Below are 70788 nucleotides of genomic sequence, written 5' to 3' on the forward strand. Positions count from 1 at the left end.
TGATGCTGTTCCAGGTTCAAAATATCCTTGACCGAGAAGGGCGTCGTTGTCACAGGGCTAGGAAACATTGTGGAGGAAAGCAGGGCAGCGGCGGGAGCTCAGGGTCATGGAAAGGGAGTTGAGAAGCAGCCAACCTGGAGCAGTGGTGGAGCGTGGGCTCACGGAGGGGGCACATAGCATTCCAGCGAATAGCCTTGATTTGTGCACTGGAGGCAGGTAGGACCAGACCATAAGGGAAGGGAAGGAGGGACTAGGCAGTTTTTGGGTGACTTTAGCTTTCTATTGGCCAACATTGCAGTGATGGTATGAGAGATGCAAAGTTACATGTCACCTAATATAGTAATACATCTCAAAAACATCTCCACTCATTTAAAGGGGCGGCACTGTATTTATCCAGCTTTTCCCGGCTGAGTTTGTTGATCCATTAAAAAAAAAAAAAAAGAGGAATCCAGAATGGCCTAATGTGTACAAAGCCACTATCTGATGCCATCTATCATACAGTCAGATTAAATAAACAGGCCGGGAGGAAACCATCAACCAAATATGTGCTGATTTCATTTTTTTTAAGCGAGGGAATGGAGGTTTCGATTTTACTGTTCTACAATATCCGATCGCAGGAACTAGAAAACGGGAGTTCACTGCTGTGTGGAGCGTGCTTACGGTTTATATAGATATTCTGAAGCAGTGCCTGCAAATTCTGGCTGATAGGAGAGAGCCCCTAAATAGGGGGGGGTTCCCTCCCCCCGTGAACCTTTCAAACAAACCCCCAGCACTGTCTGGGGAAGAAAACGTAAAACCGCGGTTTGGAGGCGGTGTAAAATATACAGGGGTCCTGGAGAGCAAGTCAAAGCAACCGGCCGCTGAGCTGCTGCCGGGAGCGGGGGTGAGTCCTAGAGCGGCCGTGTCCCGCAGGATCCCCGGGCAGAAGTGGGACCTCAGTGACTTAACGCATTTGTAGTCGCTAACATAAACGTTAGCGACAAAGTCTCAGGTTAAGAAGGGGCGTTACAGTGCTTTCTGGCTTCTAGGGGCGAGGAGCAATATAAGCATATAAAATCAATCTCCTCCAGCGCTCCACTGCCCGGCCCCGGGAGGCGAGGGACCGGCTCGTCCCCTCCGAGCCCCGGTGCAGCTGAGGGCCGGGACCCGAGTGGAGGAGCCCCGCGACATTGCGGTGAGTTGCGGGGTCCCTCGGCAGTGCCCTGCTCGAGTTCCTCCTCCCCCGGCAGACGGAAGAAACCCTCCGAGGAGAGAGAAAAGGCGGCACCTGCCCTCTCTGGGCTGCTCCTTCCTGATGGTACCTGCTACTGCTCCCCTCCCCACTTCTCCCTTTGTGACTCGGGCTCTTGTTTGGGCGATTCAGTGCAGGATATTCTGAGGGGCGATGCTGTGGCTTTCTCCCGCTCCCCGGAGACCGCCGGCCGGTGCAGCAACAGCCCCAGAGCTCGCAGCCTCTGGCTGCAGCCGTCCTAGGATGTCCTGTGCGCGGTTTCCTGGAGAACCGGACCTTGCAGTGACAGTTGGAGCGATTATTGGGTACTGGGAGGCCTGAAATATTGTTATTTAATGAGGAGCGGCCAAGAGGCCGTCTCGTTCTTCGCGGCTGTGCTTCCTGCAGAATTCCCTGGGAAACCGGGGTTTTCCTCCATTGCAGGAGAAGGGGTGAAGTGTCCGGGGAAGGCGGAGGCGATCTTAGTCGCCTGGCTCAGGAGAGGGGTCTGTGGCAGGACTTTGCCTGGTGTCAGCGGCACCCCTTGCAGTCTGCATCCCCCGGGGGTCTTTCTAATGGCGTTTCCTCTTTTTTTATTACAATCTAATAGGAATAGGTTAGATAAATACTAAAATATCGAAGCAATCCCATTGTGTTGTGTGTTCCTCCCCCCGTTCCCCCCCCCCCCCCCCCCCCAATAATCCGTGGCATCCACCTCCCTCGGCAAGTTTCAAACAGGTTCCAGCGCTCCCGTCCTCCATCCTGGGCCCAAACCGCCCTTCTCGGGTCGGGTCCGGAGCCCACAAGGCAGTGCACAGCGAGCCCAGAGGGGAAAGCGGCCCCCGCCCGGTGGGGATCCCGGTACCTGCCCCGGAGCGCGGTCCCGGCGGCGGGCTCTGCCTCCAGCGGGACGGGAGCTGCTGGCCACAAACTGCCATTAATCGAGGGCTGACGGGCTTCCTCCAGACCCCCAATCACACGGCGGCTCCCGATCGATGTGGGCCCGGCTGTAGAGGGTGGAAGTGATTAATTGAACGATAAGCCAGAGCTATCATTTGGAATGTCATTAATGCGTCGGGGAGACATTCATTGGAGACAGACAGCGTTATCTCCGCTTTATCTTCAACAATGCATCACTTTTAATACTGCGGTTTAGAAACAAATGGGGGCTTTAGCCTTAGCCCTTCTCTTCGTGTTTATATTTTTGGAAGAATCACAACTAGTGGGAGTCCCGGGTTCGGCCCCCTGATAAATGAACATTAGCACTTTTTAGAACTACTGTATCAACAAAAAGAGCTGCAGGGCCGCAATAATTGGTGAAAAAGCAAACACTCTGAAAAGAGAGTCCAGGTCTGCTCTGTGTCCGGTTGATTGATGTTACTGACATACAGCAGCTCACGGACTTTCCGGGTCGGGGCTCGGCACCCGTTCCCCTCCTCCCCGGTTTTCTCCCTTTCCCGGTGCTCCCCGCAGCTCGCTGAAGGCAGGCTCCGACTGCAAACGACGTCTTGGCCGAGGGCAGCTGAGCAGAGGGGACATAAGGGACCGGTTCAGGAAAAGGGTTCCAGTTCCCTGAACCCACGGGCAGGGGCGAGGGAAGCCCCCACGCGGTCTCCCCCGACTGTGCCCTCTTTGGATCATATTTTAATGGCCGGTCCATGGATGAGAAATCATAATCGCGTTTAAATAACACGGGAGAAGGAGTATATGGAGTCAGGGACCCCGGAGGAGCGCCCTGAAGCACCTTCTCCAATCCACCCTGGACCCAGGCCCCTCGGGAGTTCGCGGGAGAGACGGGATGAGCAAAGCCGCTGCTTTTTCTGGCTGCAAGGAGAAAGCGTGGGGTGCCCTGGCCCCCGCCTCCCCCCCCCCCCCCCCCCCCCCCGTTTAGAGGTTGCTCTCGCTGCCCCCGGGCCCCCGCACCCAAAGAAAGCCTCTCGCAGGCGAGGATTGTCTTCCTCACCCGGTTGCTGCACCTCTCCGGGATTGCTAAATGCGTTTTTCTTGCTGAAAACAAACAAACAAAAAACCCCACCCAGCCACGCCATTAGCTCCGGAGAGCACATCCTCTGCCCCTGAGCTTTCGACACCTCGGACTGCTCAGAGAGAAAGAGAGATGGGGCCTTTTAAAAAAGTTTTCCTCTTAATCCCAGTCGGTTACGATGTCCAGGGCCCCCTCCCGCTCTAATTCCCGGCTATCTCCCGAGGACTCTGTTTATACCTCACCAGTAAACGCCGGGATTTGAAACCTTGTCACTAATTGAGTGCTAACACTTCAGGTGCTATAGATTTGTTAAGAGGCAGTAGCCCAGAAATAGCCTATTAGGGTTTCCTTGAGGAGAAGTTGTGCCAATTCCCCTGTTCCCATCGTGGGAGGCAGCAGCCGCTGGGACGACGGGATCTCTCTGGGTCCCCGAGGGCTCCCCAGGGTCTTTTGACCAGTTATTTATTTCAAACGATTATGAGGGATGCTATACAATAGCGAGCCCTAGTTGAATAAATTCTTCCGGCGCGGTCGCTGGGCTACCGCCCTTGTCCGCCGTGGCGGGGTCTCGCCGGGGTGCGGGGGGACCGCCCTGAGGCTGGGGCCGAGGATGGGTTCCTTTCTGGATTTCTACAGGGAAAAACGGCTCTGGAGCTGTCCAGGTGCTCCACTCTGCTGCAGCTAAACCCTTCTTTTCTTGCTTCTCTTTTTCCTCCTCCCTCCCCCGTTTTTCCTTTCTTAATTTCTATTTTTATTTCGGTTTATTTCCATTATTCCCCTGTTCCTCTCGGGCTCTAACGAACCCGCGTTTCACGCTGCCCCGCTCCGCTCCCCGCACCGCGATTGCTGACGGCGAAAGCGGCTTCCCCGTCGTCGAGCATTGCGCAAGAAAAATAGTTTTGACCTTGCAGTGAAGGCGGCCTTGGCGCGGGGCCTCGGCTCTGCCCGGTGCTCAGGACCGCTGCGCCGGGAGCCAGGGGGTGTGCTCTGCCGGTACAGCCCCGCTCAACTGCGGCGGGGCAGGTGCGAGGCGGCCGCTCCGCCGCTGCCGGACCCCAGCTCGTACCTGCCATGCACTGGGGACGGGGGACTCGTGGACCCCTTTCCTCCATACAAACAGGGGAGAGAGAGGTGGAGAGCAGCCGAACGATGGTGCCAGGGCACAGCAAGCAAAAGCAGCAGCCAGAAAGCACCGGAGCGTCTTCTCTTTGTTTCAGGACAATTTACGCCGGATAAACCCGTCCCGTGTGGTTTCGGATGGCCACACCCGGGCCCTCTCCTTGAGCAAGCCGCAGGCAGTCCGGGACGCTGCTCGGTCGCTGCTTGCCGCTTCCGATGGTGTCTGGGGCTGGGGGACTTGAGCAGCAATTGCCACCGTGGATTTTACCCTCCTGCCCTGGGCTCCGTGACAATTAATCTGACAAATTGGCTTTTGCACCTCGGGCGCTGGAGGTGGGTTTTTCAACCCCGGGGTGAAGTGAAAGCTGGGAGCCAGTCAGATAAATCAAAAGCTTTTATTTTACCCTGCCTATAACTTTTTCTGCCGTAACTGTGCTGGGTTCTCTGGTGATAGGAGCGCAATGGGGGTTTTCGCCGCCCTTCCCGGTACCCCTTCCAGCACCTGCGGCCGCTGGCCCCGGGTCCCGCAGCGTTTCCGCGCCCGAGGGAAAGGTTTTTAACGCGGCCAGTTCATTACAAAAGCGCCTGTTCGTTACGTTTCCTAGGGGAATGCGCCCAGGGCAGAAGCGATGCGGTTATTAGGGACGGGGAAAATCAAACGACCGAAGAGACTTTCACGTGTAATAAAATTGCAGCAACGGTTTGACAGGGGCGTCCAGTAACCAGGGCGTAACAGTGTCTAGCGACGGTCAAGAAAACTGAGTTAAAAACGAAATACCTTCCAGGCACTATGAGGCGTTTGTTTGAAGGACAAAGCTCTAAATGCGGCGGGGCTGCCTTGCCCCATCCCTCGGAGCTTTGTCCCGATTCACCTCCCGCCGGCTCCGGTGGGAATAGGAGCCGCTCTTGGCAGGGAAGTCTGAAACCGCCGCAGGATTTCAGGGTGTTTGCAGCTTGTCTGTCCGCACGATGTTTTCCAGAGGAGATAAAGGTCTGACTTCTCGGATACTTCCTGCTGGCCGTGCAAATCCGATCCGTCTTGCGATGTCACTATGCGCGCTTTGCGCTCCCAGGGAACCCGGGGAGGGGGGGCCGCAGCGGGCAGGGCCGGGACATCGGGGCCCTGCTCCGACCTGACACAACCCACTCCCCAGCCCCCTCGGGATTCGGGTCTGCCCTTGGCTGCGTAGTGAGGAAAAGGGGAGCGCAGCTTGGAGGTGCAGGTCGAGGAGGAGCCTTAACATGAGACGGTGTTTGGGCTTTAGTTGTCTTAAAAGTGATTTTCCCCACGTCGGGAGATGAAGGATCGGCAACGTTCCCAGCCATCGCCCTGCCTGGGGGTGCCGGCCCTCAAACCCGTCGGGCTGCTGCAGGATTCCCCACGGGTGTCGGTGCAGTAGGACCTATTCCGGACCCGTAGGGAGAGCCCGAAGGGGTCAGCTCGGCCGGGACGAGCGGACGGATGAACCCGGGAGAGTAGAGTTACAGAACCCTCACCCCCGCCTCTGCTCTGGCGTCTCCCGGCGATGTCCCCTCTGCTCCAGCGAGGCCCCCGCCTGTGACCCACAACCGGAGAGGCATGAAATCGGCTGCCCCGAGGGCAAGCCGCTGGACGGGTCAGAGAGGGGGGTCCCTGTCCCCGCCGAGCTGCCCCCGCTGGGCCTTTACGGGGTGGCTGGGTCTGCCTTCCTTCCTTGTCACCCCGCACCGGGAAGGCGGCTTTCCGGGACGGCCCCGTCTGTGTCTCCGCACTTGCCGCGGTGCAGCCGGGCTGCCCGGGGGAGGCGCGGGGCGGGGATGAGGGTATCACCCCTGTCCTGCGAAATTCCCACCCGTCCCAGGGTGGCTGCTGATCCCGGCGGGGCGGCCGGGCCTCTTCCCTGTGATAGCATTTTTTTTCCTAAATCACACACAAAAAAACCCAAACAACTCAAAAAGAAAACAAAAAACAAACAAAAAACCCCCACAAAACCAACAATAACAAAAAAAAACCCCAACACCCTCAAAACCCTAAAACCACACCAAACCCCAACGAACAACCCTCCCCAACTCACAAAAAACAGCCAATAAAGAAAAAACAGGGGGTATGTCTACCCCGGGACTTTCGGACCAGCTTTCATTTTTGGCTCGAGGAGCCGGTTACTACTTTGCTATGCTTGAACTCTGCAAACAGAGGCGCCGGGAAACGAGCCTGCGGGATCCCTGCTGCTCGGCCCCGGGAGTGGGATCGGTCCGTTGAGTCGTGTTTTTACCTCGGACCTGTTCGGTTTTGTGGCGGTCTGATGGGGAATGGGTCTGTTTCTCCATCCTCTCCGTCAAGCTAAAGCTCCGAGTGCTCCCGTGGGCGGTTTTGCAACGGTTGGGAAGAAATCCGTGCAAAACTAATATATATGAAAGAGAGAAACTGGCAAATACATACGCGGGGAAGAGTTTTCATCAGCCTGATGAATATATAATTCACTGAACGTAAATTACGATCTATTTCAAGTGTGTGCCAAGAAGAAGAGTGAAAAGAAACGAAAATCCTGTAAAAGTTCTTCCAGATTATTACTTTTTTTTCTCGTTTTTTTACCCTCTTTTTTTTTTTTTTTCCTGTGTAAAATCCCCAAAGTTCTATAACTTCACGAGTCTGTCTTTAAATTTCAAAGGAAGGTCGCACAAATAAAACTAGATCTGCATTTCCCCCCTAATTCCTGCGTTAATTACCAGCCCGTTTTTCAGCTGTAGAGGGAAAAGCACTATTTAAACGGCAGCCCTATTTTTTCCCTTGGAGCCCCAGCAGTACTGTAAGAAGAAAGGGAGGGAAGGAAGGAGCATCCCCCGCGGTGCCTGCCTTGTTCCTGACAGGTCGGCGCTGTTTGCCGGCCGTTCCCAAGCCACCCGCCTATTCTATTTGTCAATTAGAGAACTAAAAGACTCAAGTGAAATGCATTCGACGTTAAATACCTTTTTATTTCGCGGATCGAGTTTATTTCTTAAAGAAATTGGAGGGATTTGGGTTTGGCTGTTGGCGTTTTCTTACGGTTTTGCGCGCTTTTCTCCTTGGCGGTCCTCGGATGTCACTTTTGGGTTTTAATCGCACCGTATCTTTAGCGCCCGAAAGCTAAAATTAGTGAGAGGTGCCGGCGGGGAGCGGGGCCGCGCTGCTTTTGGAATGGGGGAGATCCGTGGGGAGGGATGAATCCCGAGGGAAGGAGTTCGCCGTATTCTGGTGCAGCCTGCTGAGATGCCGAGGCTGAGAGGGGCCCGGAACCTGCAGGGGACGCGGAAGGGAGAAAGGAAAACCGGGAACCTGCTATCCCCTGAGGCTGAAAACTTGGCCCTGGGTCTGTCTGTCTCTTAGGTGTCTCCCGATCTTGTTTCTAGCACTAAGCCAGGGGCTTGGGCTAGCACAGGGGTGCCTGGGGCCAGGAGGCTTCCTTCAGGGATGATTTTATAAGCGTTATTGGTTGCATTATTGGTGTGCTCAGACTCCTTGTAACCACAGGGCTGTGTATCTCCAGAGCTATGCAGCTCTAGGGTTATGTGGGCCTGGGGCTGCACAATCCTGGAGCAGCACCTGCTGTAGCTGGAGGGATGAAGGAGCACTGGGGGGACTGGAGAAGCATCCCTTGAGCTCATCTTTCAGGCCTTGTCTCTCCAACTCTCTAGGAAAGCGATTTGGGAAAAGATCCCTGGGGAGGCAGTGCAGCCTTTCCGGTCACCTACACACGGAATGTTAGAGCAGGGGTCAGGAAAGATCCCTTCCTCCCATTTCTGCTGTTTTTTGACCCTGGCCCGTTGCCGTTTTAATATACAGCCCTGATCAGAGCTCAAGAGGATATTTCCTCTTCCAGCGTTTCTTTGGGCAAAGAGGCACCAACAGTTTTTTTTCCATAATGATGAAAACATCTGTCTGCCTTCAAACTGTCAGGCTGTGCATTGCTTCTTCCAATATGCCTTCTCCTCTAGAGCCCTCCGGCCACCCCAGTACAGCCCTTCTGTGCCCGGGGCACTCACTTGGGTGCTCCATTCCCAACCTCCAGCTCCAGCTAAGATACTCAGCCCTGTATCTGCACTGAGAAACTGAAACCTCTAGGATCCTCACTGCAGCTCCCTGGGTTTAGAAACACAATTTGGTCACAGCCAGCTTGGGGAGGTGGAAATCACTATCCCAAAGTGATTTTTCCCTTCACTGTGTCCAGCAGAAGTTGTTTCCCCCACTGCCTCCATATGGGTAGCTCAGGATTAGTTGCCTTGTGTCTTCCAGTTTGGAAGAATCCATCGTGAAGGGAAGGGCTACATGTGTGCTTTCAGCCAGGGCTCTGATCTTCAGTGCTTACGCTGTCGAAACATACTTTGGTGAAAATGTGCCTTTAGTTGTGTGTGTTGTGTGGATCAGAGCTGGATTATGCATCTGCTTTTAAGAAAAGTAAAAAGACAGTAAACCCATGAAAAAAGAAATGAGGAAATATATGTGCTGATTCAGTGAGACCCTGAACTGCTGGTGAAATTTTAAATATCTGCATTACAAGGATCACTCATGTGCTTGAAGTATCATATGAGACCTGAGGCCCAAACTAGGAACTCTATTGTATACTGTGGTTTAAAAGAAGAAAGTCATGAAACTAAACTACTCCTGGAAAGTGAACAAAGGCACATCCGAGTGGAATGACTGAAAAAGTAAATGCTTTCTCAGCCCACAAGAACACACTCTGAAAGATGCATTTGGCTCCAAGCAGTCAGAGCAGCCTGAGCCCTGTCTAGGGTGACTCTTAGAATTTCAGTATTTAAAAAGGAAAGGGGGGATGTCCTATGTTTAAAAATATGACTTTACTTAGTCCCAAAGAAGAATAAACAAAGCAAAGGCAAAAACCTAGATGCCTCTAGAGAAAAAATGTGTTTAACCACAATTCCAAACTATCCTTTTCCTTCTCCCTCCCCACTTTTTAAAAGATGGACAAGTAACAGCCAAGCTCAAAACCATTGTGTCATATTCCAGCCTCTCTAGCCTTGCTCTCATTGATGCCAAAGTTCATAAAATAACAATAATATTTACAAAATATGAACCTGATCCAGTAGTTCACATTCAGGCAGTGCTCTGCACTTAAGTGATGGGAGTTGTGGCAAAACAGAGGGGGAAATGGCCATGTATCTCCTGTCCTGGGAACTTAAATTTCATCAGGGATGTGAAACCTCTGCTAGTCTGATCCTTGGCTGTGTTAGTGCTGAGACTTTTGGTGTTGTGCAGGAAGCAGCAATGGACTCATCACTGCGAGTGTAACTTTGTGGTGATCTAATGGAAATGGAGTAAATCCGTTTGCTTAGTTGACTCTTCTGTCATTCTCACCACATTTATTCTGAATGACCTGTTAGCATTAGCTGGATTAAAGTTCCAGTAGGATAATACGTCCTGCAATACAGATTTCTACTCTACATTTGATGCGAGTAGATGATGTTGGCTCTGTGTACTTCTTTATGATAAGCTCCAGCAGCCCTGGAGGAAATCTGAATTGTGAAAAAGCCCCTTGTATGACTGGAGTCACTCTGAACTACTTTTTGTATGTATCACACTTGGGCAGAAATGAGGCAAAAGAGACATTGTCTGAGCTGCAACATCAGACACTTGGCAGTCGGGCTCTGACTCCCTAATGTGTACATTCCACATCCAGCTTTTGGTTTTATTTCTTCTTTGCTTTTTATCCTAAAGCTTCTGTCTCCCAAAGTGCCCGGGATGCACAGTGCTTATGCCACAAGCAGCCACTCAATATTTAGTTTTATCCTTCCTGGTAAACTCCAGGCTTATTGCTCCACAGTAAACTGCTAAACCCCAGAGACAGATCTTTCCAGTTCCTTTCATTTCAGAGGTGTCTGAGAGCTTTGAAAGTACAAGTGGTTTTGTCTTTGCCTATCCCTTATGTTGGGAAGAAATAATCCAGGAGCTTTATCCCTACTGCCTAAAGAATTTAAGGTGCGGAGTTTGAGGTTAAAAGCATCCATTTGTTTGGGGTACACAGTGTGAGATAGCTACAGTGTGAGTTAGAAGCATTTTTGATGTTAAAAGATACTACAACCTTCCAAGTAGGTAGGAAGCACAGAGAAACTGCTATTTAGCAGGGTGTATAACTTGGCTACATTTAGGGTGATTCTCATGTAGGTGACAAAAATGCATCTTCCTGGCACAAAGGTCAAATCTTTTCCTACAGACAGAGGTGCGCTACGATTTCTCAAAGCAAAGACCCCCAGGACTTTTGTGATGCACCGTTTTCCAGCCTTGCTCTCCCCTGAGGTTTTGGAGAAAGTGGGCGGGTACCATTTTGGCTCAAAAAGGGCTCAGCAGGTGGAAAGAATGGCAACAGGGGCAAATCTCCATTAGGCAGGAGAGCCTACTTGGTCCAGAAGTAGCCACTGGCTTTTTGGGCCAAGTGGCATCTTGTGGGAGCTGCAGCCCTGCCTGGGAGCTTCCAGGGTTTGGGGGAGCAGGGGTACCCAGGCTAGGGATGTGCAGAAGGCTCTGGCTGCTGCCCAAGAGGTTGAGTGTCCCCAGGAGCACCTGAGAACTCCACTGGAGAATAACCTGGGGCATGAAATCAGAAAAAGCCCAAAGAAGGGCAAAAAGTCATGAAGGCCCCAACAACCAGCTAAATCTTGTGGTTTTGTCTAACTGAAGGCAGATTTTATCCATAGCCATCAATCAATATGGATGAGATACTGTTGCCAGCTGATGAGCTTGAAAAGCTTTTGTGCATAAAAAAGCATCAGGCTTTAGGTAAAGTGCCCTGAACCGACCATTTACAAACTGCCTTCCCTCAGGCAGACCCTTTTTTTTGTGGTGAGACAATCTAAGGCAGGCAAGCGTCATTAGCGTGTGCATCTGCCCAATTTGCAGACACCAGGACTGCTCTCAAGCTAGGAAAAAAGTGCTTTTCTCTTGCTTTCTTTTTGTTTATTTTCCGTTTTGTGAAAGTTAAATCTGTCTAATTATGGTTCTTCAAGTGAACAGTCCATTTGTGCAAACTTTTAACCATCCTGCCTACTCCTTTTTACAGGGAATACTGTCTTGGTCTGCTTTGTATCAGCTCTGTCTCGTTTTGGACACCCCATCCTTGAAGTGGGTTTACTTATATCAGACGCAGTCATACATTTTTCTGATGGGAAGGGCTATCCTTAGGAACAGAAGCTGTTACTTCATCAGAAAGGTGTTAGGCGAGCTTAGCTTTTGATCACTTTATTAACTCAGACTGGATGGGGCTGCTGTGGCAATTGCATGACCAATACACCAAGGCATCCTGTCAAACTCATCCCTTTCTCCTTTCTGCCACTGAAGTCTTCAGATAAGCAATAGTGAGATGTCTGTCTGGTTGATGGAACTAGCAGTGTCTGGTCTAATCCATGCTGAGCTACAGCACAAGTGTCTACCAGGGATCACAGAGTAGTATGTTTTATACAATACATGCTGGTGAGTAAATTTAGAGTTGACAAGTCCCTTACACAGTTGGAGGACTCAAGGACAGTCCTATCAGGTGGCAACTGGCTGGGGGAGTATTTATAATCCATTTGCTGACTGGAATTAATATGAATCTGTCATCCCTTGTGTCACTTGGGAAACCACGTAACCGAGGGCTGATGATGCCAATAGCTGTTGATGATCTTTTTTGGCAATAGCTGAACATTTTGCTCCCAGCTGGTTTCAGAAAAGAAAGTTGTCACCAAGATAAAGGACTGTCTGAATCCTCTTTTCTCTGAGCTCTGCATACTTGGGGAAATGGGACATTTAACACAGCTGGTAGATTGATGTCAGAACAAAGCTAAGGGGAGAGCTGGTTTGAGCGAAAGGGCAAAATGCTAGTGCTGGGTAGGATGTACAGAGTGATGCGGCTTCTTTGGGGTCAGGATGTCAGAGGAAGGGTTAGTAAATTAGTTTCTATGGGGGGCACTAGTGCTTGGAGCATATTCCCTTGGAGCAGACAGGTTTAGCAGGAGTCAGGAGAATAGGTACTGCCTTTTGTTTTCTTTTCTGTGCCTGTATGCAACAACCTATAGATGATGGGACCGTGAAAGTCCCGAGATGAGTATCCTCTGTCTGTGCCTGCCCTTCTCCTCTGCCAAAGCACTTTGACAGGCCAACCTTAGCACAGGTAAACCTCTCCTGCTAATGTGCCCATATGTCCAAATTTAGGATGCGTCTAGATATGAGTGTGCCTGATAATCTGAGAGCAACTCCTGCAGCAGATCTGAACACTGAACAACCTCAGGCTAGCTGCTTGCCATCTGACCTGGCTGCTTCTACATCTCCTGGAGAAGTGATGCAGTTCACGTGACATCAGGTACACCCACAAACACTGGCATACACCTCCTGGATGTTTGTCCAGGGCTCCCTTAGAGCTTGTCAGATGGCTAAGCTGATTGTATTAGTTGTCTTCTCCTAAACAAATTGAACCAAAATAGCACAGATAGCTAACCTTTCCAAAGGCTCCAGGTCCATCCCTTCTCTGCTGCTCCTCTCTATCACCTTGTTTATTTTCAGCTTGAACCATTGTATTCAGTCAGTCGTTCCCTACCGATTTGACATGAATGCCTTGCTGTAGGTTCTTACCTTTACCATTTGGCTTTTGTATATATTAAAAATAGCTGAGTTTTATCAGCAGGAGTCCCCTATAAGCAACATGTACCCACAGTGGAGAGGTCTGTAAGCTGTGGACAGCCAAATACCCACAAGCTCGTGTTCAACAGCCACAGCAGGGCTGGAGCTACTGCAGCCTTGGGAGAAATTAAAACTGCATCAAGGTTTCCTGACAAATAACACCCCTTGGCTTCACAGTTGGGTAACCCTGTGCTAATGCTTGTGATCCAGCACACATCCTCCTGTATTTCAGCCTTCGTACACGTGTATGAGGAAGGTTGACTCAAGAGGTGCTGTGGAATAAGTCCCAGCCTGATGTATCTATGGTGGGTGCCAAGGAATTGGCAGGAATTGAGGAATGATGCTATGCAATGTGACAGTAAAAGGGAAAGAGCGATTGCTGGGTAAAGCCACAGGGCGTGCGATTAGATTACAGCCTGTCTGGCAGAGAGGCAAAACAAGCTGCTATTAATTTCAGAGGGGGGAGTAGCCTTTATTTACTATTTGGCAAGAAGCAGTCATGTCTGCAGCCATAGGCAGCAGAAAGCATTTGAGAAGCTGTCCAAAAGCCAACTCAGCACCCTATTTCCTCCATGGCTAGGTCTAGGAGCCATGGGCACGTACGTATGGAGGAATATAGGTGCAGAGGAATTCAGGTGGTTCTTGTGTGAACAGAGATGTTTAAAACTTTAACAACTTTCCCAGAATAAAAATGGAAATAAGGGAGAAAATGTACAACCCTTTGAAGGTGAGTCAGTCAGCAGACTGTATACTTGCTCCACTTTGCCAGTGACATTAGCTAGTTAGAGTAGATTGAGTGGCTGTCCCATATTTGAGTACCATGTGCTTCTGATGCTGTTGTTATCTCAATAGAGCTACTATATTCTCATAGCATAATGCTACTACACTGGGAAACACACCTATCTGCTGGATGTGGCTTGCTCAGTTGCTGCTAAATAGGACAAAGCCCTCACAGACCTATCACAAACAGGAGGATGTTCAAGGTGTAGGTGTCTGCTCACCACATATTAGGAGCCATTGCAGAAAATCCTACAGGTTACTAAAAATGACATTTTTTTCTCTGTTGTTACAAGGAAAGTTCATCTTATATTTTAAGCCCTGGAATGTCTTTCAGAATATATAGTTCTGCTCCTCAGTCTTCTGCAGACCTGGCCCAGGCTCTCTACACACAGTCCATCGAGGGGACTGATTTAGGCAATAGGGCTGGCTGTCCATGGTGCAGCTCCAGCAGCAGGAGGGTGATGCTCTCAGCACCTATCCTGACCTTAAAGCTTTCCTCATGCACCAGCTGAATGGGTGCCTTGCTGAAGGGATCCAAATTTGATTCTGCTTCACCTACAAAATGGTGACAAATGACTGCTACTTCTGAACCCAGGACACCTGTGCCATTGATGGGAAGGTCTCTGGGGAAAGATAAAACATAGGTAAAAACTTCAGTGAAAATTGTGGACTGCTTTTTGGGCTGTTGGAAAAGAAGCAGTGTGATTTCATGGGTTTTAGATTTTCCTTAGGCCTCCTACTTTAGTAGGTCTAATAGATGGGAACAAAAGCCAGGGCTGTTATAGCTGAGAGGAATTTTAAAAAGTAATGAATTTCCCCTGGTTTTTGATGTTTATTTTTGCATTTCTTTCTGTTCACAAAGGCAAAGAGACTGCTTCCGTCTTTTCCCCTACTTGGACACCAACCTCTTCCCTTGGAATTACAGTTTAGCCGCATTTTATCCCCAAGCAAAGATAGTCAAGATATTTTTTCAGTTTATTACGTACTCTGAGACTGTCCTCCCAGGTTTTAGACCCGGAAAGATGAGATCTTTAAGCAAAAGGGTTTACCCAGTGTTAGCTCCCTGGAGACTTTCCTGGGAAATAATGGGAGGCTGGTGACATTCCCCAGGGAGCTGCACGCCTGTCCTCTGCTTAATCCTCCAGTGACCCTCAGCCTGGAAAGGCCTGTTTCCCTCTCTGCTGATGCTCTTTCTCAGCATTAGCTGTGCATCTTCTTGCCTGCTCCTGTGCCCCAGATGGACATGGCCGGGTTTTAAAGCTCTGTCACCAGTGTGCTGGGACATTTGGAAAAAAGACCAGAAACCTGCCCCGAAGTTTCCAGGCAGGGTCTTAGGTTTCATTTCCTACCATTTCCTGCTCATAGACCAGGAGGAATCGGGACCAGATAGTTACAGAGGCAGTGCAGGTTGTTAGATGAGACTTTTCACTTCTGTCTGTGTCTCCAAGCCCTGCATGTGCAATGACTGCTGAGCATATGCACTACACTCTAGTTCTTAGAAGTTTCAGATGTTGCTTCTAGAACCAATGCATGCAGATACACAAGGAGAATTGTTCTTCCTTTAGGGATAGTGTTCCCAGATTCCCACATCCTCCTGAAATGGGAGATTTTGCCCTGATATATCTGAAGAGGATCCTTAGTTTCAAATGAAATTTCCTACGAGTTTTAAATGAAACTTCAGGAAGGTTTCATGGGGTTAGTGCAAGTAAAGTGACTGTGGGTAATATACTGAATTTACCACTTAGCCTGAGCCTACATGGAAAGGGATGCAAATCTTTCTAAGTTTGACATATTGCACGCACATAGAGAAAACTATATGGTAACCCACAGCTTGCTTCACACCAGATCTTTTCAGCATCTGAATTTGACTTCAAGCCCACGTACATTTCAGAACAGAACTATATTCTGCATCCTTAAATCACATGAACTGCTGGAAGTTGGCACAGATTTGTCTCCAAACAGAAACCAGAGAAAAGGCTCCATTCCAGAAAGTCTGTTGCCAGATGGTCATTTGGAGCAGAAGGAAAAGAAGAAAATGTTAAATACTGCTCTGCTCTGAAGAGTGGTTTCATAAATGTAGCTTAATGCACAGTAATGTTATTGGTTGTTCTTTCCAAAGTAGTGTCAAGAGGTGGATGTGTATAATTTATCAATGTGTCTGTTCCCTGAAATGAATGGAAATGACATGTTTAAAGCAGTGAACTCTTAAATTTTTCTATATTGCATCTCCTTGTATTCTTCTTCTCTGCATAAAACACATTACTGTGTTGTACCCACTCGCTGTTGACCAGTATGGGCCCTGTTACTCATCTTAGGCTTTTTCAGGTACTTATTTCTCCTGGTATTTTTTCCCTGGCATCACAGTTAAACAGATAGGTCTAGAATCGCCTGGTTCCTCCTGTCCCCTGCTTTTGAAAAGAGGCAATACCTTTGCCCGTCTGCTGGTATCTCACCTGTCCCTCACAAGTTCACTAATGGCTGAGATAACTGGCTCCCTCAGAATCCAAGGATAAAATTCCTCTGGGAGAGCTGATTAGGAAATATCACTCTTATCTACATACTTTCCAGCTTATTCTGTCCTCGCTCAGAACTGAGCTCTCACTCTGTCCCTGCTACTAATTGGGTCACTGTTGATGCTGGTGGCGAAGAGTAGAGCCAAAACAGGCTGTGAGCACTGAGGCGTCACCCAGGGACATACGTGCTCCCGCACAGCTGCAGATCCAGTCTTTCCTGCACTATTCAGGACTGTGATAGGAGAGTTGTGAAATCACGGTTAGGGGAACTATATGACAAATCAGCACTGTGCAAATGCTGATGAATCAAACCTTATGAGAGCAGCTGAGCTGCTCCTTCTCTGTGCCTGGAGCTCTGCCTCTTTCCACCTGCAAGGTGGGGTATCTGTGAGGTGAAGCATCGGCCTTGCTGCCCCTGCCCGGTTCTTTTTATAGACATATGTGGCGCAAGGTTGCCTTCAAGTGAAAACAGAAAGGTACTGCAGGGAGGGGAAGACGAGGACTACGGCTATCAGGGAAGCAGGTTTGCGTTCTGCACTCCAAGCTACAGCTCTGGAGTTCAGAGCCCAAGAGAGGCTGTGAGTAAAAAAAGACACGGGAACACAGAAAAATCCCAATAATTTGAGAAAATGCACATAATTTTGGTAATCCAGACCATAATGTGGCCTGTGCAACCCACTGTGTTTAGAAACAGTTTGTTCTCCTTTCCCACTGCTGCATACAAATTCGAGCCGTGGCTTTGTGGGAAAAGGTGGTGTTGCCAAAGGGAGGTGAAGCTTTGCCTTGGAGAGTCGGCACACAACGTGGTGGCTGTTCTCAGCCCTCCTCCAATTAAGGTCTCAGGGTTTTCTTTAATAGAGATAAACCTTTATGTGCACTCACCCTGACTGACACGAAGGGGATAATGCACCCTGCAGTGTGCAGGAGGATGAGCTGTGCCCTATTTCCCAGCTGCCCACCACTCCCCTTTTCTTTTATTGGAGAATCAAAAAATCTCATATACTGGCAATAGGTTATTTTGGTCCGTTTGGATTATTTTTCTCGCTAAGAAAGGGAGTTAGCTTCAGAACTAATGACACAAGTGGTAACAAGAAAATGGTTACAAGAAAGTGCAACTTTCTTGAAAATACCTTTTTAAATTTTGATTTCTTTTACTTCAAAGGCTCTAGAAATAATCACTTAAGGCTTACGTAAAGTTAATATCAAGTTTACAGAGTTTCCACTGGCAATTTTTAGGTGGGTCTATATGAATATTCTTCCTTTTTTAAGTACTTGCACCTCCTCTGCTGTTATTCTCGGAGTTATCTGAGAAATCTAGATGCTGACAGGAGAAAGACGAATCCCTCTCCAGAAATGAGGAGACCTGACTGAGGGTGTCACCAAACAAATTGAAAACCTGAGGCAAACACCTCCATGCGCTCTGTGTTCTCTCCCCGTCCTCATCACCTCTGCTGTTGCCTAAGCAAGGGGAGGCAAAAGAGTGCAAAGGGTCATTTTGCTGTTGCTGCTGTGGTTTCAGTCACGTTCTATGCTCTCTCTGATGCTCTAGAACTGCATGGCAGCGAGCATGGAAAATCTGGGAGTAGGGAACATTTTAAAGGTTTTAGGGACATAATAGACGTTTTAGACTCCTATTGTTGCCTTTGTGCAGATAAGTCACACTTGTTCCCTTCCTGTCATGGATGTGGCTGTGCTGGTAGGGAGCAGGTTGGTGGCAGATGGAGGACTACGCTGGGAGCAATGCTCACAGAGAGGTTCAAGCAGAGAATTTAGCAGATACCTTGGTTTTAGTTGTGTGGAAAGCAGCCACCAGCAAGGGAGGTAGGCAGAAAAGGGGCTGTGAAGGCTGAAGAGTTTGACAATGAAATACTGCAAACTAGTCCCATGTTCAGTTGTAATCCCAGTGCTGATGCTGGGGATGTTGGAGGCTGTAGCTCTCCATCTCTAATAAAAATCTTTTATCTGTTGTCTGTTCTGCTGCTGGCTGCAGCTGCAGTCCAAGCTGCCGTGTCCTTCAGGTCCACCTCCCCACTGTTGCGTGTAAAAGGTGCTTTCCTCCCTCTTGCTGCAAGATGGTGCTGCAGAATAGGGAAATGCGGCTCTGGGAGAGCTGCTGGGTCTCAGAGCCAGAGATGCAGTAGGGATTGCTGCTGGGGGACAGGGCCTCCCCTCCAGTCTGTGCTCATGGCTGTGAGCTGGTGCAGGAGTTGCTGGCAGCACGGGGGAACCTGGTGGAGCAGGGTGAAGGTAGCTGGTGAGCCCCCACAACGCTGGGGTGGGCTGTGGTTGCATCTAACCTGCCCAGGAAAAACTGACCAGCTGGTGATCCCTCCATCTCGTGCCTGCTCTGCAGATATGGGGGTGTCAGGGCAACATGAGTGGAAGCTCGCTATCTGCCTATGTGGTATGACAGTGCCTTTTTTCTGTGTCACGCACAGGAGAAGAAGGGCAGCTTAGGCTTGAGCATGGTCAGCTGGTATAAGATCACTGACATTATCATGCTTTAAATCATGATGTTCATGTCACGAATCCTTGTCCTGCCCTGGACTGATGTAGATTGTAGTTATTTCCTTGCAGAAATCTGAGTTCACACTGTTGGGACCTTTTGCAGTCAGATTTTCTGGCTAACGTGCTCTAGTAGAACCAGTGGCAGCAGTTTAAGATATCACTGCCTTTAGCTCCCCACCTTGTGTTAGTGTGGGAAAGGACAAGCAGCACTTCCAGGTCTGCAGCCTGATAGCATGTTTTCTGGGGGGCAAACTGACCTTTGCCACCTTTGTCTATGGTCTAAGCTGATGTAACAAACTCCTGCCTGGAACTCCCGAAATGGAGATGTGTGTCCTATGATGCCAGGTTTGCTCCAGGAGCGGTGACCATCAGCAAGCCACAGCAAAATCCTTTGGGCGTCTTAAACTGGTCTGCTGTGGTTGACCAGAGGATGTAGGTCAGAGCCCTAAATACAGCCCTTGCACTGCATTTGTTCTGGGATCTGCCGTACCTGTACACATTTACTTACAGGGTTATACAGCTTATCATACATTTGTTCAGACTCTCAGAAGGAGACTTTATTACATAAGAAAATACTACATAACACTTTTTTTTTTGGAGGGGGTTTCTTGTGTTTTGAAAACTTTTTTTTGGCCAGATTTGGTGATTTATCTTTAAATTTATCAGAATTGAAATGGGAATTCAGAAAAGAAATCACGCGAAGGAATTATTACATAAACGGAACTGTCTAATTTATCAAATATATGTGAAAAAGTTAAGTATATAGGGACCTGTTCTGTATGTAAAGCTGACATGTTAAGGTTATTTTTAAGTAGTGAGTTAAATGAGATATTATTCCTGGTCTTCAAGGTTTTAGTATTAGCAGGATACTTTCTGAAATACTTTTCCATGGGCAGAAGAGGAAAATAAACGTCCCTGCTTTTCAAGTCATTAATTAACATCTGAATGATAAAGTACCTCAATCAAATTGATTGAATACATCAGAATGAACAATTCTGATTGGTTTTTTTCCATACTTGCAGTAAAAGTTATTTTCATCAAAAGCTTGCTGAACTTTTCGACATGTTCTTGTCATGGTCTGTGGCTTCTACCATTTCAGCAGTTTGACTTTCTTTTAAAATGCTGTCATCATGTATAATTTGCGCAATTTTTCTCTATAGTGTAAAGGATTTCAAGAGATTATGGTATAAGTTTGATTCTATTTCTAATGTCATTTAAAATGTATGTAGGTCAAAAGAAAAAGTAAAACTTAGCGAGAATAAGTTAATGGTTATCTGCACTGAGAGCACCCACTGGCTGTCTATATATAACCCAGCAAGTTTCTTTTAGGCTGACACTGGTTTTGTTGATGGCATTGGCCTTTACTGGGTACTGTCTTTTTCTGTTCTCATCCTCATGACATTCATCCCTAAAGCACATGGCTCTAAGAGTTGTTGGGAGGGGTTTGGACCTTTTTCCTCAGAGCCTGCATGGCTCTGCTTCCAAATACTGGCTGGAGGTGTTAGGAGTTGAATCCTTGTGTGGGGAGACAGCCTGGCCTGGGGCATCAGGCACTGCTCTTGGAATAAGTATGCAGTCAGTTTTGCAAACTTAGGTGTCCTACTTGTTCTCCAGCTGCTGCTCTAGAAGGCCACTGGTCTCCAGCAGGTCCTGGGTCATACCTGCCAGCCCTGGGTGCATGTCTTGGGTAACCTAGCACACACAGATAGCTCCTGACACCAATATCACCAGCAACAATCTCTTCTATCTTGCACCAGACATTGCTGTTGTTCTGTTGCACTTAAGCAAGTCACTTCTCACTCCTCCTTTCATCCTTTGCTGTGGCTGTTTTGAGCGTCATCACCTTGGTCCATGGACTCTTGTACCATGTATTTACCTGGATCTGAGAAGGAATAACATGAGTAATAACCATGTGGCCCAGAGCCACCTCCAGCCGCAGCAGGTCTGACAGGTCCAGCTGGCCATCCATGTGCCCAGCAGGCTCCTGGTGTGTGCCAGGAATGGCTCCGGGATTGTGCAGGGGCAGCCTGCCCAGAATTCATGCCCGTTTGAAGCTGGGGCTATCTGAAATCTGGAAATAGAGTAGGGCACTGTAAGGGACTGGTGGGGTGGACTGGGAAAATGGTGGGTCCATGCAGGCATAGCAGGAGACATGGATGCAAAGTTATCTGGGTTTTGGCTTTCCCCTCCCTTCCTTTCCTGCTGGACAGGCACACCCCTTTGCTCTTGGGGAAGAGTTTTGAGGGACCAGAGCAGCCTCCCTTCTGTGCTATGCTGTGTGCACAGGCTAAGCCTCATTAGCAGCTCACTTTTAAAAACTTCTTGAGCTTTTTACCCACAGCCAGCAGAGTGGTAACATCTCTGGAGTTATTTCTTTACTCTGTGCCTTCCATGTCGCCTAGTCTCTCCTTGCAGAAGATCTGCCTCTTCAGGGAAGGGATGAGCCGAGTTTGCCTCTTGCCATTCACCTACAGTGAGCAATTTCTGCCATCATCTCCACTCTCTTGAAATTCCTGTAAGAGGAAACTGTGGAGCAGCTAGAGACTCCCATATGTCTTCACTTTATTTTTCCTGTATCTTCTCTGTTCATTCTCTTTTTTTTGCTATTCTTGTATTTTCCTTTCTGTTTGTTATTTCCCTGTGTTCCTTTCGTCTTCATTATTTTCTCCCCCTTTCTCTTCCTTTCTCTCTCTCCCTTGCTGCTGGATATTATGAGCAGTGACAGCAGCCGCTGGGAGCTGGAATCCAGGGAGATAACAGCATTGTCATGAGAATCAGTCTGCTCAGCTACAATTAGCCCTGCTGATATCTTTCACCTGGACAGAGCTGCCTTATCATTGCTACTTCTTGGAAAATGAGGGGTCACAGATACTGATCGCAGATAGCATGACTCTGGCATTTCCCTCTGGTTTTCATGTTGCTGGAATCCCTTTTTGGCTCCCTTCTCTGTACGATTAGTTTTGCATCTCTCTTGTTCAGCTGTGCTGCTGTCAGATGGAAAGCAGGCACTGAAGCTTTCCAACAGTTGTATGGTTGAAACAGAGACCCCGGGTAAGTTCACCTGGTGTGAGCAATGCCACACTTCCATGAATTCTGGACGTTTCTCAAGTTCAAAGCCAGAAATAAAATAATGCGTCAGTGCCCTGGGGCCTTTTTATGGTAAATCGTTGCCCTGTCTTTGGAAACTATTGAGAAGGGCACAAGGCAGAGCCAGCTGAGCTTGTTAGTGTTGGGCTGATCCACCCACCCTCCTCCTGGCTGGTTGCGCAGCTCCTGACTAGCCAAGTGAAGATGTTGGCAAATGCTCCCACAGCATTTTTTTTCCACTATGGATGGGCTTTAGCAACTGTTTCTTGAGTCTGGGGACAGTGAGGTTATGTTTCTGGCCTTCTTTTTGGTGACAGTTCCACCTATCTGATCATAGAACCACAGAACCATAGGATGGTTAGGGCTGGAAAGAACCTCAAGATCATGCAGTTCCAGCCCCCTGCCATGGGCAGGGACACCTCAAACCAGACCATGTCACCCAAGGCTCTGTCCAACCTGGCCTTGAACACTGCCAGAGATGGAGCATTTACCACCACTTTGGGTAACCTGTTCCAGTGCCTCACCACCCTCACAATAAAGAGCTTCATCCTTATATCTAACCTGAATTTCCCCTGTTTAAGTTAAAACCCGTTATCTCTTACCATTTCGTTATGGTTCCTGATGCAGAGTCCCGCTCTGGCATCCAAAGAAGTTAAAGGCAGCTAATCTAGTCCTGCTTTGCATCCTCCCTTTCTTGTGATATCTTTCTATTTGCCTTATAAATAAAGCTCTGCAACAGGAATAAACCCTGATCCCTTACCTTTCTGAAGCTTGAGAGCATCTGAACTGCAGGACAAGCTTAGCAGCAGAGTCATGTGTAGCAGAGATGGCCTTCTTACTCGCATGTCTTCTTTCTCTCCTGCTTTTCAATACCATAGAGACACAGCTGTCATTGTTAGAGATCTGTTAAGTTGCAGTAATATATTAGGTACGGAGATACTGACATAAGCCTAATGGCACTTGGTCATAATGGAAGAGAAAAGCTAGATTTGCAGGGAATTGGTGCTTCAGAGATCATTTAATAAAGCCAGCCTCCAGGACAGGTGCAGGGATGGCTGTTAATGTGTTCTCTCACTCTGTCTGGTTTTGCTACAGATTCATTCCATTTGCAGACAGTAGTGATTGGGAATCAATACAGTCCTATGGATACAAGCTGATGAGCTGATATTTCTGTGTCTTCATTTTCCCTTTTCCACCTTTTCCCGTGATATGGTTAGACTCTAAGTCCTTTTTTGCCATTTTCATATGAAGTCAGGATAAGGATACTGTAGCCTCATTTGGGGGCTGTTGTATTAATGCCAGTAGCAGCATTTTAGCCAGTTGCACGCTCTGTTACGGTAACCTGTGAGCTGATGCCATGGGTATCACAAACCCTGCACTACCAGTTGAGATGCACCACATCAACATACTTACATTTTGGTCAGCGGGAACACACAGTCTGGAGCCAGCTTTATGCTTCTGCAGTGATTTTGGTGGGTTGTCAGATCGCAGTCAGAATCACTTTTGTTTTATTCAATACCAGCTCTTGTGTCACACGGCTGCAGCATTGCCAGTCACAAAGGACAGTCCCTAGACTGTCCCAGCTGTACTTCTGCCAGAGGAGTGAGCTGTGTTCTGGGGGTGTGTGTCACTGAGCGTATTAGAGCCGGGATTGCGTAAGCATTACTAAGGGTGTACCATGGGGCAGCTATACCTGCAGTGCTCACACGCAGCCATGGAGAACCTGTGAGAGAGTGTGGCTTCTGCCAGTTACTAAGGACAGAGAGTGCTTGCAGCACCCGATGTGCCTCATGCTGTCCAAGTGCAGGGATGGGGGCTGGGGACAGTCTTTTGGGTTTAACCAGCACTTGCCTTTTATGTAGCATCCTTCCAGCATGTCACACTGTCATTGCTGCTTTCAGGCTGCTGGGCACATGCTGTCCCCGCCACCTCTCAGGATAGGCCCTCCCTTCCGGCTGATGTTGCTCCAAAACAATTCCTCAGTGGTAGCACCTGGTTTATAATGGTTTGGTAGGTTTTATGGCCCCTGAGGGTTTTTAGGTTAGCTCATTTGCTCATCCTTGGAGATAGAAAATGCTTGTGTTTTTCTTACAAAGATAAGGATGGGTGTTGCTTTCGGGACTGGGATTAATTTTTCCTACAGAGTTTAGACTTTCCATTGCAGCCTCTGCTCTGCCTGTGCTGGTAGAGATCCTCCTGTTAGCTGCCCACCATCCACTAGAACCCTTAGTCCTGACAGAAGAAAACATAGGTGAATCGCCAGAGGAATGTGAATCCAGTCAGTTGCGACATTTGTATGTTTATCTGACCTTCAATGTTTACAAATTTGGCTGACAGTCTCATGAGAGAGGGTTTGACCAACTTATTGGTCAATTGGACCTTAATGCTCTTCTTGTTTCTGGTCAGTCTGGCAATACTGTAAGAACACCTTGTTCCAAGCAAGTTCCTAAATGAGTTTATATGTACTTAAATGGCATCATCACATATTCTCAGTACCGTCTCCTGGTCCTTTTTTACTCCACCCTTTCAAGTTTCTGACTTCTATGCTGTTGCTCAGAATAATTGCTGTATTTTCCTGAATAAATGGTATCATCCTGCTACCGTTTTCATTGGGAGGGCAGGAATGGCTGGTCTTTTCCCTGAAGAGACAGCCTGACCACTTCTCCAGGCTGCACGAGAGCTGTGCTGTGTGACCATCAGAGGAAGAGGAGAGGCTGTTATGTGCAGGATGGCCAGAATTCAAGCAATCTGGTATATATGTCATAAAGCCTAGTAAACTTTATTTCAGGTTTTTAAAAGCAGCATGCAAGTCTTATCTTTCTCATATTTTACATGTCATCCAATTCTGGATGCTGTTGAAGATGCTATGAATTGCCTGCTCTTCCATGGCTTGCAAATGGTCTGTGCTTAGGGAGTGCTGCAAAAAACCCCCCGTGCCTCAGATCCAGGCATTTCTGAATGTGGGATGTTGAGAACAGATTATTTTCAGCCTCAGCTATTTTCTGACTTTAAGACTATTCCTGATAAGCCTATGTAGTCAGGAAAGCTTCAGTGATTTCCAGCTCCAGCAGGAGCCTAATCCGAATGTCCTGCTATTATCAGTATCAGTAACATGTTTTACCAGAGACTTTGGTGAACCCGAGATTGGGCCTTTAATTATTATCCAAGACTCATTCCCTGGTCCTGGATCATCAGCTGTGGCCAGCTTTCACTGGTCCATGTAATGCATATAGCCACAAAATACATCTCCTTTTCCAGGAATCTGCAGAGTCAGCTGGCTGCTGCCATGGGCTGTCCAGACCCTTGGGAGCCCTTTCTTGCTGCAGAGCAGTTTCAGTTTCCCTGGGCATCCTCTGCCCCCTCCAAGGCATCCTGGCTACAATGCTTTTAATGGGCATCTGCAGACTCCTCATCAGTTAGTGTTAGCTTTGGACCAGCACATGTAGGCGGTAGATATGAGGGAAAACCATATAATTCCCAAGATTACTGTTCACAGCATCTTGTGCAGTGAGATAATGCTGAGGGCCCAGGTAGACACTATCTCATTTTCTGCATGTGGAAGCAAAGGACAGTGTTCCCTTCTATCGACAGTGATGGAAATTCTTTTTGGCCAGGTCTCTCTCCTATGATATATATCTGTATATCATCAGTTTTGCCAAGGTTGGGACTTGCTGACAGCCAGGTGATTGCTACCACAATTATAAATAATAATACTAATAATAATATATTCAAGAAGGCTTCAAGGATGTGCACTGTACCCCTCTGCAAACTGATTTCATAGTGGCTTGATTTCATTTCAGTTTAACAAAATGCTGAATGTGCATAGTTCCTCCTCATTTTATCTTAAAATAGGACATCTAAATAAGGCACTCTGTAGGCCTTTCCCAGTCTCTCCTGGCTGTCAGCTTTCACTGAGCTTCCCTACACCTCCCACTGCATTTTTCTCCAGGGTAGGAAGAGACTCTGCAATGTAAGTGGGATTATTCATGGGTGACAAATGTAGCCCGGTGTGATTGTGGGACAGAGAAAAGCAGATACAAACTGCAGAAAATCTGAGAAGCGGAGTGGGGTTTTTAGAGGGGGTTACGTGCCATAATGTCTTATACAGTGGAGGGCTGATTCTCTGCTGTGTTAAAATGCAGCCTGGGTTTAGCCTTTCCATAAGCTGTGACACTGGGGAAACTGCTGCTGTCTGTGCCATGGGGGCACTTCGCTCTTGCATGGTGGAAGGCTTTAACCAACCCAGGCTTTATTTCAATGCAGTTGAGGTTCGTCTTGCAGAACCATGCATCAGGGATGATCTCTGCGGTGTCACCAGAGCCACTGAGATGCATGGCAATAGTTTGACTTGATGATCTGCAAGGTCTTTTCTAACCTAGTCAGTTCTATGATTCTATGTCCAGCACGCTCTCTGCAGTGGCACAGCCCTTCATGCACTACTTTCCAGCAGTGGTGGAATGCCCTTATAAAAGCCTATATCCCCAAGTACGTGGAGAACTCCACGGCAGACTCTCTAGAACTCCTTCTTATTTTAAAAGAATTTCTAAATAAACTCCAAGCCACATTTTTATAAGGGAGGATGGTATTTGCAGAAAAGGTCAAGGCTATAACAGTCGGCATCCTTGGAGATAGGAATTCTCAGCCCCTGCAGCTTCCCATAATTTGTCATGTCTTTAAACCCTCAAGTCCCCATTTTACATTCCTGATCGAGAAAGACATGAGGTTTTGATTTCAGAACGAAATGCTCCACTGGCTGGGGATGTTTTTTCCCTAAAGAAAATGTACAGAAACAAGGATTGTTAGGACTTCACTAATTACATGGTTATGCTTAGCCACAGCCCTGTGCCAGGACCTGTTAGTGCTGGGACTGCAGGAAAGGACCTGCAAAGGACCTTGAGAGGCATCAGTGAAGCTGCTGCCTCTGGGGAGGTCCAGATGCACCCCTTTGCATCCTCTCTCCATGATTCAGCTTTGATTGGTCACAGGGCAGGTGACCATGATGGGTGATGCAGGCTCATTGCTCAAGGCTTGAGATCTGCTGTATCTGTCGCTGGGGAAGCATGCAGCAATTTCTGACTTTAGCAGGTGTGAGAGAAGCCTTTTCTGCGAGAGTCTGCGAGGAGAGCATGGAAACACGAACATAACTAGCAGTGAAAACTGAGTGGGATTTGTGTTTCTGGTGAGGTGTCAGGAAATAGCTTTAAAAATGCACTGCTCGGAGGCTTCCCAACAAGTTTTAACTATTCCTTCACCTGGGAAGATCGCTGCAGTGAATTCATCAGGGTGACGCAGCAGATTGCTGCTCTGGAGCTGCCTCGGCTCTCGTGGCACCTCCAGGCGTGGGCTCAGGGAGGAGAGCGAAGGGCAGTGCTGAGGAAGCAGTAGAGATGAACACAGAAGCACTGGCAGTAGGTTTGACTCAGCTCACTATGTGGGCTGACATATGTAAATTGCTATATACATTTGTAAATGTTTTGGTATGCCTGAGCAAGCCAATATCTGGAATTAATTTTGTTCTTTTGGGAGGCTAGCAGGGAGCCTGTAGGAGAATAAATCCAAATGGACCACATGTATGAATCTTGGTGGGATTTGTTTGATTGGATGAAACCTGTGTATGGATGTGCATTTGCAATCTGAATTGCCTTGATTTGGTTTTCCTTACCTCACTTGTAAAGTGACTCAGACCAAATTGAACTGAGATCACCCCAGTCTTGAAGCAGACTTATATGCTGGTATTAAGCATATTTTAAGTTGTAAACTTCCGAGGGTTGTGCAATGCAGAATCCCTGCTCTGCAGTGTGGTTTAGGGCTTCTTTTTCTCTCTGTGCTTCTGTACTTTTAATGTCAGCACTCTGTTACTTACCTTGCTATTTTGTGAGATGAGATGCCCTAAGGGAAGGTAAGGGTCACTTCTCTATCACTAACATCTAGCCACTGTTTGGAGCAGAATGCAGTCTCACCACTTCACGGTTCAGGAGGTGAAAAATAACTTTTCTAGCTGAAAGTGCAGGGAGGATGGTAGAGAGCAGAATGCAGTTACCTTAGCTGCATCACAGCTAAGATGTGGACCAGCCCTGCTTAAAAACACAATGGGATCTTGTGTGGTCCAACACCAGCACAAGCTGTTCCTTAGCAGTAGCCTGAGTGCAGCTGGATCTGAGATCACATCCACCAAACTCTGTGACATCTCTGCTGGCAAGATACACTTTCCCGTTGGTGTTTGATGTCAGTCCAAAGCAGGATTATAAAGAGCTATTGCACCTAAAGGCAAAGAGATGCCACAGGTCCTAGATTGCTGCAAAACACATTTAGGCTTGTGAAGCCCATCTCATCCAAAGGCTTCAACTGGCTTAGTTATTTTTAAACCCCACAGAAGGAGTGTTAAAAATGTGCTTTTTCATGCAGCCTTAAAAAAACCCTGTGCTTTATGTTCTGAGGTGCTTTCTCATAATTTCCCCATCCCCTTGCTGCCTACACCCCGATGCTGTATGAAAATGCCTTTGGAGACAACACAAAGTGCTGTTTCTGCAAATTGCTTTTTGTGCATCTCAGGATTTTGCTTTTCTCCTTGGCTGAAACTCCAGGAAGCATTTAAAATTTGGTATCTGATCACTGCTAGGATGGTGATGGGGTGATCTGAGGGAGAATTACAGCAATTGTATGTGCCTGTTTCATCCCTGTACAGAGCCAGTGGCTGGCACTTATTGATACGCTATTAACAACTGACAGTGGAGATCCAAATGAATAACCTGTTTTTAAGGTAGAATCCTAAAGGGATAACTCTTGCTATTACACAGAGCAGGTCTTTTATACGTGCAGGTCAAATCTTACCAGCTATTACAGCTTTTGGAAAGCATTGCTGTTGTATTTGTTAATGGGTCCAGTGCTGGGGACTGCTGCCACCTTGCCACTGGCAGGTGCTGTAGTCATCCACAGATCCCTTTCCCAGCCCTGATGGGATGTGCTTACAGGATGCCGAGTTGCTCCTATAGCCAACCTGTCTGACCACAGTGTGCCACCTCCTAAGGGACTTTTGTAATCCAAGATCATCAGGGCAGTGAGAAGAACAAACCCATCAGTACCTGCATCCCTCTACTCCTAACCTAAATACAGCCTAATTTAAAGCAGATGAGGTGGCTCTGGCATGCTACAGTGAACCCAGTGCAGGGCTCCTGCTAAAGGAAACCTCCCAGAACAAGCATGGGCTTTTATTGATCCCGAGGAAGGCAGGAGCTTCTGCTAGCTGTGTTTTTCATCCTCTGGTTTGTCCCACATCTCCCCTTTAACCAATCTGCCAGGTCCCAGCCAACCAGCCATGGTCTCCATCTCCCAGGGGAACAACACACTGGTGTCGAAGTCTCCGCTCTTGCATCAGTTCTCCCCAGGATACAGAGTGAGGACTGGCTCCATCCCCACATCTGCCCCAGCCATGGCACCTCTGCTGGCATGGGCTCAGGGGGACAAGCAGGCAGACTACCTCTGCCCCTCTTGGCTGAAGCTGCTGGCCCAACTTCAGAGGGCTTTTCTTACCCCTTATCACATCAGCTGAAATTCCAGCTAACAAACCCAGCCGCAGACTTATTCAAAACATTTATTAGTGTTTAAGGAAAATAATAGTGTGAAAGGTACAGAGCTTTGTCTAAAGTCATATGCATTTTCTTTGTTTTTTACAAGCTTATTTGGCTGCAAATTCTACACGAGATAAAACTAGTATGTTTTTCTCCCAGAGATTTGGAATTAAGGACAGTTCACTTTTTTTTTAATTTTCCTTTTTCTTTTTTTCTCCTTTTAGTTCAGCACTTTAAGTTAGGACAGCATTTTCCAGGGTTTTCTGCTATAGTTTTCCAGTAGGCATTTTGCTTCTCCCATTATTTTCATTCCAGAACAAGGCTCATTCCAGATGCAAAGCGTAAAGGAAACATTCATATCTTGGCTTTTAAGCTAAACCTCCTTCATGAACAGCAAGTTCATAAGGAATGTTAATTAAAGCATCATACAGTATCTAAATGGACTTTTTTTCCTTTTTTATAAAGAATTAAGGCTATGTAGATGTCACAATAAAATAATCTCAGGTAAAACGCACCCTTTTTGTTAGATATGAAAGGTTTAACAATAAATAAATGATTTATGCTGTCAATAACATTATGGAACTGTATAAAACTATATTTACGCAGCTTTAAACATAAAAAAACCCATACTAGTGGCATGAATATATACAACACAGGTCATGACATACGCTTAAATTATCATAGCCAGCAGTGTTCTTTTTTAAATGGGGACACTATAATAAATAGAAATGTTAAATATTTACAATAATAGCATATGTGGAATCAGTAGATGAACACATAAAATCTTCACACACAGAGGAAAAAAATATTATGCCTTACACAAACATCCCACCCACAGCTTCCCTCCCTCCCCCCAATTTTTATTGACTAAACCAGGGGAATATACAATTTTCCCCACAGAACAAATGAATACAAGTAAAACTGTATGCATGCTGAGGTGATACGTTGACTGAGACATTCAAGGATGTAGATCTGTATGTTTGGTTCCCACTGATGAATCAGACCTCTAATGAGAGAGGGATCTTATTTTAGTTCAATGCAAGAGCATTATGTTGGTAGTGAGCTGTTGTTCCTGTTTTGTGTTTGGTTTTTTTTTTTCTTTTTTTCTTCTTTTTTTTTTTTTTTTTTTCTAAAACACTTGGATTGTCTTTTTGGTTTGAGCTTGTTCTTCATGGTGGCTATATGCCACCAAGGGGGAGAGGATGCTCACAGGAAACCCATGGAGGCACGCTAGAAACCTTCTTATGGTACCACCAGCAGCCACTTCAGTTTTGGAGCAGAGGAGTTAGCCATCAGAGGCAGGTCCAAACCAACCTTAGCGAGCTCCTCTGTGGGACAGGCTGGGTGCCTCATCCATGGCAGAGCTGTTCTACTACTCAACGGGGCAGCTAGCACTTGCACTGGCAAGAGCTCCGCTCCGCAGGTCAGCATAGTCTTCACTGCTTCAGTTCCTGGCCTGATCCCACCTCTTCCCAGTTAAGTTGAATGAAAATTTTTATCACAGAACTTAGCTAAAATGAGGCGGGATCAAGGTCATGTCCGTAAACAAAGACCTGGTGATCACATAGAGACACACCTTTTCAACTTAACTGTCCTCTCTTCCTTCCTACGTGGGTTCTATTAAAAGCAATGCCTATAACTTCTGCGGGTGGATACATGCATTAAACCCTGAATATAGCTATTAGGAGCTGTGTTCACTTAGCAGTAACTAAAATCTGAGTTGGAAATCGTAGCCAAATTCCAACACCCTCTACTGTTTATACAGCTCCTTCCCACCATGCGACATGACGTACGTTAGTTCACTGGGTACGTTCTGTCTCTACTGAACTGCCTTCCTGCCCCCACAGCTTTCCTCCCAAACTTTCTAAATGAGAAGGCTCAAATCCCTGGTGTGATTCCCACTTTCTAAGAAAATTTGCTTTTTCTCTAGAGGAAGCTGAAGAGTTCACCCCTCTGTCCCTGTGGATGCTGTAACCTCCATTTCCACTACAATATCTGGGGATATAGGATTGCAGATCTGCAACCTGAGAATTACAATTGCATAGGGGGTACGAGAGATGTGTTCAAACACCTCATTCACACTTAAAACTGGTTAGAGGCAATAAGCTCTTGACACTCTTCATTTTTACTAACTCATTCTGCAGAGATTGGTGGTCATTATTTGCATGACAATTGAAAAAAAAAAAACCAACAACCCAAGTCAACCCCTTCTCCTTATCTTTGGCATTTGGATAAACCACAGCTGATAGGCAGGTTAGAACGGGGGTCCACATCCTAGCAAACCATGCCGTGCTGCTGCTAAGGAGATTTATGATGGGTCTTCAATGCAGTCCTGCAGAAAAAACATGTATATAGGGTCCTTCACTGTCTGAGCCTGTGCCCACCCTTTTAAGCTTGGGCTGGAGGACCTGTATCACTGAGCAGACAGGTGTAAGCAGAGAATGTGCACAGGGTTTTAGAGGTCCACCAGTATACTCCTGGGGGTCCTCCCTACTGTGCAAGTCTTAACAGTCATGTTGCCTTGCCTGGAAGCTGACTACTTGCCTTTGATACGCTGAAGTGACTGGATTAGCAAGTGTCAAGTTATGCAGTGGTTAAAAACCAAACGGGGGCACTTAGACTAGGCAGCATCACCCAGATGGGAACAATGGCTCAGAAGTTACTAAGAGAAAGCGGTGGAGCTCCAGACCCCACAGTTCCTGTGCAAGAGATGGGGTAGCTATTTCATTAGAGAGTGTCACATAGAGAGCCTTGAACTCTTGTGTTCTCAGCCACAGACAAGAAACCAAATCCCCCTGGAATTCAGCCATCTGCTGTAAGGCTGTGCCCTAAACCTTCAGAGGTGCTAAGCCACAAGCAGCCACATGCAGTCTGGCAGAGCCCTCTTGGAACCTTCTCCCCAGACAAGGGGACCAAGAAAAAAAGAAGAACAAAACAAAACAAAAAGAAAAACAAATCCTCAAAACAACCCAACAACCCCCAAACAAGATCCTAAATTTCAGCTGATATCCACTTCATAAAAAAGGGGAAATGAATTTAGCTGGAGACATTTTGCCACACTTGGTGGCTGCTCAAGTGTTGAGTTTGCTGGATCTATAACCCATTGCCACTGCTCTCCCTTTGCTACTATATACACTGTTGCCGAGGTCCGTATATATCTTGCAATGCCCTGTGCTTGACCTCTGAATGGGAAATGCTTTGGAATGTCCATAGACGGGAAGATGGGACTCAACGGAGGAGGTTTCCAGTGAAGGGGAAGGATGGGGGAAACGGGGACTTGGTGCCTTTTTTTCACCTCCGGATGTCAGAAAAGTCGGACAGTTCGTCTGCCCGGTCCATGATCCCATGTACCCCTTTGGGACCATGGCCCCCAGCTTTCACCCGGGCATGGGCGTTCAAGTGGCCCTTAGTACCTCTCTCTGCCTTAGATGCTCGTGAGGTCTCCCTGTGGTCGGAGTCGGAGTGGGCCAGCATGTCCCCACGGCCAGCACCAGCTTTGCTGGCTTCACCTGCCTTCTTCTCTGGACCCAGGATGGTGTCACTGTGCACGGAAGAGGTGCAGAAGCTCAGGATGGAGCAGAGACTTCCCCAGTTCTGTTCGCACTGGACCTGGACACTTCTTGTTATTGCCTTTTTCACCTCATCACCACAGGTGAGCAGGATGTTCACTAGATCAACGTATGGCCTAGAAGGGAAGGAAACAGTGAGAAAAGGGTCAAAATAATATATAAGGGTTATCTATCAGTGAACAAATGCAATGGCCTCTCTGCCTTATCCTCCCTTGTGCACAGCACAGTTCAGCAGTGTTATTCCCATGCTACCTACTGACCTGGCAAAGTAGAGTTGCTGCTACAAACCAGCATATGTTTATTATGCAATATATCATATTCTAATTGGCCATACTGCTGTGAGAAATGCACATGATGGTATTCTGTCAAACGAAGCTTCACTCAGGTGCTGAATCTGCCTTCATTTCTCTCCCACTGGAGATACTCTGGGAGTCCACCACAGGAATACATGAGGTCTACAAGCCTGGCAAATGGGGCTGCCAAATGGAAGAACTGCTGTCTCACACCTTCTGCCACTCTCTCTTTCCATGGCCATCATTTTTATTAATCAGGATACACAAGAAAAGAAACCTGCTCATGTTTAGAGCCATCTACTTGATGGAACAGCTCTCTTATCTCTGGGTGCACAGCTGGTACAGAGCATACACTGATCATTGTTATGCATTGGGAGGCATTTCCTCACCTCTGCAAGGAGCAGAAGATACTCAACTAGAGGTTCCCTGGCTTTTCTCATAACCTTTAGCTTTCCCTGGAGCACCAGGTGCTGATCTCCATCACAAGCAAGATCCTATCTGGACTCAGGATCCAGCTGCACAGAGCTCAGACACATGGGAATTCACTTGGTGTAGGAAGAAGCAGTGCCACCAAAGGTTTTTTTTCCTTCATTTCCTCAGTCGAGTACAGCTTTCAGTACGTACTTTTTCCCAGCCAAACAAGGAGCCCAAATGAGCTATGGCCAGATACCATTTCTGCTTCCCCCCATCCCTCTGTGCCCCCACAGCACAACGCAGCCTGAGCACAGGCACTTCCTCAGCCACAGGTCACCGAGTGCAGCGATTTTAAAATAGTTGTGGTCACAAGTTTTGTGGGTCAATATTGATGTTGTCTATTGACACAACCGCTCAGCTGCTAGCAGGCCCAGAAGGACGTGCTTCAAAGTCTTCCACAGCAGGAACCATCCACAGTGCTACAGAACTGGCTGGGGCCAGCAGTTGTGGCTGTATAGAGTGCTTGGGGTGCACCTTCTGGGCACCAGCTCTGGTGGCCCTGGACCAGTCTCAATCTATTCCCAAGAACTTAGACAGAAGAAAACAGATGATGATCATTATCTGACGCTACCCTGGTTTTACTTTGCCCAACGGCTTAAACACATTCTGAATGACTAATCTTGGAGAGCCACCTATCTCACAATATTTCCCATGTTTGGATTGTTTCTGCTGCTTAGAAAAAGTTACTTGGAATGCAGCACTGACTGATCTGCCAGGGCCTGTCACCACTTCCACCATAGCAAATCAGCCTGACCCCCACCCCACCACAGCTGACTCAGGAGGAGACTTCAGTGCCCCAGTCGTGTTCCTCAACACTCATCGGGAGAAAACAGAACAAAATAATCAGAGAACAAGCCTGAGAGCTCCCACTTCCTTCTTAGGGTTGGCTTTAAATGCAAAATAGAAGATGAGAGAACTGAGCATGTTGCAGAACAGAGAAATACAGCAGAAGGAAGGAAAAAAAAAGATAGAGAAATCAGTAGTTGAAATTTGGCACAACCTTTACAAAAATCTGTGTAAGAAATAGGTTGCTGGTATGACTAAAAAGTGGCTCAGCTGCCAAAAATTTCAGGTATTCAGCCTGCCAGAGCCCTGTGGATTAATACTGGCCCATTTCTCAGTCACTGTTTTACTTTCTGTATTTCAGCTGGCCTGACCAGAGTACCTGAACTGAGCACAAGGCTGCAAGTCAGCAGACGTGATTTTATTTCCAGCTCTGCCACACTTGCCTATTGAGCTCAGACAAGTTCCTTAGTTCAAGATTTAAGACATGGCCTCTAAATTTAGGGGAGGGGAGGAGGCTGGCTGGCTTCTATTTGGGGAGTCCTGCATAAAAAAGCTATGCTCCATCTCAGTGAGATGCTGAAGTGCAGAAGCATTAAATGAGATCATGCAAATTACAGGTGTTCAGCTGAATGACCGGTCTCTTCTCAAAACAAGACCCCCTAGTTATGCTCCCAAGAAATAAGCAGCTGCGTTTGAGCATTCCTGCTTTAGACTGTTTGTAAAATAAGGATCACTTACTCCTCTTTGGACAGGCTTTTGGCTCTCATAGTTCTTCCCATCCCCAAATGATGGGGGGGAAGGGAGGTTTAATAGGTGCCAAGTAGCCAATTTATAGCCTACTAACACAGTCTGAGCAGCACCCACAGAGAGGTGCTGCTGTGCAGGACGGAGCCCCTCTCTCCCTCTCCCCCTTGCCTGCAGGATGCTGCCCTTCACTCTGGCGAGGCCTGGATCTGCCACCAGCTGTACCTTTCATCTCAGTGTCAGGAATGTCCACGGAAAGGGCCTTGTTTTCAGGCCATCAGCTCATACAAACCACAGCAAATGATTCTGCATGTGAAAGTAAACTGGTATTGAAGTGTCTGCAACTACAGCTTAAGTATTAGGAGGGTAGTTTTCAATAGAAAGTAAGGGAAATGGATCACAGCTCCTTTGGATACCAATGCAAATGCAAGGCTAGTGATTATGGAAAGAAAAAATAAATTATCTGCCATGATTGCTGGGATTTGGAGTTTCTGTGCTAATTCCACTAGGGATAAAAAGGCATAGAGGTGTGGTAGGAAGATGCTCTAAGGTTAAGCCTGGTGCCAGGCTGTGGCTCAGCCTTCTTGTTTGGGAGTGAGATGTTCACCTGCAAGAAAAACAGGCTCCAATTTTCGCATTTGTGCACAAAGAGTTGGTACAAACAGCTTGTGCCTGGTTTGTCACTGTCATGTAGCAGCTTTGATCAATTCCAAATAGGATTCATGCCTGCCATTCCTCAGAGGGCAGCTCTGTTCCCAGTCAGAGGGATGAACGCCTCAAAATCTGACTTGTGCCTTCATTTCGTACACCTCCATGTTTTATTAAAAAGCATCTGAGATTAACAGAGAATAAGATGAATGGGAGATTACCTGGGGGACTGCAGCTCTTTCAGGGACAATTAGCTACAAGATATTTGAAAGTATGTATTTAAAGAAGAAACCATTATCTGGCTGACAACTTTGCATAGACCCTCTTCCCCGTTCTCTTCTAGCTGTCATCTTTAACAGGATCCTAGGGTCAGGAACAGTGTCTTGGAGCTCAGAAAACACAGAGACATTGTGAAGTGCCTCTGGAAATGGCAGACACTGACACTGTATTTGCCAAAGGACCAAGGAGACAGCCAGGTCCAACTTCAACCCATACCATCTTTCACAGTCACATCTAGCCCTTGTAAATAACCTAGCCTTCCAAGGCCCCTGCAAAGAAAGCATTACCTTGGTGTTGTACATGGAAAAACAAGACATGCTTAAGGCCAGAAGGAGGTGAAACAGCTCCTGGGCAGATGCACAGCCCATTGGCACCATCATGCTCCTGGAAGGAGCTCCCACGCCTCTGACTGCACCAGCACGGAGGCACTTACTCATGCTGCAGCAGGTCTTTGAAGTGAATCATCTCCACAATGACCTGGACATTCTCCTTGGCAGCGGAGCAGAGGTCATGCTTCAGGTAGCACTCCCGCTGTAACTGGAACACCATCTCTTTAATGGCAGGGCACTTACGGCTGATGCAGCTGAATTTATGCCTCAAGGCATGAGCCTTACACTTCAGAGCGTCTTTAATGAAGGATTTTCCCTGAGAAGGAAAGAAATGGAGTAGGTCTGTATTTTTGTCCATTAACCACAGCAGCTGATTTATGCCCAGCCAGCTGCTCCTCTGTAGGGCAATGTCAAGAGTTATTAGATTGTTAAGGGTATCACTTAATAGCTTTTCCCCTTCTTTTCTTTGTTTCTCTGCCCTTAAAGACCATGCCAAGTTACCCAGCTTTGCTACAGTGGAGTTGAACACAGGGTTTCCCCACTGGTACTTTGAGGTTTCCTTTGCTCCACTAGCTGAATGCCCAACAAGGGAAAGGGCAAAAGTGAGCACCTTGAACTGATTCAGTGCTTGAGTTATTGGCTTTGCTCACTTCTGGGGTAGCAGCAGGCTCACACAAAGGAAAGGGCATCCTGCCATGGTTGAAGTCCCCAGGACCAAAAGCAGATACACATTCAGTAACTGAAAACAAGGATTTCTTTAAATTTTTAAAATCAGTTTGCAAACTCATACACATGTATGCACCTTTTATATGCACTTGCCCCACTCCCCAGCTGTATTTTTCCTCTATGACCACTGCCTCAGTGAGGGACTCAAATCAGCACTAGCAATAATCCTACAGTGTCTTGATGCCTCCCTGCTCCAAGAAATTGTGAGATTAAGAAAATCAAACCAAGAAACTATAAAAGTAAGTTGCAGGAAAGCTGCTTTAGTAGCACCTCTTTAACCACTGTTTGGGATTTCTTCAGTCAATTCTTTAGAGCATATCAAAACCATCCCTTTCTTTTCTCTTTGCTGAGACTACAGCAGCCATATGCAGGGCTTTTATCACAGTCTGACAGCTCTGCTCAGAATTCCTTTATGCTGCTGAGCAATAGGTGTACGGAAGCTTCCTGCACTGCATACATCCCTTTGTTAGCTCTGGACTATTTTACACAAGTGCTTCATGAAGACCAAATTCTTGTTATCCTTTATCCAAGGAGTATATTGGCACAGCTCCACTGACATTAAGATTCACTCAGACCTGCAAGCAGATGTCCCCAAACTGTTTCAAGCCAGAAATGTTTCTTGCTGAACACAGAACTGCTTCAGTCATCATCCCTTTCAATTCCCCATACCAAAGGCACTTGCTCTTCCCTTCAGTAATAAACATACTCAGCATGGTAGGCAAATAAGGATAAAAGAAAAAAAGAACATTCTTGTATAAACCAAACCTGACATCAGTTCTAAGGTTTCAGAGTGAGGGAAGGAGACCAGAAAAGCAGAGAACAAAGTGGCCAATGTTAGTCTTGTCATTAATGCAGCCTGAAATAACTACAGATAATAGAGAGATGAACCATGAAAAGTTGTGTTGTAGAGGCTAAAGTCACCTCCATATTGACTAAAACTCCATGGGTTTAGTACTTCTGTAGTGAGACAGCCTGGATGTGAAACAGGCTGTATTTGACTAGCAGCAACTGGGGAATAGGCGCATCAACGGCTACACTCAGCCTTCATAGGCCCTTTTATTTCCTCTCCCAACAGGCCTTACTTCTTTGGTCAACTCTGTTCACCAACAGAATGTGGTGCAAAAATAAATCAGTGTTTTCTGGAAGCCACTTGGAAATTTAGTTGAAGATTTTCAAATACCCACAGAAGAAACCATTCCCATTTCAATGGCTTGCCAGACCCTTCATGCATCCTTGAGAAATTGAGCCTAAAACTTCAGCACTTCAAAAGCATTTCCTACTGGGTGGTCCCACCACGTCTCATGGAACAGGCTGAATCCTGAACACAGCTCAACTTTTTGCCATGTTTTTAATAGTGCCATGTAGCTGGTGCTTTTAGTCAAGTTAAACTGTAAACTACATGGTCAAGCCAAATGCTGCTGGCCCGTCATAATGTTCTCTTCCCTCCACACTGAAATGGGAGAGTAGGTTTACAAGACATAATAACAGGATGTCTCAATGATGCATAAATGGTCTGGGGAGAAAATGAAGGAGACTTAATACCGCATACCATCTAAGTAACGTATTTTAACGTGCTTGAACCAAAGACTTATTTGAATAGAGCAGCTTTAGGAGGTTGCCTGTACTGGTTGTGTGCGAGTCTTGAGAGCCAACTTTAGTAACTGCACATTGGGAAATATTTTGATATGTCTAAAGGAACTGGGAGCCCAAGCTGCATTTCAGAATCGGCTTTGAACAAACATGGTGTAGAAGCTTAAGCTGCCTAATGTTTCTGAAAACCATGTTCAGCATTCCTATTTAGTTATTCTGGGTACAGTAGGTGGAGGTGATCCAGGGCGCTGTAGCTAGAGACAGCCTGTCTCCTGGGACAGGTTGCACACCCCTGTTCTGTTACTGTTTCGGGGTCTTGATTCTGGACCCTTCAACAGAAATATTCTTAGGTCATGCGCAGAAGCAGATTTGCCCTGTAACGGTAGCTCTTTTTTGCAAAGATATGTTAAGGAACTAAGATACATGCCAAGTATGTATTAGAAGCAAGCAGATACGTTGGACATTTCACCATGTTACCTGGGCATCAAATTTTCCAGCGTTGTGCAGGAATGTCATGCAGATCTCATGTAAGCCTCGGATCTCGCAAGAATTGTTTTCAAAGCATTCAAACACTCCGCATCCCACATCGCCAGCATTAACCAGGCAGTGCTGGATTTCAGCTAAAATGAGCATTGATTACAGTTAATTTGAAGAACTGTTCAGAGAAGCTGGTGGTGGGTAAGGGGAGGGAGTTATTTTGCCAACATCATCAGTTTGAAAGTAAAAACACGCAACAACAGCTCTTGTACGCACAGCATGCCCACTTCTCACAGAAATTAGGCCAAAACTTGGGTGTATTATGTTATGAAAGTGATACCCGAGAAGTAAATGCCAAATCCACTATACTTACATCAAGCTATTTCACTTGAGAGCTGTCTAATGCTTTTGCATTCCTCAGGAGCAAAGGATGGGCATGATTTTTGCTGTCTGACTTGTACAAAGCCCCCCATCAACTTCCAAGTGCCAAATGAGAAACCCAGGACCTAGCCAGCTAAAACTTCTAATTTCTGGTACTTTGAGCTAGTTTCTGGCTATTAGCATAATGTTTTTTGTAGACCACTGGGTTTCCCCTGTGGTGATGTCTATGAAGTTAATGGCAAAACTTCTACTGATACAGTCCTTTACACTGAGTGCTGCATAGAGCTGCAACTATGCAGAATGCAGAAATGAATTGAAAATACATATATATTTATATATGTAGAACATAAAATAGATGTACTGGAGCCAGCCATTACACGTGTTTGTTCTGCCCTTTCAGATGTTATGTAATACTGTAAAAAAAGAATAAATAAAAAATACTGCCTAATACTCACTTAGCAACCCCCCCCCCCCCAAATCTGATTCTTAACAGACACATTCTGGTCCTTAAAAAAAAAAAATTAAAAAATTGATGTAGTAGTACTGCCAGAGGGAAGGTGGTTGCTGAAAAAGCCTAGGGATAAAGTTAAACAGGGGTAGTTTTTAGACCAGAACTGAGGATGCTAAGAATTCCCGTACTCTGTGCCCTAGTGGTACCTTTAATTAAAGCTCGCCCTTGGGAGCCTGCCTAATCCCCCTCCGAACCGCAGCATGCTTCAGACGTCCCCAGCCCCCCCCCCTTTGCCATGCGGTCCATTTGCAAGTCTTTACAGCAACTTTCGGTCTAATTTCAACCCGCTGCAAGGCAGAGAGAGGAGCCGCGGATGGAAATGCGGAGTCTGAGGGAGTTCCCATGCCCTCCCCCCGGCTCAGAACCAAATCACTGCCGCTGCATTTATTTTTCCCTCCCCCTCTTCTACCTGCCCCGAAGTGCAGCGCTGGGGGAGGGACACGGGGTCGGTTCCGGGGGTTGTCTCGGCCACAAGAGAAAAGCTGCGCAAACACGCACTGGAGGGGGGGGGGGGGGAATGGATGGAGGGGGATGGAGCTCTTTGTGGAGCGCTGCAGAGCGCGGAGCTGGGCTTTTTTTGGGGCCGGGAGCTCAGCTGTAGTGCTTGTGTTGGCATCCGGATGCAAACCCTTTGCCGGATCACATGTCCTGGCTCCAGCGTGCTGAGAACTGCACAGTGCCGTGATTCACATGTGGCAGTCCCTAATGGGCATTCGTGCATTCCTGCTCGTGTGTGTTTAAACACGTTTCGCAGCACTGAGAGTGTTAAAGGGAGAAGAAAAAAAAAAAAAAAAGAAAAAAAAAGGCAAAAGGGAAGGGGGGAAAGAAAGGGGAAGGGGGAAAGGAGGGAAGCGTCTGGATCCCGCGCTCTCTCTTTGCACGGCTGGGAAGCGATCCAGCGAAGTGCACGCCTCAGCTTTCTTTCTTCTAGGCAGATAATACCCGGGGGAGGGAGCGCAGGGGGCGGGAGAGGAGGAGAGAAACCCCCGGCCCGTTGCATCATTGCACGACTCCCTACGGAGGAGGCAAAGCACCAGTCATTTCCAGCCGCTTCCCCTTCCCTCCCGTCCGTCCCCGTCCTCCCCTCCTCGACCCGGTTTCAAACGCTGCGCCGAGAAACTTTCTCCTCGGCAGCCCCTCGCCTCCGCGGGCCGGGGTCGGGCTGCCCAGGCGCTTCGCCCGGAGCGCGGCCGTGGCTGTTGCAAGGGCAACACGTGCTTGGCAAAGCCGGGCTTTAAAGGTAATTAGAAGGGAGATCTTATTTCCTCTGATGATTTATGCCTGACAGTCGGACGCCGGAATAAAACGCCTGTCATAACTCCATTTCCCCGGCGCTCCAGAAGCGGTGGGTGAGGGACACACACCCCAGCACCCCACCTTCGCATCCCCCTCAAGCCCTAAGCCGTACCTGTGTTTTGCAGGGACAGGCGCCCCTTCTGCTGTGGGGTCCTGTCCTGCGGCCCCTCCGGCGGGTGCGTGGCCTCAGTGCCCGCCGCAGCCCGGGCGATGGCGAGCAGCAGGGCCAGGGCCAGCAGCTTGCCGCGGAGCTCCGCGCACATGGTCGCGCCTTCCCCCCGCCGCCGCCGCGTCCTCCCCCGCGGGGTGCCGCACCCCGGCCCAGCGCGCTCCTCGCCGCGGCCCCGCGAACCGCATGTGCCCGGCGCGGCGGCGAGCGCGGAGTGGCGGTGGCGGCGCCGGAGGGTGCCTCAAATATCCCCGCCGAGCCCCGGTGTCACTCGCATGAGGGAGCCGAGCAGGTGTCGCTCCGCGCCGCGGCCAATGGCAGCCGCCGCCCCGCTCCGCCCGCCCGCCGGGGGCCGGCCCGGCTCCACCGGCAGGTTGCAGCCGCCCGCCTCCCCCGGCCCCACCCGCGCCGCGTCGCGGGGGATGGGCGTGCGGGGGGCAGCGGGTACGGAGGGCACCCGGCGGGGGGGGGGAATGGTGGCGGTGGTGGTGAGACACAAGTTGCTTCCCCTCGGTGGTATGGGCGGGGTGGGGGCAGCGCGGAAAATAAGGTGGAAAAGCGGGATTTTGACAAGAGCGCTGCTTGGGAGGCGGGGGAGGAGGCACTGAGCGGCCGGTCCCCCGCAGCCCTAGGGCTGGGAAGGGAACTTCGGGAGGAAGGGGGAAGCAGCGGGGGTGCCCGTGCCTAGAGCTGGCTGCCCGCGCCGGCCGTCCTGCGGCACTGCCGTCTGGTTGTAAGACTTGATTTGAAAGAAAAGGAAGAAAAAAAAAATCCTTCTCCGAAGCAGCTATTGCACTGACTTTCTTGGAAACCCTCCACCCGCGCCTCCTTTTCTTTTTTCCTCCTTTTTTTTTTTTTTTTTCCCTGGGGTTTTGTACCCTGCGAACTCTGGGTGGATTTGGGCCAAATCCATCACTTGGGTGGGGGGGGTTGGGGGGTGAGAAGGGGGTCGTGGTACCTGAGGGCGGACCCGGCCGAGTGAACAGGGCCGAGCGCTGCCTTCCTTACCAAGTCCCCCTACCCCCCCGCGGCACCACGTGGGGAAAGCATCACTCCTGCAAAGCGCACCCCCGAGCAACCCCCCCGGCCGGCTCTGGCTGCTCCCTTTGTCCGGTGGCTAAAGCGGGGCGAGGGGACGGGGACACGGGCACGTAGGAAAATCTCGAGCAGGTGATGGGAAGTGCCCGTGCCGTCTTCCCTTGCCCTGCCGTAATGCACATCAGATGTTTCATCAGAACCCGCGGGTCCCGCCTCCCCCCGCAGCCCCGGGGCGCGCTGTGCCGTGCCGGGGGTCCCGCCGAGGGGAGGGGAAGCAGGGGGAGCCCAGCCAGGAATGTCTCCATCTGCTGCTGCCGCCCCTCTTCCTCACAGCTGTCAAAATGCACTTGAGGAAATCCACTCACACCTCCCCGAGCAAGGGTCTCCGCGGCGGGACGTGACACCGCGCCGCAGGACCATGGCTCCGCGTCTGCCCCCCTTCCCTTCCCGCATCCCCCGAGACATCCCCGCCGGCCCTTCAGCTGGTTTAGTCCCAGGCCGGGCGGTTTGCTTGCTGGGTCTGAGCGGTGCAAAGTTTGTTTGTCATTCTTTAGGGTTTCACTTTGAAACATCTTTTTTTTTTTTTTTTTTTTTTTTTTAAGGCTGAAATTCTTCGCGGTGGTGCCAAGCTCATGTGGAAATTCCCTTTTATCAATACGCTGAAGTGCAACTTGCAGCTTTCCTCTAAGGAACTGGCTGCGCCAGTGTGGATGGCTGCAAAGCCCCTGTGCCTGGGCTCTGCCACTTTAGACAGCGGGGCTGTTAAAGGAATAGGTTTTACTTCCTCATTTTTACCTCACCCTGAGTGCCCGGTGGCCCTTCTTTTGTTCGTGGTCTCTTACTATGATACTGCTGAAGGATTTTGCCATTTATTTGCCTTTGCTAGGTCTAACTAGGCTGACTTTAGCAATTCCCATCTCCAGTACTTTAAGATCAGGACTGAATGAACTCAGGAGCAGCATGGAGGGAGTACAGACAGGGGGATTTAAGGGACAGCAGTTTTTCTCTGTAGGAGGAGGTAACAACCAGTATACTGTTCCTAATGAGCAAGTTTGTATTAAACACATATATTTCATTTTTTTTTTCTTGTGCCTCACAAATTGTGCTTCCTCTTAATGCCTTTTCCCTGCTGCTTTAGGTCTGATGCCCTCCTGCAGCCATTTCTCATCAATCTTGCTTTTAAAGTTACAGTTTTTGGATAGGTTTTGCCCTCTTGACTGAAAGGAATTCTGTGCATCCTCCATGTGCCAGACCCCGGGTTCCTCCCTCTGGTTCGCTTTTCAGGTCTCATCATTTCTCAGAGCATGTCCTTCAAACCACACAACCCTGGCTGCCCTAGCGCAGCTCATCCTCTCCTTCAGCCAATATTGTATTAATTGCTCCATCCAAGGTTATTTTCACATCTTTTCCTTACCAAAACCGTGCCTAAAATAGCACCCCCTCGTGTCACTGGTGAAGAAATCTGCCGGCTGTCAGCACGCTGGGCATTCCCCATCCTTTCCTGCTCAACAGGCATTGCTGGGTGGTGGGTGGACTCTGCACGGTAGGATTTTTCCCTGCCTTTGTCCCTCGAGGTCACTCATCAGGGTGCTGCTGGGATTAGAGGATCTGATCCCACTCAGCCCTTCCTTAGCAAGGCAATGAGCTGTGCCTGCATTTTAAAGGTGAGTGCTGGCAGGGAAAATGCGCATGATACACAAGTCATGCTCCAGCAAATTTGGCATCTTTTGGAGCGTGGCATAACTTGCTCCCTGGCAGCACAATTGATGGCCAATCTGCGTGCCGGGTAATTTTATAGAATAGTTACCAATTCCAGTGATTTAGAGGCTGGTTTCCAGGAGACTTGGGATGCCTGGATCCCTAGGCACTGTGCCTGCAGCTTTGCTCCAGCAGCAGGGAGCTTGCGTGGACACCAGCGCCCGATTGCAGGATGGCGTCCGGTTGTGAGGCGTTTGGTGACGTGTTTGTGGAGTAACACTTTGGAGAGGACCACAACTACTTCCAGCAGTTGTGAATGACTGTTGGCTTTTAGGAATACACTTTTGAGTTCCCTTTAGCTAACCTACATAGGTTTTACTTTTTAAGAGGATTTCATAATTTGATTAAAACTTTGTATGACAAAGCAGTAGCATGATGAAGCAGTAACATGAGCGTTTTGCAACTGCCTTTAAAGGGGAAGCATTTAATTGTTTGGGGTTTTTAGGGAGATGAGCTACTCTCATGTTTATTAACAGGGCTGTGTCCTTGCAAGGCCGTTGCAGGCAGGTAAAGGCTGAGGAATGCTGTGCAAGAGGCTCCAGCGCACAGGGAGAGAACGAGCACTCCCAGTTATGAAGGATGGAGAGGCTGATGACTTCAAAAGGGAAGAGGATGCTGTGGGGAAGGTGTGCTGAGGTCTGGATTCTGTTTTTTTTTATCTGTGACTAAACACATTTCACAGTAGAGTTGGAGTAAGCTGTGCTGTGCAGCCCCAACAGCACAATGGGATTTCATCAGCCTTGAGAAAATAAGCAAGGCAGGGGAATTTACTGTTGCCTCTTCTGCTGCGTAATTTCCCCACCTCAGGGCTTAGTGCAAGGTGCTGACTTGCAAATGACACATCATTACGAAGCCAGCCCAGAGCTGCAAAGCATTGCTGGGAAAGTGGTCGGGAGAGCAGAGGAAGCTGCCTCTTGGACTTGGTTCCTCCTGGTGTGGGACTTGCTCTGGGAACGTGTTGATTTAATTCCCACAAGTTGGTTCTCGGATGGTGCGAAGAAAGCTGCTGACAGTGACTGAAATGGGATTTGACACTGGAGAACCTGTTAGGCTCAGTAAATGTAGGTCTGCTGGGAAGCTTCAAAGGGTTGTATTTTAAGCCACTTTTCCCCCATCATCGTTGATTTAGTATTTTTGAATCTCTGGTAAATGTAGTTTTTATGATGAATGAGCAGAAGTTGACAATAAAGCCACCGAGAATGAAATGTGAGAAAAGTCAGAGCTAATCATATTTAAAATTATACAGGCTTATTTTTTTTCTTCATTGTTTGTGTAAAAATCAAGTATTTGAGAAATGGGTTTCAATGACTTATGCACCACGTTTAAAGATGGTCTGGCTTCTTTGATAAAATATGAACTATTTGAAAGATTTATGAGTGTCAGAAACCCTGCCAAACATTTTCGTATTTAGAGCAGCAGGAAACCGCTCTGTGATATTTTTAAAACAGGTATTTAGTCAAGTAATTGGTTACTTTTTATGTGGAATAAGAAAATCTGGTGCAACTGTATTGGACTTGACGTAAAAGACAGGTATGTAATTTGTGAGCAAAACAGGCTGGAATGTACACATTGTACCTGGGGAAGTATTTTGAGAAAGACAACTCCTTGAGACAAAAAGCCAAACCAACAGACACGCTAGCTTGCATGCCAGGATTGTTTATCCCTCAGTTAATCAGCTGTGTAATGAGTGTCCAGAAACAATCCCTTCTGCCCAGGTAGTTTAAGTTTCAAACTTTGTAAGCTTTGCGGCCTTCATAAAATGGATTACATGGAAGTTGGATGAAAAACACATGTTTCTGAGAACATTTTGGTTCAAATACTAATAAAAAAACAAAAAGTGGCAATGTCAGTGCCAACAATTTACTAGGGAATATCTGAACCAGATGCCTCTAAACTATAATTCCAAGCAATTTGCCAGAATTATGTATTTGCTTTATTCTTTAAGTCAAACTAAAGATATGCATGGTTTTTATTACTTGTGGATATAAACAAAAATGTGATGTGATTACAAGTAATATAAGGCAGATAATGCCAAACAGTCATGATTTCTGTGACTGCTGCACTAGCTAAAGCAAAATGGAAGCTCTGCTGGCGATTATGTGCAAAAGGGTTGTCAAAATGTGACTGTTCAGATTGAGACGTATCAGGCTGCAATCTGCTTAGTCATCAGATAAGAGCATTGGCTAAAACATCTATTTCTCCCCTTTTCTCACATCAGTGCATTCCCCCCCACCCCGGAGAGAATGGGAAAGAGATCTGCAAAACATGCTGAGTTACATTCTTAGCTAAAACAGTGTGCAGAAGGGACTCTTGGTAGGAGATACTTGTAGGCAATCTCTGACTTGCCAGTTCTTATTCAGATGAGCTGCTATCTGATGTTTGAAAAGACAGGCATTGACATCAAAATTGCCATCTTGAAAGGACAGAGTGAGTTTTAGCAGGAGTTTTTATGACATTACATGTCACTCAGGTTATAAAGGGTTCTAGCTGGCACTCCCACAAGCTGAAACAATCTTTACCTACTGTCAAGAGGCTCTCAGAAGAACTCAAATAATTGCCTTGAGTGAAGTGGCTACCTCAGTCAGCTGCGGCTTGACGCAGAGAGGTGCTGAACATCCTGTAACCCCCATATTCACAGGTCGGACTCCAAATCAGCAGGGAGAAAAATACAGCAGAAACCAGAGAAAAGAGTTTCAAGAAGAAGCTTTGATTTAGAGAATTTTAGAGCAAAGTCACCAAAACCAAATCCCCCTGTGTGTTACAAAGAATCTGCAAAAGATTTGCAGTGGAGTCTCTGGTTTCATCCAGACAATGGCCTGCTGGGACACAGTCCTTTCCGTCTCCCATCCAAGGGCTGTCGTGTCAGAGCCTGCTTGGAGGAGTATGGAAACTCATCACAGCTCTTCTGCAGAAATTGTGTTTGATTTTGGGAAAACCATGTTTTTTAATAAAGCAATAAGGAGTTACCTGGGTCCCTCATCTGAAGATCACCTGATATATAAAGTGTCTTCCTCTATTTACGTGATTCAAGGTTAACATGTGCTTCATTCCAGGTAGGATCAAACTTGGAGATGAGCTGGGTTCCACTTGCAATGCAAGATGTTTTTGTGCCTTTGAACCACCAAATCCTGAAGCAACAGCTGTAGGAGAGATGAGAATGACCACTACGATATTAATGCCAAAGCCCAATGTGAATAATTGTCACGGCTGCATAGTTGTCAGATACACACAGCTTATATATGTTTATGGTGCAGTTACATGAGGCAGAAGTTAAAGATGGGTGAGATTTGCTACTCCCATGGTGTCCTTCTCCTTTGCAGTGCCAGATTCCTCCGATGTTCTGGTTCCCTGGCTCCTCCTCCACCTCACCTCCTGAAGAAGCCGCAGGTGATACTTGCAGTCAAACTGGACTCAACATTCCTGGCCTTACGATTCATACTTACCCTACCAGCTTGTGGCCAGGCCAAAAAACTGAAAAGCTATAGCCCATCGTGCTAGGACTATCAGAAACCCAGGTCAGGTAACGGGATTGTAATTCCATGGGGCTCGCCAAGAAGGAAACATGCCAGTGTAATTATAGTGGTAATTATAGCACCGTAGTCACCACCCACAAAGTACGACTCTGCAGAGTACAATGATTCCAGAATCAGAGTCCAAATAATATAATGCTCTTAAATTGCCTGTCCTGGCCCTCATTTGGACTGACCTCAGACTGAAAATGAATCTGGCTCTCCTGTGAATGGCCATGTGGACACCAGCAAACACAAATCGAAGGGGTGGTTTGCCTGCCTCTCCTATGCTTTCTCTCTGCTGATTCACTTCAGGCAACAGCTGATGCTGAGATTAAGGGTCTGGTTTTGTTTTCATGTTGGACCCAACAAATTCAATGCAGAGTGTGTCAGAGCAATGAGACAGAAATCGCATCTACGGTCTCATCAGAGTCTCTCATTGACTTTTCATAACCACATTTCACTTTGTACGTACAGGTGGTTTTACCACTGCTTTGGGACTTCTCAGTGCAGATATGACAAGAGCTAACCCATAGGTCTAACTGTTCTCATGGCATGGATCTCTCATTTCATTTGCATGGGATCTAGGCAGATGCTCTGACACAGCACAGCCCATAAATCATGTTGGCTTCGAGATACTTGCATTTGTGACATACATGACAGAGTTTATGGGTTTGTATTCTTCCTGTGGAATACTAGGTACTGTGAATTTAAGTTCACATAAACCCCCTGCCTTTTCAGTGAATAGTTAATTGTCAAGCCCAAAGAGTTGTGACTAAAAAGATTCCTCAAATCTTAAGAGTCATGAACAGGACTTGCAGCCAGCACGTAGAAAAGCCAAGGCTCAATGCACCAAGCAGAGCCTTGGTCCTGCTGCTTTGTGGGCATTGGATGAGCAGTTACCAATACTGGAACATGCAACTTTTAAAATACAAATTAAAGTCCTGCCGCTCTCACAGGGTCTATTGATTCCAGTAGGACCACCTGCATGCAGGAACCTGCCTCAGCCTCTCCTTTTGCAGGGCTGATCCTAGCAGCTATTTTCAAATCAACTTTATTAATACCTTTAATTACTATTTATCACAAATAGCTTGCAGTTTGCCACTATGATGGGCATGTTGCTGCATCACTCATATCTGTATTTGTTCCGAGCATCATTTAGCGTGTTTTTGTTACGATAGATTTTTGCTTGCTGTGGAAGCCTTTGATTTTGCAATGCTGTGGTGACGGGAGCGCTGTCCTGTTGTTTATACATTGCCATGTGCTTGCTCCAGGGACATTGTGCACAGTGTATCCACAAGCATGCACGCCTGCTTTCAGTGGGATCTGACGCCAACGAAAACACATTCTTCGAAGAGATAGGTTATTACTTAAGACTTTGTTACAGCAGGACCAATAGGCTATTTGAACCAGTTTAGTATTCATAATAATACATGGTTCGGAGCCGAATAAAAGGCTATAATTCTTTTGAGGGGTTCCGCTGACATAATAAACCACGAGAGCACAGCTAGTCAGCAGAAAGCAAAGACTGGATTATAGCTGGGCTCATCAGCATGGGACCGTACATGGTAGTTTTTCATGTCTGCAAAGGGATTATTTCTGAAGAGTTTTTTTCTCCTTATTCTAAATTACTTTAAATCTATAACCCAGAATGGAAGAATTGCTGGATGCTGCTTTCTGTGAGAAAAAACCCTCAGAGATAATATTTGCCATCTTCTCTATCCTAGTGTAATCAGATTTTATTCTGGAAATGTGTCCATGAATGCAATCCAATTCTTCCATTCTTTCACCTGTCCAGCTATAAACAAACTTGGTGCTGCTGTACTGCACAACTGAATCTGCACATCTGGCTGCTGCACAGATGTCTCCCTGTGATGTCATTCAGATGGCTCTTCTACTACCTGCTTAGGAGTTCTGCCTCTCTATGGGCTAAGACTGGACTCTATATTTATTTAAATGCATTCTGTGTATGATGTTGTGTGAGTTCTTTCCTGGGGCTATTTCAGCTACACCCATTTTCATAGGCAGGAGCGGGTCCCATGTGCCAAATATGCTTTGATTTTTGGTTGAGGTCATATTGCATTTATAAGTAGTTAGGGACAATTTCAAAATAGAGATGTGTTTATATAAATATTTATATTTATTTTTTTGATAGCCTCAGGAAACCAACTCAATGACTGAGGAAATAAATAAGCATGGAAAAAATCATAAGGGTATTGTTTTTTGAGTAGATTATAGGCAGATGATAATAACAAGCAGAATGAATAAATTGGAGAGGCAGAATTGACATTACGGATAGTAGCTTTAATGCCATGTACTGAACTTTCAGTACATCTTGTTTTAGGATTCATATTTCTTGAAAATCCACAGGAATAAATTAGATTCTGGGTAAGTGGTTCAGAGCTGTCTGAAGGGTGGAATGTGCAGAATGAGACCACAGGCAGGGTGTTCATGGTCTTCTGCTGCCTCCTGGGACTAACCTCTGCCTTTTCAAATCTCCATGTTCAGTGAAGTTTTTATTCTGATAATTGATGGCACATTGGCTGAGGTAAATGCTGGCTATGTTTTTGTGTCTTCTTTCACCAGCAGCTTTGCTGGGTGCCCTGAGAGTCTCTGCTGAGCTTCATCTGCGTGTATTGTATAATGTCCCCAGCAGGAATTGGTTCTCCCCAGTCTCCTGTGACACATGAGGTGTTTCATCCCAAGTGGAAAATGGGCTGTCCCTGACTCAGATATGTAGTGGCCATGGAGCAGACCCCATTCCAGGGATGCAGAGCACTGGCAGCCTGGAGGAGGATGCAGCTGCTGGTGGTGTAGCATGGCTCTGTGTCAACCTCTCTCACCCTTGGGTTGGGGAATATGATGGAGAATGGGCACAGCAGCCTCAACACTGACTGTCCAGCTGCCAGAGTCTTTTTGGGAAGCTGCAGGTCACAGACTTGAAACCGGTATAAATTGCACTGAAGCCAGCCTTGGCTTGGATGGGACTAGGATTAGATTGCCAAAGGTTTTTCAATAACAGCAACCATCCTGACTAGTGACATAGTAATACTCATTTATACGATTTATGGGAACACTGTAGGTAATGATTCCAGCATATACAAGCAGGACTGAACTTCTTTTTAGTCTTCTGAATAGAGGCAGCCGTGTTAATACACACAGAACCTTAGTTCTCATAGGAATATACAGCACTGCCTGTGGCTGGAGGAGCTGTTTACATCCATCATTTCAACTGGTCCCATTAGGAGTTTTTGAAATCAGCAAAGAAATTTCACTGATGTTGAAACTAGGAGACCAGGTAGCCTGCTATCTATGTTACCTTTCCATGTTCATCTGACAACTTGAGTAGCATGGTCAGGCATGGGGATGTTGTTTGTATTTGGGTCTAGACTATCAGTGAGTATAGAGCTTGTATTGTCTTGGCTGGGCCCATCATTGTGGGCAGACTGTCTGACTACAGTGGGTTGAGTCCTGAGATCATACCAGCAATTCTTCTTCCACAACCCGTCTCCCATTATAGGCTGCTGGAACACACTGGGGTATTTCCAAATTCTTTTCTGCATCTGTCTGGGAGGGTTACGGAGTTCCCTCAGCCTTTCTTTCAATGAACGTGTGTGGCAGGCTGGATGTACTAAGCAGGCCAAAATCTTTCATTTTTCATTTGCAAAAAAATTAGGCTGTTTGGTTCCTTCACTGATGGGTAAGATTTATTAGGTATGGAAACCAGAGCGTACCCCCACCAGAGCACTCCTTACACTGTACAGTCCAGGGCACCCTTGGAAGTATATGGGTATACATGTCTGTATATACTGTGTGTGTATACATTCCTTGCCATGTGCCTGGAAAGCAGCATTCAGTGCAGATGTCCTCAGCTGGCTAAGGAGCAGTGAGAATAGATTCAAGCTGGTCTTGTGACAGTGTTACACAATAACGAGCCAGGGAGCCTGAACTGTATTTTGTGCATCAACAGACCTAACAAAAGAGAGTCAGGCTTGGGAGGCTCAATGCAGCTGGTTTGTGTGTGTTATCCACCCTGCAGAAACCAGGGGGAGTAGAGAGAATAGCACATCCCAGGGAGCTCCAAGCTTACTCCTGGGCTTCACAGGTAACATCTTGCAGTTTAGTGGAACACTGATTTTGCTCTCAAAACCTTTATAGATTCCTCAGGTGACCCAATCACTGCTTATCAATCATCGCAACTGGTTTAAATGCAGATCAACAGCATCTTGAAGGTATTTTGAAGGACATGGGATGGATTAGTGATTTGAGATCAGCTTGGTTTTGGAGTCCTTTGAATTCAGGTGATTGAAAAGGGATTGGTTTTAGGCAATTTTAACTGTCTCAAATGTATTGAGTATTCCTTTTTCCAGTCAAAAGTCTTTATTAATTAGCTGACATAATAGTTCTGTGACTCTTCTGTGAAGTTTTGAGCAAATCTGTACAATTTATTGAGCTTACAAACAGCTCCATCCCTTTAGTGTGCCAAAACATGTCTCCTGAAATAATCAGATGATTAAATATCCGACCAGGAGGGTATTTTTGATGTCTAGTCCATGCAAACTTACACTTTATCTCATTAAAGTGATTTGGAGTCCATTACTCTCTTACCAAAAGTTCCCTCTGTATTTTAAGGACACAAACAACATAATATAAATGAAGATGTTGTCACTTCTCAAATCTTTGATTAGATTGTGTGTCATTCTCTGACACACCTCTTGAACATTTATGGGTTTAAATGACATTCAATAGGCAGGGGCTTTGCCTTGATGTTTGAGTACTGTTTTAGTCTGATGGCACCATACCTAAACGACAAACATTTCACTTGGTGTTTTATCACGGGTGTCTGCTACATGGGGATAACAGTAGTTTTGTTTGTAAATGAAAGTTTCACTAGCCAATGCACATGCCTAAGTATCTCTTGGCATTTCTTACTGCTCCAATTGAGCCTGCTGAGGGCAACTTAGATAGTTGCCTTTGGCTGTGCTCCAGGATGTGATTTTGTTTCTCTTTTATCACCATTTGACCAGTGTGATGGTAATAGGCCTTCTGTCTACCAGAGAGCTCTTAAACCAGAGAGCTCACTCTGGTTTAAGCATAGTCTGATTGTGGCTGAGGGCTAGGTCCTAACTTCTACGTGGATGAGGGCTAGGTCCTAACTTCTGTGTTTCTGGAGAAGGGACTAAGGTGTCATGAGAGCTGCTCTTCTTGTTATGCCCTTTCTGTTCCTTCTGCTGTCATGTCTGCCAGCCTTTAACTCACTGAACTATTTCAGAGCCAATCTCTTCTCTTGTGACACCAGGTACACTGAACTCTGTCCCTATGACGTGACTTTCCACCAGACGTACCTGCTACTTGTTCTCCTGCAGAATATGGTCTTTGGACCAACATCAGCTGGCAGAATATGGTCTTTGGTCTAGCATGAACTGGTCCAGCAGCTGATTGCCACCAGGCAGTAGAAACAGAATCATAGAATCACAGAACAGTTAGGGTTGGAAAGGACCTTAAGATCACCTAGTTCTACCCCACTGCCATGGGCAGGGACACCTCACACTAAACCATGCCACCCAAGGCTTCATCCAACCTGGCCTTGAACACTGCCAGGGATGGAGCATTCACAGCCTCCCTGGGCAACTCATTCCAGTGCTTCACCACCCTAACAGTAAAGAATTTCTTCCTTATATCCAATCTAAACTTCCCCTGTTTAAGTTTGAACCCATTACCCCTTGTCCTATCACTACAGTCCCTAATGAAGAATCCCTCCCCAGCATCCTTATAGGCCCCCTTCAGATACTGGAAGGCTGCTATGAGGTCTCCATTCAGCCTTCTCTTCTCCAGGCTGAACAGCCCCAACTTCCTCAGCCTGTCTTCATATGGGAGGTGCTCCAGTCCCCTGATCATCCTCGTGGCCCTCCTCTGGACTTGTTCCAGCAGTTCCATGTCCTTTTTATGTTGAGGACACCAGAACCGTACACAGTAAAAAAGTGGCACAAGCACATGGGCAATCCTTTCTCATGAACAGAGTTTCATGAACAGGCTTCACCACAGTTTTGCTCGGAGTGCACACGGGGAGTAGTTCACCATGTCACCCTGGAGGAACAGTGGGGAAACCACGAGCTATCTCCAGAGTCAGCACTTGTTCTTATTCCCATCCAGTAGACATGTCTGAAAAATGTCCAGGAGCAAACGTATTAGCACAGTTAACAGACAGATGAACTCAGTCCAAAACAGCATCTTAATCTCAGTTAATTAGCTGCTCTTCACAGTCGTAAAACAAGGTAGATGAAGGTCGCTCAAAACCCACAGCACTAGAGATAATGATCATTTTATTAAAAGTCCACCCTTATACAGACATGAACTTCACTAAGCTGGATTTCTCCTGATGTAGCTGATGGTTCCAATTTATTTACTTCTGGCACTTCCCAGGTACTTCAGCCATGCATGCTTTCTATGGGTCAGAGTCATTTCTGATCAGCAGCATGGCTTTCAAGATGCCAGTGTCATACCTCCACTGGCAGCCCAGTGACCAACGTTTTGCCTGAGCCTTGGGAAGAGTTTCTGATGGTGACTTTGCTGCTTCAGCAACTTCTAGTTTTCCCTGATGCGGTTTCCCTATACTTGGGCAATCCTGTCACTGGCGACCTTTGCCTCTACACTGCCTAGAAATGTCATCCGGCCTCAAACCCACGTGGGAAACAGACGGTCTCCTCCGAGCTGTGGGACACCTACCACAAGCTTGCTCTTGGGCCTCCTCCAATTTTTAGCCAGTTCACTAACGATCCTTTTTGGAAGGGCTTTATTCTACACAGATGATAGGAATGGAAATTACATACAGATGGGATTTAACAGCTGGTGCTTTAACAAGACCCCTATTTCTGCTTCCCTGGGGAAATCTGTCCAAGTTAGGTTCATTCCTTACCTTCTTTTTCTTCACCAATATAGATTTTGAAGTTCTTTCTTTCAGTTGTTTATGACCTGATTTTCAAAAAAGCTTTTTAAATGGATCCCTTGTAAGAACAGGCATCTTTTCCCATTACGACTTTTGCATTCAGCTCAGAAAAGCTGCTTCCCAAATCCATCACTGGGCTGAAGTGCTCCATCAGGACCTACCAACCCAGTCTCCTCATTTCACATTATGTGCCAGGTCCACCTCCTCCCTCTCTCTGGCATTTCAAAAGGTTTTCATTGTAGCTGTCTGCAAAACAGGGTCAATGCAGCGAACAGAGAAAAAGAAATAGTTTTGTAAGAGCAATTGCTAAAGCATTTTGGTGCAACCACCTAAAATCCTTCACAAATGCTGCAGTGGCTTCTCAGCAGCCCTCCAGTCCACACAGCCCCCCATCTGATGTGCTTTTGCGCATCATCTGCACCCTACTGCACGTCTTCACCACTAGAATAATTTTTTCCTAGCTGAAAGCCTTTGCCAGCTGTGCTAATACTTGCCTATAAACTTGGTTACAGAGATTTCACAACTCCAGCAGGCAGAACTTTACTCTTAGCCCCTGCTTAAAGTGCAGGCTGAAATCTTGAACTTGGTCCTTTCTGAGAAGTTTCTTTCCCTTTGCAGGCACACTGCAGTGAATGTTCGTTGCCCATTATCCCATGTAAACCAGGCAGTCTTCTATGAATTTCAGCTAAAAAAAAGATACGTTGTGTTCTTTGCAGTGAAATAAAAAGAAGTCCCTCAGAACACATTTCCACCTTATTAAAAGAGATTATTTTTGTGGTGACAAATTTTGGAGTTAAGAGTATTATGTTGGGCAAAGTTTGGTAATGAATGCTGGTGTTATGTGGCTGATCCTGATGGCTTGTCACCAACTAAGTAGCCATTTACCTGCTTATCATGTTTTTCAAGCATTTTCCTTTGAAGGCTCTGAAATAGGAGACTGGAAGCCTCCTTTAGTTAGTGCTTGGACAGGTTGTGTTCTCAGGGCAACTTAATCAAGTGCTGTTGAAGCACTAGATTAGGCCAAAAACTAAGATCTCTGTCAGAAAAAAAATACAAGACAGCAAACATCTGCTGAGGAAAGTATGTTGGAGAAAGGAAGCCTGTTCCTGCTTACTATACCCACTGTTAGGATGTTCCCCTGAAGACCGGCCAGTGCAGAAGAGGATGTGCCACAGCCTCCCTGGCTGTGGGGCTGACTCTGGTGCAGCATCTACGGGAACACACAGCAGCAGGGAACACAAACTGAGCTGCTGAACTGCTGCTCCACCTGCACAGCTCCTGCCTCTGCAAGCTCTTGGGTGGAGAGATGGAGAGCAACAAGCTCCCTGCTGGGCTGCTCATGCAGCAGCCTTGTCCCTGCAGCTGAGGCTGGCTGCTGCAGATCTGCTAAAGCATGAAATCGAGGATAGCAGCAAATTTGGGTAGCATTAGGGGTGGGGAAGAATAGAGAAGAAGGGGGAGAGAGGCTTCATTTAGACCTCACTGACACCTGTTGCCTGTTCTGTCTCTGCCTCTTCAGCCTTGGGCTAATGTCTTTCCGTATTAATAGGAAAAAATACAGATTTTAGTCTGCTATTGAAGCCCTGTCTTTACAAAAGGGGACAATTACCTTGGATTCAGACTCATGTCTCTGTGAGCGTATTTCCAGGATCAGGTTCTCCTGCCCTCTCATTCACTTGGATCTTCAACCCAGCAGGAAGCAGAGCCATAATGATTATTATAGTCCTTCTCTCTCTTTAATTATTTTTAAGCTTTTTATTTTAAACTGGGAGTTCTGGTATTTCTGTGCATGATTTGCACAAGGATTTTGTTGTTTTAAGGTTGGTTTATCCGTTGAGATGGTGTTTATTGCTGTGTTAGTATTGTGACTGTAAAGGAACAGTATGTTTTCATCCGCTATGTTCCTTTCCTGAGCAGATCAATCCCAATGAACTCTTACTCAGCAAAGGATGTGAGTTGTACCAAACATTTGCTCAGAAAATACATTCCGTGGTTAGGTATACTGGCATGTTTGCTGATATGACCACGCTCCAATAGTACATGGTCAGAGCTGGCATGTGATTTATGGTAGTGAGGTTGATTGTAAAGCAAGGGTTTCTTGCTTTAAGAAAGCATTGGGTTAACACCAAATCACACTTAAAAAGTACATGTAATTTGAGAAGGAGAGAGAAAAATGATTTAGATTTCAGTTCTGTAAACCTTGACAATGTCCTTTTGAGTGCCCTGTGCCAAAAAACCAAACCTCGGTGATTCTCAGGCTGTTTAAAAGAAGCAGGAGAAAGAGAGCCAGTCCTCCATGAGGCTCTGCCAAAGCCTCAAGTAGAGGCAGACGCTGATGTCAGAAGAAAGCTGCTGTGATTGTCTTGTTTCCTATGAGATTGACAATACGTGTGACACCATCCCTGTGCCCAGTACAACTCTGTTGGAGTTTTCCATTGGCTTTGATGAGAATTGGCTCAAATCCGACATTTGTCTAATGTGTTAATGTGTTAACTGTGTCAAAAACTTTACGACACCATTGCCTATTGTACAGCTGATGATCTATTGGATGATAACTGTATCTGAATAGGACAGACAACCACAGGAATTTCCCTCAGTGTCTGTTGCATTGTTATTAAAGACAGAACTATCCTATGGCTCTGACAGCACGATTGCAGCATAACAACAACAGATATTCCAGGCAGTTAACTTTTGAGTTGCTGCTTAATCACCAGACTAATGAAGTGTTGTTAGACTGAGCTGAAGACAGTTTGCCCTTGACTGGATGGTTATTATTTTTAAGGATCGCATCATTTCATTATTTTTGGTCAAGGATTAAAAACAAGTCTCTGGTTTGTGTCCAAGCCTTAGATAAAGAATATCATAGCAGAAAGTATGTGAGGAAAGCCCTACATGCCCTCCCTGACATTCCTATCATCAAGGGGTTTATTGTTAAGAATTGTGTGTGTGCAACTGCATGACTGAAGTGCTTAATTTGCAGTTGTAGTGTTTAATGGCTATTAAATAATGCATCTGTACAACAGTTACATCTGCAGGGCAGGTCTGTCTTATCATCCTAGAACATTATTAGGATAGTCCCCCTAAGTTCAAAACGAAGCAATACTTCACCCTTCAGTTTTGCTGATCAAGCCTGACATCTGTGCCTTTTCCTTTCTCAGTGTAAAGGAAAGCATGTGTTTTATTTGATGAACTTTCTCTGCCCACAGGTTTGGTTCTGTAAAGGTAGAGCCTTTGTGTTTTCAACAGCTACAGTCTCCTAAAGTCCTTGTAGCAAGCATGGCTGAACCCCGAGGTCCTTTCTTAGGGTTAACTCTGCTTCTTGGTCACATTGACTTAAATGGGAGATTTGCTTGAGGAAGAGGGTGAAACTTGGGATTTGATGCAGTATGTTCTGTGAAAGGACATTCACCCATAACCTATATTGCCTTCACTTGGCAGTATTGTTTTATCTTTTATATCTGACACCCTCACTGCTTACGTAAGAAAATCGTTTGTACTGTCAACAGCTCTGTTTAACCTTTAATAGTAAAATTAGTAACTAAACCCAAGAGGCCAAGTCCTGAGGGTAAGGTTTCCATTAAAGTCAATGGTAATTTTGCCAAGGACAGGTCTGGAAAAGCCCTGAATTTTTACTCAGGATTTACCCCAGCAAGCTTTTCAGTAGCCTCTGTTTCTGCTCTACAAAGAGAAACTAGGACTACAGTGGCAGAGAGAGGAAACGTTAGAGGAACCTTTCTGTATTTTCCATTTAATGACTTTATTGGATGAGACATCTGATGATACCAGGTTTTTCTAATTCTCATTTTTATAAGCTATCTAATGCGCAGAAACGTCAGTTCTGGGCATATGTTCTTGTCCCTGGAGTCTTGTTCAGACATTAGAGAAACATTTCTAACTCAAAAGATAAACACTTCTGCTGGAGTTCAGGGGCGGAAATTGTTTTCATCGCAGCAGGTGTTGCCTATTAGTTCTACTAGAACTAAAACCCTAAGCTGGGCTTTAAGTGAGATGCATAATCAAGCTCTTACATCATTGTGAGATGTACCGTACTTGAACCTTTTGCTTGCTGAGACTGTATTTCCTCCAAGAAACATCCTGTTTTGCAATCTCCCAAATTCCCCATGTGCCATACAACATTAGGGATTTCATCACCTCCTGGGCACACAAGCTATGCTTTCTGCAGAAGACCCATAGGGAGGGAAAGACAGAGAGCCAGACAAGTCAGAGGTTTCCATAGTTCCTGGTGGGACCATGTGATCTATGAAAGATAGCTTTATTTTTATTCCACACACCCTCTCCTCCCGCCTTTCACTTCATGCTGTTTCCATTCTAGACCTGAGTCTGTCTAGCAGGCTGCTGATTGCATCATGTAGAGGAAGGGATCATACTGTCTTCAGTCCTGTTCAGTTGTTTCAGGCCCCTTCTTGCTTTTAATGGCCTTGGCTGCTTTATTTTTGTCCTTTGCCTTGCTGTCATACCTGTAGTGGACAAAATAGGCTGGTAAAAGGTATCACTGTTTGTAGAGTCAGTTCTTCATCTCTAGCTTTCATCAAGGTTTACTGATAAAGGAAGCAAATTTATTTGCAAGTTATGTCTTTATATTTAAGAACAGAATATATTTCTTAGCAGTTTTTTCACTTTGCGTCTTTGCTGCAAGTCTGTACTTATTTCTTTTGAACCTAGCTTGACTCACCTGAATTCACTGGGGATCGTTAGTCTGGGTTTATAAAGAGGTTTGCCAGAGCTCAGTAAGAGCTTGCAGACTCTGATTGCCCTGGGTAGTTTCACCTGGGTTATCACTCGTGTTCTGTGCTTGCTGCTTCTGACCTGTATTTAGGCTTAGCCCTTGATATTATGGGGCTGCTGTTCTTGGCCTTATGCCTTACTTTGAGCTTGTTTGGTGCTCTGCATTGTGGCTGATCCTGGTTGTGACCATGGGAGTTGCTCAGCTCCTTCCAGGTACTGGGGGGCTGTATCTCTAGCTGGGGTGCTGTCCTGCTCTCATCCTTGGTCCTGCTTCTCTGTCCTTTGCAGAGCATCTTGCTCTGTCTCCTCCCTGGCAGGATTTGACCTTCAGTTGCTGCAACTGCTTTCTAGAGAGATTTGCTCTGAGGATTGCTCACTTGTTCTATTTTGTACAGCTGACCCAGGTCAGGGTTTAAAACCTCCTTACAGCTCTGCTGCTTTTTCACAGGTTGTGCCACAGCTGCAGTGCTCACTGTTTAGCAACAATATTCATTTTTCTACCTTTTACAGTCAATTGTATTTAAAACATAGAGGAAAATGAGCTTTTTTTTTTTTTTTTTAAGAATTTTTGCTTTTTGGTGTGTTTGTTTTCTCTTTATAACAAAAGAAAGGTATGATAGTTACCAGCCACTAATTCACTGGATTAATCACTGCTTAGTTGCCTATGAAACTGCAGTTAAAATGGCACTGACTCTGAAGAGTGCCAGGCAAAGCTAGAAAGAAGATTGCCCATAAAGTTTCTTGGTAAAACTCATCAGGATTTGAATCATCTTTTAAAGCTAAAGTGCCTTACTAATGTGTATCCAGCAGAAAGGGGGGGGGGGGGGGGGTTAGAAAGAAGCAGAGAAAGAAAAGTCTTAGCACGCTTATCTTATGCGAATGTTCTTTCAGTGTTACGGCAAACCGTCCTGTGCTGCAGGATCAAGCACACACAGGAGAGAACTGCAGCCCGGAGCAGCACTTTTTCCTCATCCCACTAGAGGGTGGGTGCAGTTTGGACAAGCGAGGCTTTGGCTGGCTGAACTCTGCCTGGCTTGGCAAGGGGCACAATGGGAGTGTGAGCTTTAATTTATCACCTAACCAGGGTGGCGGGGCTGCCAGAATTGGCAGTTGGTACGTCAGAAAATATTTAGCTTGGGGACGGATGCAAGTGTTTCCCCTCTATAATTCATGCTCTATAGTCAGAAGATGCTATAAGTATTAATAATATATAAATTGAGTGAGCCAAATGCTTTTGGTTTTAGTAGCTTGAAACAAAAGTGTCTATGCTCTTTTTCTAATTGATTTATAAGTTCCTCATGTGGTATGCTCTGTGAGGCTCACTGGCAGAGTGTTTAAAAAGTGCTTGTTTCAGAGATGGGAAAAATAGAAGACATAATAGAACAGATTGTATTTTCTTTTGATTTAATATTTGCAAAATCAATCATTCTGTGACCAAACAAGACAGGCAAATAAAACAGTACCCTGATCATAATCTCCACTTTAGCAATGAAACACAGCTTGTACTTTAAATATCAATGGTTTAGAGAGAATATGATTCATTGTATAGCTGTCAGTGCCATTGGAACCAACTTCGCTGAACTTTAGTTCAGATGCAACAGGCCAAAACATATTGTCTCATTTTTTAATTTAATATTTGTATTTTTCACCTGTTCTATTGGTTTGTTTGTAGGAGCAGAGAATGCAGTCTTGGTTTAGGGTAGAGGTAGAGCTAAATATTTTTGTAGCTGAACTATATAAAGCTTGCCTGAGAAGGTGGAATTAAGGTAGAAAAGAACAAAAGTGTACAAAGTCTGGGGGGAGAGAATCTCTCTAAAAAGTGATTGAATTGACCAACATTAATTTGATGTCTAATAAAGCAAGGAAAGAGATTAGAGCTCTGCACCAGGGAAAGGTTCAAGAGAGAATGCTATGGGACTGCTTCTTCCTCTGTTAGAACAGACATTAACATGAGAAATAATCACAATGTTGCTTTTTTGACACAAAGTTGAATTAATTTGTGAAGTCCAGTTTATTGATAAGTCAGAGCTTTGATCTTAAGAATAGGATGTGCAGTTATATTAATCAAGCTGAAATAAAAAGGAAGAGAAAAGAAGAAAGGACAATCCTCTGACTTTGTCAGGTGCTGTCATGAAGAAATATGTCAGTCATATCTGGGATAACATAGTATAATGTTGCACAGTTGTATATAAGAGCAGCAGAGTCCTGCCCTGGGTCAAAGGCAAAATACTGCACAACTGACCCAGGTGCTTTGCAGGCTTCATATATCCATTTTTAATCTCCTGTTAAAGCATCAATGTTGGCCTCTGCAAAGAGAAGATGGATCACTGAGCCTGTTCTGGCGTGATAGTTCCTATGTTTTGTTCCATAGAAAGGGTTGTGATCAACAAAAACATTGCCAACCTAGGTCACTTGCCAGTTTATGAGCAATGGGATTGCTTTGTTGGTTTATGCAGCCCTGGTTGTTTTTGCTGTTATTGAAATGTGACATTGGCTGACAGCTCTGTGGGATCTCGCATATGGAGACTTTGCTCCACAGGGATGGGAGAAACTGGACAAATTATAGCGGGTTTTCACATATGGGGCCAATTCATGCCTGATGAACCCCTGTGGAAGCTGTTGGCGCTGCACCAGCCAAGAGGTTGACCCGTCATATCCACTGACTCATTGTGGTGCCGTTTGTCATGATTAAAGCACTTGAAATTTTCCTCCTAATGGGGGACCATGCTGAGTTTCAGTGTGTACTGCGCTGCTGCCTGCCTGTTTCTGTTGTTGCTAGATCTTCTGGAATTGTTTGTGTTTGTTTAAAAGGAGAACAGTGAACTAAGCTGGTGGTTGAAACAGCACATGAGGTTTAGTTGGATTATAAAAACATTTGACATTCTTTGTCACCTTCTTAAATGTGTGATGTGAATGCGTATGGGAGCTGGCAGTGTGGCTAAAGAGGAATTGGATGACAGGAATGAGACCAGAATGGTGAGAAGCAGAAGAGATGTGAACATAAAAGTGATTTTTTTTCTAGGATGGTTTCAATCCATCCTTCATCCAATAGGCTTGCAAGCAGACAGTACTGCTGAAGCAGTGATAAACATGTCTGCAGAAGATGGTATCCTAAGGTGATGACCAGAGATGAAGGGGAAATGAATTTCCAGATCTTTCAATTGTGTTCAAAGATCTGTATGTGAGAAAAGGTGGGGAAAATTTCACCCACAGTCTGTAGTGCTGTACCTGTGTTAGTCATGGTTCAATGTGGCCTGGTGTATTTGATAGGCTGTATTTGCAGTATATTAGAGAAGCTGACGAGGACATAAATGTGAAGATACAACTGCTGTACTGTTTTCATAACAATTTATGGCCATGGGTTAGAAAGCAAAGAAGCAAAGATGTTGGTATGAGTGATTTAGTAAAACCAAGTTCAAGTCCATTGTTATAAATGGTCTCTTGGGGCATAATATGGGACTTGCTTCCACTTCTTGCAATGTGTTGTGGAGGAGGGGACTAGAAGAGGAAAAGTAAAAATCCAAGAAAATGTGTGAGGCTTGAAAAGAGTAGCAGGGCTGTAGGCTCAAGAAGAGAGCCAGAGAAGCATCATCTAAATTATTTAAGATGCTTCAGAAAGGCTGAAATGGTGAATAATGATCTGGCAACTGAAAGAGTTGTGTGGGTTTTTGGTTTGGTTGGTTTTTAGTGTTTGGTTGGATTTTTCTTGTTCTTTTTAAAAAGAACTGGTAGTAATACAGCCAACTAGGAAGGGCAGTGACAGCAGACTAAGAAGTAATGTGAGCAGTGGAAGGAGAGAGTGGTGGAGAGAACTGGAGACACCTTCCTTTGGAGGTAGTGGGGGCATGCAAAGTAATGACTTCTATCACTCATTTTACTGCATTTCTGAGCACTGGTTTTACATGTTGCTAACTTTGGGCAGTGGAAAAAACAGATTACAAAGAAGGAGGAGGAAGCAAATGTGGCCCCTGGGCTTTGACTATGTCCCGCAGCCACTACCATATAGTGCTTGGCCTAAAGCAGTCTCCTCCTAGTGTTTATTAACTGGACAGGGATGAACATGAACATGTGTTAAGCAGATCACATAATCTGTCCAGTAAGACACCATGGCTGTAAGAGCATTCTTTTTTTTTTTTTTCAGAAGTGCTTAAATTTTAACAAACTGTGGTCAATAGCAGCCAGTTGTTCTCTCCATACACATGAGCTCACATGTAAGTTCTGCTTTAGGTCAAGTTGTTAGCACTGACACTGTGTATAAATGAGCACAGCAGGCTATAGAGAAAAACAGTTGTGATCATGCAGAGCCCTGAAGTTCCAGAATAAAACCTGATTTTCATATACTTTCTGAAAACAAGGAAAACTTGGGTGTACTATATGTGGAAGCAATCAAAGCACTGTCTAATATCAAAGACTTCTGTTTTAATGAAATTTTATTCTGCATAATTTGGAGGAGGAACTCTGACAGATGATTGCTCTTTCTTCAGAACTTGTTTGAGATAGTGGCTGGTGAGGTTTTAGTTGGAATTGGAAGGAGATGTGAGGGTGAGCCAGGGATGACATACACGTGGTGTTGGTCATGTCTGTAGATGGACCGTGAGAAAAGTGAGGAGTCAGGAAAGACAGGGTGGACACGGCTGTGAGATGCAGATGAAAAGGAGGATGCAGAGATTATAACAGGCTAAAATTGAGGGTAAGGAAGGTTCAGAGTCAAAGGGTGTAGGTCAGTGTTAGAGACGGTCAGGAGGTTGAAGATGGAAGGTGAAGCCGATTGATATTGAGCAGTTCAGTGTTAAAAGAGCTAGCAGAACTCAAGGAAGAAGGGCGTTATGTTTCATTTTGTCCTTGTCTTGTGGTCTGGAGTCTTGAACCCTGTTTCACACCCCTTCAACTGAGCACAGCCTTTCCCAAGCACTCATAGGCTGGGGCACTGCTTGGGCTGGAGCACTCCAGCCCTAAACAAGCAGAAAATTCAGCCCCCCAACCGGCTCTGACAGTACTGTTCCTTCCAAAGGCTGACATCATTCCTGGAAAGCCACATTCCTGATGTTACACCTAGGGATGGATTTAGCTACTGTATTTGAGACTGTGTGTCCTCAATGTATAAACTGGGCATGTTAAAAACTAGTAATAAAATAACCCCCCCCAGGCAACAAAACACAACCCCCTGACCAAAAAAAAAAAGCCCTATCTTATTGCCTTCCATATCTTGCTTCTGCCTGCAGAATCTCTAGGCAATCTTCTCTCAGTCTGGAGGTAGCTTTGGCTTCACAGTATGGTTTTTGAAGGGCCACCTCCATCAGCTACTATGTGTTAGAGCTGTAAAAATAAGAAAAATAATAATTTTACTCCCTGGAAACCAAATCAAACCACAGTACAGATCTGACGGCTCTCCAAGCAACTGAAAACAATCAGTCATAAAATGCTTTTAAATCAACAAATAGGGAACCAAAGAAATATCAACTGAGATTAATCACTATCAATTGTTCCAAGGTTTTATAACAAAGGGTCAGGAGGAGGAATTAGTCTTGCAGACTTTACACCCTTTCTTCTTTTTTATCCAAAGCAGTTATCCAAGTCAGTAAAAATGAGGTAATTATATTGCAAAATTCTTTGGATGAGAATGAGACTTGGTTCTAAAATCTGAAGCTACATTTACCCACAGCAGAAAATTGCTGGAAATCAGGAGAATAGCAGCTTGCATGTTTATTTTTCCTAGAAGAAAACAATTGACTCTTCAGAACTCATTTTGGAGTGACTGAAAACAGATGGCAATGGAGATGATTTGCAACCCAGAAGCATCAGGGTGGTTATGGATTCCTGGGAGCTTGTGTCTTGTTTGCTTGCCTCAGGCTTAAACAAATATGAACTGGACTGTGAAGCAAAAGAGACCTTTCAGGAGGCAGGAGTTCTCAATCTCTGATCTATTATACTGAGAGAATGGGAATGCAGCTATGTTCTTCCTCTGCTGTGATTATTAATAAGTTGTGTGCTAGGGACTGGGCAGAGCTGGCCTTGCCTTCCCCACATCCTGCAGAATTTGTATTTAAATCCTGTAGTGGGAGGAAAAAGGTGTGCAAAACTTCAAGACAGAAGCTTGAAAAAGAGGCGTCCCCACAGTTTTGTTCATGGGGGTGTTCAGCGGCAGCAGGTCTTCCTGGTAACTGTATAACAGTTATCTTGTTTTGCAGTAACTATAGCTATATATGATTGCAATGCACCAACAATGAAGAAAAATCATCTCTCTGTAGGCTGTATGCAGAAGACCTCAATGGATCTCCCAGTGTTTTTGGGGATAGCCTGCTCTCCAGGAATGCAGCAAGGAAGACAGACTTGTGATATGGAAATTGGTTGTCTTTATCAGAATAAAGCTGGCTGCAAAATGTTTGAATAAAGCACCTTTTGCTATGATGCTTTTTCAGTGTAAATACACCAAGATTTTGAAGTCTCTTTCTAAGCCAACAAACAAATGCATTAAATGGCAATGATGCTATATTTCTACTTGCCAGAACACCCAAACCAGGCTTGCTATTTTTCTATTAGCCGTTGAGGATAGTGATAGAAACTACTCATTTTTCTGTGTGTGAGCTATATAAAAAAATAAGATGTGGATACTCATTTCATTTTATGTATGAGTTTTCATAGTTCCTACATTTCTGTTACTCACTGTGTGATTTTTATCATTCTGTCAGTAGTATTGACAGAATCAGGTACTGCTTCAATTAATTGTGCAGCTAGAGGACACCCATGACAATACTTTTCTTGATCCAGGGAAGTGTGTAAGTAAATGCTTAATAAATTCATATTGTGAACAGTTGTGCTTGCTTAACAGAGGCTTCTGTATTTAAAGGCTAGCTTGTATGTCTATGCTTTGGTGGATCAAGGAGCAGGTACACGCTTTCACAATGCTGCTTCTTACAGTTAAAATGACACTGTCGGGAGATTCCAGAGCAAACTCCCATTTTCAGGTCAGACCTGTAGCACAGCAAACTGCCTGGGATCTAACGGTGGAGCTGTCACTTCTTTGTCACCTTTTTCATCCTTAGTTCTCAAGATGAAGATGGGCCAGACCTGACTGCCCATGCTGTAGTCATTTAGGCGGTTGCATCAGCGAACACTGAAAGTCTGCAAGGTTAATTACTGTAAAGTTTGACCCCTTGCCCTCCACTTTCTCTGAAGTTACAAGTAAGCCTTCGTGCCTTTTTATTTACCTTGCATCTTATCTCTCATTGTTCTTCTCTCCCTAGGAGTTCAGTTCTCTCTTCATGGCTTCAGTCTTTATCCTTTCTCACTTCTCTTGTTGTAATGCTGAGACTGTGGAGTTCTTTTTACTGAAGAAAGGCTACAGTGAAAAGTCCCTGCAGCCCAGGTCTCAGATAACCTGATCTGAGTTTAATCCAGTTTGTCTTAGCAGGGAGTTTTATAGCGGGGTTGGGCAGCCTCAGAAAAGCAAACCCGGGCTGGCTGTCTTGTAGCATACTCCTGTCTTGTGGCATCACAGCTGGCTTGGTCCTGGCCAAGAAGGTGTTGTAGGAGAAGGTCTTTAAATGAACTAAAATGGATGGATACCCTGTAGAGAAAGGGCCTGGCAGCAGAGGAAGGAGCTAGGACTGGGCAATTAGAGGCAGAGCCATGTGTGTATGACTTCAAGGGTACTGAGGGGGTGGGTGGTTCCTGTGCAAGTCACTGTCTTTGGAGGTTTCTTCCTACCTTCATTCTTACTAGTGCCATGTCTTAAGAGGGCTTCTTCTGGCCCCTGTATAAGGTAGCTGCTTCTTTCTGCTCTCCTCTCAGGGTCTGAAAGAATGTGACGGTTGTTGGCATCAGCTGGAAGTATTGATGGGTTGCTGAGGTGGATTTATAAGATAGCCTTTCTACAGAGAATTTTTTTTTAATAAATCGTGCCAAACTAGTTCTTGCTTCTTGCCAGTGTGTATGTTTCTTCCCTGCACAAACACTGCAAGAAGGATGCAGCAGAGCAAAGAGTCCATGTGACATCTTTGTGGTGGATGGGACAGGTCTGTCCCTGTAGTCATTAGTAATGCTGAAGTTGGCAGGGTACTTCAAGGAGTGTCAGCACTCTGCTGCCTTCCCCTGTGGGATTCTGAAAGATATGTTCTTCACTTCTGCTTTTTTTTCAGGTTTTTGGGCATTTAGGTGGGAGTGGATGCTGAAGAAATAGAGGAGGTGGTACATAACTGCAAGTTGCCTGTATCCTGATAGCATCAGAAACCACAGCTTCTTCTAAGTCTTTTGACCCAGACACTGTTCTATAAACAGTCTGGACTTGTGGTGGTGGTGGAAGTGTGCATCCATAATGCAGTTGGGGCCCATCTCTCAGCAAATAGTTCTTCAGGTGCTTGCTACCTTAGAAACGTGGCTAGAGTGCTTTGGATGTGAGAAGTAAAGTACTTGTTTACAAAGCCTTGCAAAGGAATGAAACGGTGTTCCTTACGTTAATGTTCCATTTAATAATAGCTGTCAGGCCTTCTAGGTAGACCATTTCAAGGCATTAATTGAACTTCTGGGGTGATCAAGGTCATTAACCTTTGACTGTAGCCCGCACTAGAGGCAAATTAATCATTTAAGCGTTCTCCCCAGCGTGCCTTATTGCTTAAGAACACTGCAGGAATGTAGTATATCGCTAGATAAATCATTCACCATGATATCATCAGAACTGCTGTTTTGCCATTTAATTCTAGTGGGGTACAGAATGTTTCAGACCATGGCAATTAGCATTTGCATGTACTGGAAAACCTGGTTAAGTGATGTACATGCATTTTGCACTAAAAAGTGAGGAGGGAGAGCAACAGAAGCAGTGAGGTGCATGTTGGCAGGTAGCTGCATCCTTCCCCTGGGCAGGTGCCTTAGCTATGTGGTAGTTTACTCTTATCTCTGTTGATCTGGACCATCTGTCAGGTCTTTGTCATTACCATGCTAGAGGCATGGGGTTTGTGACATAACGATGTGTTATAGTGGAGGGTACTGGGATGTAGCTGTGCACGTATCCAGGAAATCCAAAAGTATCCAGAAAAAACAATAGAAGCCGTTTAGAAATCTGTATTAGAAAGTTTATTTTTCCCCTGTGCTTCCCCTGCTGTCTGGGGAAGTTCTCTGGGAGGTGTTAGTTTTGTGTATTTTTAGAAGTGACTTTAAGCTGAAAATGTTAGTCTGTTTGCTAGCTTGGAGCAAAGCTGACAGTCTTTCCTGGGGTAAAAGTCATCCTGACTGTTACGAGAGTGGTCTGAGATGACAGTGTTCATAATTTCCTTGCTGGTACTTTCTAGACTGCTGTAATGAGCTATAGCTGGTGAAAGTACCATGAAAATGAAATATATATATATGTGTGTATACGTATATATAAAAGCATTGACAACTCAATGGTGCCACACAGTTAACAAAAAGGCTGTCCTAAACCATGCTCTCTCACTCCTTTTGGTCCCCTAATTCCTGTTCTAAGATGGGGGCTTTCTTTCCTCTCCACCTGGCTCCTCTGGGCACCCCCTTGTCCTTCCCTCATGCTGGCTGAACACTGAACTCCCTGCTCAGCTATCCCAGCAGTAGCAATTTGGAGGTTTTCAGACTACGGCATCCCAGCACAATTTTGGGTCTTTCAGGGCTGAAATGCATGTGGAGACTGTTCTGGGAAGGAAAGGGCTCTCTTTGTCCAGAGGCAGAGACAAGTCCTCATCGATGCCTGTGATTCCAGGAAGCAGCTTTGTGCAAAAAGCTGCCTCTCCTGCCTGGATGGTGACCGCACATGAGTGGTAGCCCCCAATTACCAGTCATAGTTCCCAATGAGGGGGACTTCGGTACTGAAGATAATAAGAACAGAATATTCTGTGTCTGTCTGTGTCAATGTGACCTTAGAGCAATAGGACCAGAGGGTGGAGTTTCCAAATTATGTGGCCAGTGGCTACAGTCCTGAAGGAATCCAAAAACCTCCAGTGTGCCTATGAGCAAATTGAGGAGTAATGTGTAGCTACTGGCTTCATTCTAGGACACTGTAGTCCCTAAGTCTAGCCTAAACTAATTTCCAGAGCAATGAAAGAGCAGAGATGAGTTTGAGGGAGCGCAAAAGAACATGAGCTCACCCTGGAGGTCTTAAGCTGCCAAGGTTTTCCTGAAAAGGGAGACGATTTCATGCAGACAGAATACAAGGACTCAAATGTCCCCAATAGGAAAATTTTTATTAAAAAAACCAAACCCAGACATGCACTTTCTTATTAATGTGAAAATTCGTCTGTTGTTTATGAAATCAACTCTTTGAGGGAGGTAGTCAGGGTGGGGGGGGGAGATGGAGGCAAGAAAAGAAGCTGTTTGTTAGCAAAATTAAATCCAGACAAATATTTATAGCTACTTTCAAGTGGCTTGTTCTAACATGAGTCGACTATCCTTAATACCTTCCCTTTAGCACCATTAAGCATCTCGCTGGCGCTCAGAACAAATTTATGAATGTCTTATAAAAGTCAACAAGCCACAGGAAAAAAATAAATAAAAAAGAGCCTTATGCAAACAGTGCTTCATTGCAAGAACTCAAACAAAGAAGGTCAGATTCATCATTTACTCACAGAGAGGGAAAGCCAAGAAGACTGATGAAAGATGACACAAGACCTGGCTGACTTTAAATCTCCACCTAATAGAAGTAGGTGCTGCCAGGGTGGCCACAATCTTTGCAAGCTGCTTCCCTTCCTTCTGCCACATCTCACACGTGCTGGTAGTTGCTATTCTTCATCACAGCATTGTTTTTTTGGGTAAATGTGGAGATAGGGGTGAACTGCAGGAATCTGATTTGCGGAGTCCCTTTAGGGGGTAAACCCCTGTCCAGTGGAGTGTGCAGGTCTATGGGTTTAATAGAATCAGGTGAAGGTAATTTGTATTGTTGGAGCCTGTCCATTAAACAGATGGATAAGTATAAGCATGGGGGAGTTGATGCTAAATCAGGTGACCAAATGTGACTACTTGGGATGGGAGGTGAGTGTGACCTAAGGTAATATTCCTGTTGGTTTAGACTGTAGTGTAACTTCCTCAGCTGCTTTTCAAGAGTTGCTATAAAGGGGTTTTGATAGTTGCTGGTGCTCTGTTGTGTTTAAGTACTGTGATATACAAAACAGCAATTCATTAGGAACT

General features: G+C 46.1%; 2 protein-coding genes and 2 long non-coding RNA genes across 4 annotated transcripts in view; 1 reads left to right on the forward strand and 3 right to left on the reverse strand.

Annotated features, from left to right (window-relative positions):
• The window catches only part of NKX2-5 (NK2 homeobox 5), a 2335-nt gene extending 1965 nt beyond the window's left edge, over nucleotides 1-370 (reverse strand). The window contains exon 1 of the mRNA XM_061457227.1: nucleotides 1-370. This exon is cut by the window's left edge and continues 215 nt beyond it. Coding sequence (XP_061313211.1) covers nucleotides 1-68 — 68 coding nt within the window. The 5' untranslated portion in view covers nucleotides 69-370.
• Nucleotides 371-29401: 29031 nt separating this feature from the next.
• STC2 (stanniocalcin 2) lies at nucleotides 29402-41975 on the reverse strand. Its single transcript, XM_061456674.1, has 4 exons — nucleotides 41608-41975; nucleotides 39308-39450; nucleotides 36619-36830; nucleotides 29402-33077 (listed from the first exon to the last, which is right to left on the reverse strand). The coding sequence occupies exons 1-4, from the start codon at nucleotides 41756-41758 to the stop codon at nucleotides 32684-32686; spliced, it is 900 nt and encodes a 299-aa protein (XP_061312658.1). The 5' UTR covers nucleotides 41759-41975; the 3' UTR covers nucleotides 29402-32683.
• A 17164-nt stretch (nucleotides 41976-59139) lies between these two features.
• LOC133271297 (uncharacterized) lies at nucleotides 59140-59708 on the reverse strand. The gene is made up of 2 exons (XR_009744070.1): nucleotides 59609-59708; nucleotides 59140-59393 (listed from the first exon to the last, which is right to left on the reverse strand). It is a non-coding gene; the product is annotated as an uncharacterized LOC133271297 (long non-coding RNA).
• A 99-nt stretch (nucleotides 59709-59807) lies between these two features.
• LOC133271298 (uncharacterized) lies at nucleotides 59808-66143 on the forward strand. Its single transcript, XR_009744071.1, has 2 exons — nucleotides 59808-59874; nucleotides 65910-66143. It is a non-coding gene; the product is annotated as an uncharacterized LOC133271298 (long non-coding RNA).
• Nucleotides 66144-70788: the final 4645 nt, after the last annotated feature.

Source organism: Pezoporus flaviventris, unplaced genomic scaffold (assembly GCF_033815535.1).
Source record: "Pezoporus flaviventris isolate CSIRO_AGI_PZ_B2104156 unplaced genomic scaffold, CSIRO_AGI_Pfla_v1 ptg000023l, whole genome shotgun sequence".
In the NCBI taxonomy this organism is placed as follows: Eukaryota; Metazoa; Chordata; class Aves; order Psittaciformes; family Psittacidae; genus Pezoporus; species Pezoporus flaviventris.

Bases quoted from the DNA above. Each gene is read 5' to 3' on its own strand.
- STC2 (XM_061456674.1), bottom strand. From the start codon at position 41,758: ATGTGCGCGGAGCTCCGCGGCAAGCTGCTGGCCCTGGCCCTGCTGCTC. The intron at 39,451-41,607 runs GTACGGCTTAGG...TGCTCATTTTAG, and splicing joins CCTGTCCCTGCAAAACACAG to CTGAAATCCAGCACTGCCTG. The intron at 33,078-36,618 runs GTAAGTGCCTCC...CTTCCCTTCTAG, and splicing joins AAAGACCTGCTGCAGCATGA to GCCATACGTTGATCTAGTGA.